Source organism: Geotrypetes seraphini, chromosome 1, assembly GCF_902459505.1.
Source record: "Geotrypetes seraphini chromosome 1, aGeoSer1.1, whole genome shotgun sequence".
Taxonomy (NCBI): domain Eukaryota; kingdom Metazoa; phylum Chordata; class Amphibia; order Gymnophiona; family Dermophiidae; genus Geotrypetes; species Geotrypetes seraphini.
In genome coordinates this window covers 307,420,090-307,492,178 of record NC_047084.1, presented here as the reverse complement: position 1 = coordinate 307,492,178, position 72,089 = coordinate 307,420,090, and the positions used below count along the sequence as shown (strand labels likewise).

At 42.0% G+C, this 72,089-nt stretch overlaps 1 long non-coding RNA gene across 1 annotated transcript; it reads left to right on the top strand.

Annotated features, from left to right (window-relative positions):
• The first annotated feature begins 15,035 nt into the window (after nt 1-15,035).
• On the top strand, nt 15,036-58,405 carry LOC117355856. Its single transcript, XR_004538469.1, has 3 exons — nt 15,036-15,322; nt 26,314-26,411; nt 57,298-58,405. It is a non-coding gene; the product is annotated as an uncharacterized LOC117355856 (long non-coding RNA).
• Nucleotides 58,406-72,089: the final 13,684 nt, after the last annotated feature.

The following is a 72,089-nucleotide window of genomic DNA, read 5'->3' as shown; positions in this document are numbered from 1 at the left end:
TCGGCCAAAGCCGGAGCGAATAGATAGGAGGGGGGGGAGGGGGAAGGGAGGAGGCTAGGAAACGCCAATCAGTGAGGGAGGGGGGTGGGGGAGGGTTAGGAGAAGAAGGGGAAGCGGAGGGGAGGTCGCCCCTTTTCCCGACTGCGGTCCAGGGAGAGCGACGCAACTTCCCTCCCGCCCACCCTTCACTACTGTCGCAGCCAGTCTGGCAGGTAAGCACAGCATATGGGTTAGAGTCCGGCGCCGGGCCACGTGGCGCCGCACTCGCTCCCAGCGTCCACCCCCCCTCCCCTACCGGCGCAAGTGCAGAAATCACCGGCGGCGAAAACAAGGGCCCCGCAGCAGCACACCCCGGCGGGATCCGGAAGGCGATGCAGCCCTCCGCCCGCTACTCCCCCACTGACCGGCACGGAAAGATGGACAAAGCCCCCCAGCCGCACAGGGGATGGCGACCCGAAGACGCTAGTCATCCGCTCCGCGGCACCGACTGCACCCGTCGCGGCCGGCCGGAGACCCCCCTCGCCATGTGCGGCGGCACGAGCGCCTCGGCGGGCCCCGCCAGGCCACGACACAAAACCGGAGAGTCGGGGGTGTGAGCTGCGCGTCACTCCGCAGGAGTGAGTGCACGCCGGGAGCAGAGCGAGCCGGCGATGCACGTGGGGAAACAAACCTAGCAACTAGGAGACACGCCACCCTGGTCTCCCGCGATCTCCCCTCCGCTCCCCATGGATCGAGGACCGCTCCCTGCCGCGTGTGCAGCGGCCCCACGTCCATCCCCACTCGCTCACAGGACACTGGAGTCGGAGGCGGCCAAAGGACGCCCTGCCAGCTTCGCCGGAGCTCTCCAGCAAGGTGAGAGACAAACTAATTGATACAGTGGGTGAGCGGAAGGGAAAGTTGCGTCGCTCTCCCTGGACCGCAGTCGGGAAAAGGGGCGACCTCCCCTCCGCTTCCCCTTCTTCTCCTAACCCTCCCCCACCCCCCTCCCTCACTGATTGGCATTTCCTAGCCTCCTCCCTTCCCCCTCCCCCCCCCTCCTATCTATTCGCTCCGGCTTTGGCCGATTTGGCCTCGCTCCTCCCTATATGGGATCGGAGCTTGTTCTTTCTGATGTTTTGGTGCTATTTACAGCAGATATATAAATGGCAATCCATTTTTTTATGATGGAGTCACATCTATGTACATAAGCTGCCTGGTACACACTCATTTTTCAGTCAGAAATAATAATATTTTTTTATTTTATTTTTATATACCGCCTAACCAGCAGTTTATAGCGGTTTACACAACAGGTACTCAGCATACAATATAATAATAACATCATACATAATAAAATTCTAAGTAACTAATACAAGCATTAAAACTAATGAATAAAAAACACAATATAAACTAAAATAAGTATAGATAAAAAGATTAAAAGTACATTATAGCTACGTGATAATATGAAAATCAGTAATGTATATTATATTGTTTAAATAAGTGGGTTTTAAGATCTTTTCGAAACTGATAGTAAGTAAGAAATGGAGAAACCAGAAGATTCAAATATGAATTCATTAATCCTGCTTGGAATACTAAGGTCCTATCCAAAAATGTTTTGTAACAACATGCATTTGCTGAAGGAAAATAAAACCAACCAGATCTACGAATATTTTTCTTAGAAATAAAAAAACTAAAATGAGAAGCAAGGTAAACCGGCGCTTAGCCAAATAAAACTTTAAAACAAATGAATCCAAATTTAAAAAACACTCTAGCTTCAAACGGTAGCCAATGAAGCTTTTGATAATATATACTGATATGATCGTGTTTTTTCAGATTAAAAATCAAACGAATAGCTTCATTGTGCATGCAAAGAGTTCATCCTTTTCACAAATAGGGTGCATTTTTTCAAAGGAATGCATACAATGCAACTTTGCTCCCATAACCAAATCATAGCCAATTGAAAATGTTCAAAACCAACATTTCTGGAAATGACATGGGAAACCACATGAAGCAAACATTTTCTGGCTGCCCGTCACTAATACATACCGGTATGTATTTTATAAAATGTTTTAATACAAGCATAGAGTACAAGCATATCAGGGGCTGCTGAAAATTTTTCAGCCCCAATCCAAGAAGAGAATGATGTGGTGCCATGAAACTTACAAAGTGTAGAATAACTTTTAAGTTTCATGGCTCCACATCATTCTCTTCTTGGTTGGGCTGAGAACTTTTCAGTGGCCCCTCGTATTGTGATGTCATAATGCCTCATTCCACCAGTATCTAAGAGCCAGCCTCATTGGTGATGTCACAATGGCTTGGTTTCCTTATACTTGTGCTCATTTAATAGATGCATTTGCCTCATTGAAATGAAAAGTGTCAAGAAAAGTGTGGAATAACTTATAAGTTTCACGGCTCCACATCATTCTCTTCTTGGTTGGGCTGAGAAATTTTCAGCAGCACCTCGTACTTCTATTACATTACATTACATTAGTGACTTCTATTCCGCTTGTACCTTGCAGTTCTAAGCGGATTACAGTATAAGATAGCTGGATATTTCCAGGAAGTTACAATTTAGGGGATGCTTACAAATCTAAGCAGAATGCAATATAAGATAGCTGTGCATTTCCAGGAAGTTACAATTTGGGGGACGCTTACATAGTAGATGCAGAGGGATTACAATTTGGGGGACGTTAAATAGAGGATGCAGAGGGAAGAAATTGAGGATGGGAGTAGAAATGAGGATTACTAGTAGGGAAGATGAAGATTAGGGTTGGTTACTTGTTAGGGTCGTTGGGGAGGTCAGCTGGTAGTTTCTTAGAGGGGGGAGGGTGCGAGGGGGGATAGAAGGCTGTATAGTTTTTTTGAATAGCAGGGTTTTGATTTCTTTTCGGAATGATTTAAAGTCACTTGTAGTTGACAACAGGTTGGAGACACAGGGGTCCAGCTTCGCTGCCTGCGTCGCTAGGAGGCCGTTGTACATCTTCTTTCACTAAGTTCCCTTGAGTGGTGGGTAGGAGAATAGGATCTGGGTTCTTTTTAGTCTGGATGTGTCTAAGGATAATTTGTGTACCAAGTTACATAGGTGTTTATTTTTCCTTTATAGTAGGCATGTTTTTGGACATTTCACATGTTAACTAATAGTTGCATTCAAAATATTTCTATTTCACATATTTGCTCTACTTTCCAAGAATTATATGAGAATCTTTATAGCTACATGTATAGGTCTTTTATCTATGTATACTGTATATACCGTATTTTCACTCATATACCGCGCACCCGTGTAAAACGCGCACACGGGTATAGTGCGCGGGAAACTGTAATTTATGTAAATAAATTTTTATATACCGCGCACACCCCTATACCGCGCATGCCGCCCCGACTCTCCTTTCGCCCGCTCCGACTCTCCTCTGGCCAGCCCGACTCTCCTTTAGCCCGCCCCGACTCTCCTCTGGCCAGACCGACTCTCCTTTTGCCCGCCCCGACTCTCCTCTGGCCAGCCCAACTCTCCTTTAGCCCGCCCCGACTCTCCTCTCCCCCTTGAAGTCCTGTCCCCCCTTGAAGTCCTTTCCCCACCCTGAAAGCCTGATGCCCCTCCCAACGTCCGATTCACCCCCCCGCAGGACCGCTCGCACCCCCACCCCGAAGGACCGCTCACGCTCGCATCCGCACCCCCACCCCCACCCCGAAGGACCACTCGCACCCCCACAGCCTCCCCCCCCCATCATGTAGAAGCTGCCTACCGTCGTCCTGCTGCTTCCTCTGCCGGCGGTCCTGCCCCTTCTCTTAGCCCTGCGTCTACGCTGCTTCCTCTTCCAGCGGTCCCGCCCTTTCTCTGATGTCAGAGAAAGGGCGGGTCCGCCGGAAGAGGAAGCAGCGTACACGCAGGGCTAAGAGAAGGGGCAGGACCGCCGGCAGAGGAAGCAGCAGGACGACGGTAGGCAGCTTCTACATGATGGGGGGGTGGGGAGGCTGTGGGGGTACGAGCGGTCCTTCGGGGTGGGGGTGCGTGTTCCAGTGTGAGCGGTCCTTCGGGGTGGGGGTGCGAGCGGTCCTGCGGGGTGAATCGGATGTCGGGGAGGGGGGGAACTATGTAATAAAAAAAGGGGATAACGTGCTCACGAATATAACGCGCATGGTTATACTCGGTTTGTAAAAATCGTGTATAACGCACGCGTTATATGCGTGAAAATACGGTATATATTCAGTTGAAATCTGCACTAACAGTCACAAATTCACAAATCATATCATTACTGTGTGTAGATGATCTACATCAGTTCTGATGATTTCCACATGTAGAATGCATGACATCTTTCTTGAATTCTCTAAATGCATCCTTTCCATGTGCCTGTAAAACACCTTATCATCATAACTTCCATTAAAATTGCTGCTTTTGGAATAGTAAACACATTCTTAAATTCATTGAAGATTAGCTGATCTCCTTTGCTACATATGTTTTTATATCTTCACCGGCGTATTTGCTGTGGAAGACTTAGATTGTTAGCAAAACTAACTGATTCACAGACACTCTCTGCCTGCCCATTATTGCAAAATTTAGCCGGGGTTCATGTGTGCAATAATAATGAGGAGTTATTGCACATACCTCTGCCATATGTGCCTAAGTGGATATTCATTCACTTAAAAATATACGCATAAGTTCATAAGGCACATATGTCTACATCTAAACAAGACATTCCAGGGACTGTTTGATGATGTATTATAAATGTAATAATCACTTCCTTGCAAACCATCTAAAAATAAAGCAAACCACAACATGGACAAAATATCAGATAAGTAGAATCAACCTAGTCAGACTAGAAAATGGAAACAAGATCTCAGTGTCATTAGGGATAGCATAATAATAATGAATATTATTTATATACCATAGTATCTCTCAGTTCTATGCAGTTTGCAATATAGAGAAGCTGGACAACATAGCGAGAATATATCAGTAGCATTAAAATTCTTATAATTAATAATGTCAGACAAATTTATCAAAAAGATAAGTTTTATAATTTTTCATAAAGTCTTGGTAGGAATACGAAGCCACCATTAGACCACTTAAAGTTCTACTCCATTTACCAGCTTAGAAAAGGATATAGGCAAAGTAATATCCCACAGACTCAATGTTGAAATAAGAAGACACATCCATGGTCAGAAAAACCCCATAAAGTCTCAACAATTCAACAAATTACTTTAAGGCCTACTTTTATTATACTGCGCTAGCAGTTTTTAGCATGGGGAGCCATGCTGAATGCCTAGCGCTGCTCTCGACACTCATAGGAACTGTATGAGCATCGGGAGCAGCGCGGGGCATTCAGTGCGGCTCTCCGTGCTAAAAACTGCTAGCACAGTTTAATAAAAGGGGGTATAAATCTCCAAAATATTGTTTTTCATATATATATCAAAATCAGAAAATGAAAAAGTCAAAAAATGTATCTATTTGAAGTCCAGTGTATCGTGGCACTGAACAGAGGAAAGCTGAGGCTTAAAGCCTGGAGCATACACAAAAAAGAGTCCTTGCGTTCAGTTTTTCCGATGCTATTGGATAACTCCATTCCACAACATGAGATTCCCTAATCTGTGGGATATTACCTTCCCTATATCCCTAATGACACTGGGGTCTTTTCACCATATTGTAATCCAACTAGGTTGATTCTACTTACCTGATATTTTGCCCATGTCGTGGTTTGCTTTATTTTTGGATGGTTTGTAAGGAAGTGATTATTATTTTCCACTCAATTTGTATACATTGATTTTTTTTTTTGTATTATAAATGTATGCATGTAACACATTTTCCAGCGTTGTGAAAGCAATTTTCAAATTACGAGTTATGTGCATTCTTACAAGTCCACCAGCACCCCACACAGCCTTTGTAATAATTTGCAAAATGAAATAATGTACATACTTTAATTTGAAAATTGTCTAAAGACAAAGTACTCATAAAGACTCACACTTGTTTTACTACACAAACTGGATTGTATCCGTGCATGCTCAGTGGCCCTCCAGGTACAGCCGCGGTTCAAACGCCGCAGCCATTTTTGAACCGCAGATGGCTGGTTATAACAGGAGAAACTATACTGTAATGTACAGGTATAATACAAGTTAGGATTGATTTTACTAGGGTTTATGTTGTTGACTAATTAATTTTTACCTTTTGCTTTTTGTTTTAGAGTTCCCCTGACCTTGAGAAAGCTAGGCAAAACGCGTCGGGAAGGGGAATGGACCTCTAACAAAGGCTAAGTTTACTATTTATATATTTATGAATAAGATTAGGAAATGAAATAATGAAAAAATAATATATATAAAAAAGAAATATAAAAAGTAGAAAGTAGATGAAGTACTGGGAATGATGAAGAACCCCACCACCTGCATCTGTTTGATAAGGATGGAAATCTGAACTCCCAAGAAGTACTTTCTATGGTGAATTGGATTGAGAAAGAGTAAAAAAAATAACATTGATGACACATCCAGTGCTATTGTATTGTTTGAACTGTTTTGAATAATATCTGGCCATTTATGTTTTCTGTATATTTTTAGAAAATACCCAATAATACCCAATAATTCATTCACTGATGAATGCAGAACAGCTTTTGAATGACAGTTCATTAGCCTTTTATCCACCCTTTTACGAAGCAGCATTAGGCTTTTTTTTTTATTGCCAGCCTTGGCGGTATTAGCTCTGATGAGCATCAGAGCTAATACTACCACAGCCTAACATGGTTTCTTAAAAGGGGGGGGAGGGGGGAGGGGTTAATTATTTGAATGTAATGTAGTTCAGTTCAGTTTATTTGATGTACCATGTATATTACCAGAAGTCAGATCTAGGCGGTGTGCAATATAAAAGCAATAATAATAATAATAAAAATGGTTTATGTACCGCAAGACCGTGAAGTTCTATGCGGTTTACAATGATTATAAAAAAAATGTTACAAATTGAGTAGAATTGACATATTGTTTAGCATTTCTAGAGATTTGGTATTGAGAGAGAGATTGTGCGAATCAGTGTCCTGTGCACTTTAGGAACAGATGTGTTTTCAGTTGTCCCCTAAATTCCCTTAACACTGGAATTCGCATCTCGCTCAGATTGTTCATAAAATACACAACACATATAAAGTGGCAAAAAATGGGCCGCAGCTTTATTGTCATAAAATCAGACTTTAACAAAACAACTTAGAACTTTCCAATACAGTGTAGCTTATTCTCAAAATTCTGGAGCTACTCGGTGGCGAACTAGCTCCTCTTCCAAAATTCACCCCCATTCCCCACTTCCCTTTCGGCAAGACACGCAGTGGCGCAGAGTCCAGCCGCCACCCATGGCGGTATCGCACATGAGCAGTTAACAAAATTTAATCACCCAATCTGTTGCATAGCTACACTGATCCAAAATTGTTTCCCCAACATAGAAATTTTCCGCCAACAAAACTGCGACAAACCAACCCTCCCCTCCCCACTCGCCAAAAAACACCAAACCGCCCAGAGAGGACCCATAAAGAGGGAAGGGAAGGGCGGGACAAATTTCCCTCACAACTCTAACCTTCCTACACTCCCTCCCACCTTTAATTCTCCCTTGCCCACCAATTCTCCTCACAAAAACCCTCCAATCCCAGAGCCCCTTCCTCAGCCAATCCACACTTTCTCTCTCTACCCTATCCTTGCATCTCTTACTTCCACACTCCTCCCTTTTTCTAACTTGCCTAACAACCCACTACCTATTCTCCTACCTTCCTGCTAATATTAATTAACCCTTTTCCCCCCCCAACCCAATCTTCGCTAGCTCATCCAGCGTTATAAGCCCGCAGATTAATCTGCAAGCCACTATATGCATTGGCAAGCGTAAGTAGTTGTTTCAGATCGTTGCCCCATAATGCTGCTTGATAAGATAAGAGAGAAGCAAGGGAGGGGACATTTCTAAAACGCGAGACATATAGTAAAACAAAAACAAATCAACAAACACAAAAGGGAAAAGAGGTGAGGAAAGATTGCAAAATATTATAGGTCCCCACTATACCTGTAACTAATCCCTAAAACCTCAGTCTTCCATCCCACCTAAGCTCTGATTACTCACAAACAGATATGATTAAATGATTGTGCCTTGAATTAATCTTTCATATCTGATAATAATGGAGTTATTTTACAGTAATACTAGTTTAGTTTATTTTAAACCTGATTGAACCAGAAAAGTTTAGTGGTATGCCAAGTTTTAATAAAATGCAAAAGATAAACATAATCCCACTCAAGTCCCAAGTCCCCACTTAAGATCTCAATACCCAGTCATTTTTAGAGCTTGTCTTCCTTTGGTCGCCCACTCAGTTCTAGAATATCTACTTAAATCTGAGTCCTTGTTCTCCTGTATCTTTCTTCATTTCTCCAATATTTTCTATCCTATAGCTTTCTCCCCCTTCACCAGCATTTATTACCCATTGCTCCTTATACCACTTTCTCTTCTCCAGCATCCAACCTTCTGCTTTTCTCTTATATTACCATATCTTTCCTCCTCCTTCTTCTCTACATTTTTATTGGCTTCTTCCCTTCCCTTGCCTCATTCTGTTCTCCTTTCCAATCTCACACTCCCAGCATCTGCCCACCCCAGCCCCAAGTACCCTAGCCTCAATATCAACATTGTCCCTTGCCCCAGTTCCAACCCCAGCATCAGCCCCAGCCAGAACCACAGCATCAGCATCACCTCCATCCCAGAGTGCACTAGATTCTATAAATGGCACCTAAAAAAACTGGCGCTGAAGAAAATGGCACTTAGCACTATTCTATAAAAGGAGCTCAAAGTTAGGCACTGCTTAAAGAATAGTACTTAGGGGAAACTCTATAACTAGTGCCTAAATTTAGGCATTGGTAAGTAGGTGGTCAGAAAAGGCAGGGTTGAAGCGCCTACTGATGCCTAAATAAAAGGCAGCTGAAATGGCCACTGGAGTTGCAGCTAGGAAGCCACTTTAGGCCACAGAACGCCAACCCCCAAAGCGGCATTAGGCAATCTAAAGCAGCTACCCAGCCGCGAATCACGCCAAGATAGGCAGCTGAAATGCATGCCTGGGTTTTCCAGGCCTACATTTCAGCCGCCTAACTTGGCGCGATTCTGTAGCCGGCACCCTGGAATGATTGACAGCCGATCGGCAGCCATTTATAAGGCAGCCACCGACTTGGGTGCCAGTTACAGAATCTGGCCCTTAATGCCCAGAATTATGCTTAACTTTAGATGTGGCTATTTATAACAATTGAACTGTGGTATAATTGGCTAGTTGTTCAATTAAATTTGGGTGTATGTTCAAATCTGTGAGTGCAATTTGTAGCACTTTTCATAGAATTCAGGAAAGTGTGTAAAAAATCAATTGTATGCATATAAACCCACAAATTAACATGCATGCAATTGATTTGTGTGAGTTTAACACTTATATCACACATAATGCACTTTTTATCAAAATGAATAAAAAAACTTTTTATAAAAATTAATAAAAAAAATTTTATCAAAAAATAAAAAATCTCTATAAATGAACCAAACATTTTTTGCATGTTCATCTCTGCACATTTTTTTAGGCACACATTTCTCCTTTAAGTGAATTTTATTTATTTATATGCTACTTTTCAAGGGCCAACCAAAGGGGCATGCAACAGGAAATCAATAACATTACAAAAAATCCATAAATATTGGTTTGATATAGGATCTGGATTTATTCAAATGATTTAAACCTTGTATAGTTCCCCCTCAGCCAGACTATATATTAATAATACTTTTTCAGAGCATTTCTGTCTGAAGAGGGGAGTTAGACAAGGGTCTCCTTTGTTTTTTGACATTGTTCTGGAACCCTTGTTGTTGGCTATTCAGCAGGCAAAGGAGATACAGGGAATTCCATATACAGATTGGGAATATAAGGTCTCTGCTTATGCAGATGATATCTTGCTTCATTTGAAGAATCCTGAGTCTACCATCCCGCATTTACTGGAATTGATTGATAGATTTGGCAAATTTTCTGGTTACAAAATAAATTGGAGCAAATCAGAGGTTCTTCCATTAAATGTGTATTGTGTAAAAGGCTTTTTTGATCCATTCCCATTCCTTTGGGAGGAAAAGGGTATAAAATATTTGGGTATCATGATTCAAAGAAATTTGGAAGACACAATGACAGTAAATGAAAAATCTTTATTGCTGAAAGTCAAAGAAATGTGTGAGCATTGGAACCCATTACATCTTTCTTGGTGGGGGAGAGTCCGAACCATCAAAATGATGATTTTGCCTGTAGTTTGCTACCAAATGAGTATGTTGCTGGTTTATTTTCAAGGGTCTTTTTATAAGAAATTGAATGGGATCCTTACAAAATTTGTTTGGCTGGGTCAAAATGCTAGAATAGCCTTAGTATCTTTGCAAAAACCACAATTGGTGGGGAGGGGGGGAGGGGTAAATTTTCCAAATTTCTGTAGATACCATCAAGCATTCATTATGCAGCAGGGTATGTATTGGATCCTTCCTGAAGTCTTGGAGCATCTTCTGGACTGGCTGATATTAGAATTTCAACTCATTTCCCCATTACAATTGTACAACACACAAGGTAACTTATGTCAGCTAAATAAACTACATCAAAAACCTACTCTGACAAAATAACTTAGACACCCGGGAGAGTAGGCTTCACCTAAGTATCAAGCTGCCAAGAATTTATAAGGACAATAATATTCTATGTGCCACATGGAAAACATTAAAATTCATTAATAATTAAACATCTATACCAGTACAACAATCCATGTCATTCCTTATGGCTGAACTCCAAGATTCAAATCGGCGAGTCTAAGATCCTCTGGAAGCACTGACTGCAGGTAGGTAAACGTACTTTAGATGATGTGTTATCAAATGGGAAAATGCTTGATTTTTCACAACTGCAACAATTATTCAGTATTACAAAGTCTCAAGCATATAAATGGTTGCAATTGAAGCAGGTCATTCAGAAGGGGTTCCTTGATTGGCAAAATTTAAATAATCAGTATAGCTTGCCGGACCTATGCTTCCAGACAGATTTGCTAGGACATCAGGCAGCCAAGTGGTATAAATTAATATCTGAATATTTGAATAAGAAGCCTAAAACTAGTTTAAAAGACATTTGGAGCATTGAGATAAAGCAGCAGATTTATGCTACTCAATGGCCACAAATTTGGACTTGGGGGACAGTATCAGTGAGCACATAGAAAAAAATAAGCTGATGAGAACAAGCCAGCATGGTTTCTGTACTGGAAGATCTTGCCAAACAAACCTGCTGCACTTCTTCGAGGGGATAAGCGAACATTTGGACCAAGGTGACCCCATAGACATAGTATACCTGGACTTCCAGAAAGCCTTCGACAAGGTACCTCATGAGCGCCTTCTAAAGAAACTGTGGAACCACGGGGTGGAAGGGGAAATACACAGATGGATCAGAAACTGGCTGGCAAACAGGAAACAGAGGGTAGGAATAAAGGGACACTATTCTGACTGGAAAGGGGTCACAAGTGGCGTCCCACAGGGGTCAGTGCTAGGACCACTGCTATTCAACATATTTATTAATGACTTGGAAACAGGGACAAAGTGTGAAGTTGTAAAATTTGCGGATGACACAAAACTCTCCAGTGCGGTTAGATCTGTTGAGGAGTGTAAAGAACTCCAAAGGGACCTGAACAAACTGACGGAGTGGACAAATAAATGGCAGATGAACTTCAATGTGGAGAAATGTAAAGTTATGCACATAGGGAAAGGGAACCCGATGTATAATTACACAATGGGGGGGATGACATTGGGAAAAGGCAACCTAGAAAAGGACTTGGGGATTTTGGTGGATAAAACAATGAAACCGGCAGTGCAATGCGCAGCGGCCTCAAAAAAGACGAACAGAATGTTGGGCATTATCAAAAAAGGTATCACTACCAGAACCAAGGAGGTTATCCTCCCGCTGTACAGGGCAATGGTGCGACCACATCTGGAATACTGCGTCCAGTACTGGTCGCCGTACCTAAAGAAAGACATGGCGATACTCGAGAGGGTCCAGAGAAGAGCAACAAAAATGATAAAGGGCATGGAAAACCTCTCATATGCTGAGAGGCTGGAAAGGCTGGGGCTCTTTTCCCTGGAAAAGCGGAGACTTAGAGCGGATATGATAGAAACTTATAAGATCATGAAGGGTATGGTGACAGTAGAGAGAGACAGATTCTTCAGACTGGCGGGGGCAACAAAAACTAGAGGGCACTCAAAAAAACTGAGGGGAGATAGATTTAGAACAAATGCTAGGAAGTTCTTCTTCACCCAGAGGGTGGTGGACACTTGGAATGCGTTTCCAGAGGAGGTGGTTGAGCAGAATACGATTTTGGGTTTCAAAAAGGGATTGGACGAGTTCTTGAAGAGAAAGGGGATCCAGGGGTATAATTGAGTGATAGATCACTACAGGTCATTGACCTGGAGGGCCGCCGCGGGAGCGGACTGCTGGGCATGATGGTCCTATGGTCTGACTCGGCAGAGGCAATGCTTATGTTCTTATGTACTGCGTCAGCATCTGAGACAAATTTGGTATTTTTTTGTTACATAGAACTTTTTGGACCCCAATTCGTTTGCAGAAGTTAGATAGTTCCAAATCTAATAGGTGCTGGCACTGTCATCTTGCAATAGGGACACTGGATTATTTGTTGTTCTATTGTCTTTTGATATTCATCTTTTGGAAATCAATATGGGGACAAATCAATTTGATTTTGGAATCTTCCATTCCGCTATCTTATGAGGTAGTTATTTGTGGAACATTGTTGTCACCTAAACCTCCTTTGGACAAATATAAAAGTAGACTATTTGCCATAATGACTGGGATAGCCATGCAATTGGTTACCAAGAACTGGAAAAATTGAGATCGGCTTAATTTCTCCTTTTGGTGGGAGCCTTTATGTTTATGCTACAAATATGAGAAAATGAATTCAGAAATTTGGGGTAATAATAAGTTATTTAAATTGACTTGGAGTCCATTGACAAATTTTGTTAAAGTTGATTAGTTTGATTATTCTCCTGATTTTCTATTTGAGTTACACATCCAGGGAAGGTGGGTGGGTGGGCGGAGGGGTATTACATTTGGATGTCATCATTGTTCAATAAGCTCCATATGAATTTCACTGAAGTAATGCATTTTGGTTTTGTTCTTATATTGGGGAGGGGATGGTGGAGAGGGGGAGAAAATGTTTTTGAAGTACTTTTATATTTGATGAAAATGCAATTTTAAAGTTAATTATATGTATTTGTATATTTTAATGCATTGTTTTTGAGTGAAAAATAATTATTTTTTTAAAACCCAACATAAATCAGTAATGTATATAAAATAACACTATATAAATTCCTCAGAATTATTACGAAGTATGGCTATACATCAAGGAAATTAATAAAAAGATTCTGAAGATTTGGGAGCCATTGACAAAAGTTTGCAAAGAGTGATTAGTGATTATGCCCTTTGGTCATACATGTCAAGGGTGGGTGGATGGGAGGGCAGGTTGGAATGTATTTTTAAATTTCTCAATTTGAGTGTATTTTTTTAATATGATGGGGGGGGGGTGATATATCTATTTGTCATAAATTATAATTGTAAATGTATTTAAGTGCTTTTATAGCATTATATGATTATATTATATCCTGCACTTAATCATGGCTTTAAAATGAATAAAGAAATTAAAAAAAGAAACAAAAACCTATATAAATTCCTAACAAATCTTCAAAACCCACAACTAAACAACACTCGACCACCAGGTATTTCCACTCATTATTGTATCACATCTCCAAAATACTGCCAATACTGACCAAACACCCAATCAAAAATCACTGCTCGGTAATCATAAAAACCATCATTTCAGCCACATGATTACATGCCCTACTCAATATTGTTGTTCAGATCTTAGATATTCATATCAGCATATCCAAGAACTCACAAGAGGTCAGTTCCCATGAATTACAGACTATGAGATCTATAGCAGGTTAGCAGCCTTCAGGTCTCTGGAAACACCCCTCTGTTCCCAGCAACTCCCTTTTATTCTCTCTGGCATCAATCTAATTTGTAAGTAATATAGTCTCTGGTTCTGCTATCAGTCTCCCTTCATTCCTTCCTCTGGGTCAGTTGTAATTTCAGCAGTGCCCTCCACTAGATCACAGGGTGAAGCACAAAACCGTCTAAGCCACTAGTTTTAAATTTGGTTACAGCTAGTCCTGACACTGACTGAAATTTATCTACAGTATATGTATTTTTAAAACTCTTTTCATAATCTTGTTTCAGTCCAGCTCACGACACATTAGACCCCCACCACATATATGTCTGTGTATCTACATTTTCCAGGAAGTTGTAAAGCTGATTTTGTTTCAGTTATTAGAACTCCAAATTGAAAATTAATGTCCTTCATGTACTTTAAAGAAAATCCTTCTATCCTGAAAATAAATTGGCAGTCAACCTTTTTTTTTTTATGTCCACTGTCACAAACCCTCTGCAGCGGCGGGCTGTCGTGTGACAAACACAAGGATTCTGGCGTGTCCCCTCTAACCAGGGGTACCTTCAGGACTTTTCAGGTGGCTCTAGGTGACCGCCTAGGCCTATGAGAGACAAGGCAAGCAAAGAGTTTCCAAATATCACCAGTGAAACCAAGTTCTTCAAATAGGAATATGATGTTTTATTCTGACCAGGTGGTCAAAAAGATGTAACATAAAATAAAGAACACTTTTGTATGTTTTCCAAAATAAAGAAGAACACCAGATTCATCTGGTGTGATATAACATTAGCTGAGCTGATGTCACCGGCTGGTAATATTTATTGAATGATGGTGTGGGAGGGGGGACAGATAGTGAGGGGAATATATGAGGTGTTATCAAGGGTCTGTAGAATAAGGATTGACAATTTTATAAGAGGAGGTAAGAAAGGGTTAATAGATAGAGCTTGTAAGAAAGAAAAATGATTAGGGAGGTTGCTAAGGTGATGGGGTGGAGCAGTCACGTGATTGGTTGGATGTTGTGGCACTCTGGAGTGAATTCTGTGAGGAAAGGGGAACAGTAGAGTAGTCTCTTCAGGAAAAGATTATTCTCTTCAGAGTATATTAATTCTTACTAAAAATATTCTTTTTCATTGTGATTTTAATGTTAGGAAGTTTGGTTTATTTTGAGTAAGATAATTTTTTGCCTTGTTAACCTTCTCTGTGTCTGTGTTTTAGTCAGGACAGGCTATTTGTCTGTCAGGTGCTGGATTTGTTGCCTGATTAAGCAGAGACTGCAATGGAGAGGAGCAGTTTGGGCTCTTCTGTGGAGGTTTAACAGCCTGGCAGCACAACAGTCCCCTGTGTGGAGCAGTAGTTAGCGCTGGGCTGCCATTTGGTGAGTTGTCTGCACGACCGTGGGCAGAGTGGGTTGACTGTGAGGGAGATGGGATGTGAAAGGTGTTTGCTCGCTAATGTACAGTGTGTCAGAGAGGGACTTACCTGTTGGGGTTATTTTGTGTGACACAGAGAGGTCTTTCTGTTGAGGTGTAATTTTGCCAGGTTGTTTCTTAGTAGGCAAGTTTAGGGGAGCTGGCAGGTGGTTGGTCTTTAGTTCACGAGGGTAGTGACTGGCTGGTCTGTGTGCCACATGGTAGGGCACTTCTAGATAGGTTTGAGGCTTTGACTCTAAATTCTGGTGTTAGAAGGAGGGAGTTGGGAAGTGCCAATGCTGCATTCAGGTGTTTGTTTTTACAGCTAGGCAGAGTTGTGGATTTGCGGCCTTCACGGATTTGGTGTTCCCGTGTCTGGGAGCTTAGGAGCACTGGCAGCTGCCATTGCAATAGTTATGTGCTCAGCGGCTGCATGACTGTATGGCATCAGCATGCACAGTATTGTGATTTAAAAATTTTGTTTGGAGTGTCAATAGGGGCCATCTTCCTAATTTTCCTTTTGTGCTATGGCCTTTCTGGGTCTCTTGGATCTTCCTGTGTCTGCCATTCTTTCTGTGGTGATTCAGCATGGTGTCAGCTGTCCTGATTTGTTAGCTCAGCTGGAGATGACCTGTTCTTGGTGTTTAAGGTACATTCATATTATGTACTTGTGGTGTTTTTCTGGGTGTGTGGTGTGTGTGTTAGGGGGAAATAGATTTCTTGGTGTCTATCTCTGTGGAAAGGGAGAGGGTTCATTGTAGTAAAGTTGAGGGTTTGGTTTATTTGTGCTGGAGAAATTAAAGGGTAAAAGTTTTTATGGTGTTAGTGGGGAATCATCTAGGTAAGTGGTGAGCAAACCTAAACAAAGTTATTGTAAGGGTAACAACCTATTGTGTATGTCATGTATAGGAAATACTGAGTGGAGTGCAGTGAAAAGGGCTGATGTGAATCGCTGGTTCACTCTTTCCAAAAATACTAGGTCTAGGGGGTGTGCAATGAATCTATTAAGTAGTAGATTTATAACAAACCAGATAAATATGTCTTCACACAACATGTGATTAATCTATGGAATTCATTGCTGGAGAATGAGGTGAAATCACTTAGCTTAGCGGGGTTTAAAAAAAGTTTGGGTACTTTCCTAACCGAGAAGGCCTTATTGAGATGGCTTGGGGAAATCCTCTGCTTATTCCTATGATAGGCAGCATAATTTCTGTTTTATTACTAGGGCATAGAATTTGGATTATAGGATCTCACTAGGTTCTTGGGTCCTGGGTTGGCCACTGTTGGAAACAGGATACTGTTCTTGATGGACTTTTGGTCTGTCCCAGTATCACAATTCTTCTGTTCTTCTGTTCTTATAAGGTGCAAGGCATCAGAAGCACTATTGGATAGAGTTAAGGGGGGGAAGGGGTTGGTCGAGTAGTCTGGAAAGTAAAGATAGAGATGGAAGGATAAATAGCTGCCACGATAATGATGGGGGACAAGACATTTTTGGATTTATTAGGGATAGGAAGACATGCAAAAGTGGCATTGTGGAACCCAAGGGTACAAGAGGCCAATAAGTAGCAGATGGTAAAGAGATAGATGACTTCTTCACTAATATTTTCTGTTCTGGGTTCACAGCTGAAGTGTTTGGGGGGGAGGGTGTACAAACACCTCATGTGACTGGGGCAGGAGGTGTAAAAAACCCTGATTGATTTTCAGTGGCTTGGGTTTGTGAGGGTTCGTTAGAACTACGGGTGGATACCACAAGGGGAATGGCTGGTACATCCAAGGGTACTGCAAGAATTTGGGGGTAGTTCTGGTGACTCTGCTGACTACCTTCTCACTGCTTCTGTAGAGTAGGGAGTGGGTAATGCATGAATAGAGCAGGGAGAATATGGTTTCCCTCCACAACAAATGGAGAAAAGGCAGCACTAGGGATATACAGACCGGTAAGTTTGACTTATTGGTGAGTATCTCAATAGAAACACTTTTACAACAGAGCTTGGGGATTCACTAGAGATAGATTTGGATCGACAAATCTGCTTACTTTCTTTGGGTGATCTTGGCATTAGATAAGGGGAGTGTGGTGAATATGGTGTATTTTGATTTTAGTCATTTTACCATTTTCATAGGCATATCGTATTCAGTGTTCTCGGTATGGAGGGCTCCACTGGTGGTCTGGGGCAGGAACTAGTTGGTCAGTAAGGTGTCAGTGGGTTGTGGTCCCAGGAGATGGTTATGCCAAGGGAGGATCTTATCGGTAGTGTGTTTGAAGGTTTGTTATTGGGCTTGTTCTTTTCACAATTATGTAAGTGGGATTGTTGTAGGAGGCCAAAGCAGTAATGGACCAGACAGTCCTGATGGTGTGCCTAACGAGGATGGGCTTAAGTTGTAGAATGGCTTCATATTGTGCAGCTCAGATTTCATGTTTAGAAATGCCAGGTCATGTATTTGCATTGCTAAACCACAAGGGAATGGTGCGATTAAAGGGTGAAGACCTTTGTGTACGAATGAGGAGTGCGGGTTTGGTGTGCTTGTATGTGATGAGCTTCAGGAGGCAACCAGGTTGTAACAGTGCTAGCAAAAGCTAGACAGATGTTTGGATGCATGGGAATCAGTATGGCCAGCAGGACAATGGAAGTTTGCTGCCCCTCTACAAATTTTGGTGAGACCTCCTTGTGAATTTTGTGTACATTTAAGTTCAGTTCAAAGGAAGGCTACTACAAGGGTTGATGGTCTATGTCCTATAGGCATATGGGAACTGAGTTCATGATCTCCATCTGTATACTTTGAGGAGGAACATGAGAAGGGAGATAATAGTGATGTTTAAATACCTATGTGGCCTAACTATACATGAGATGACTCCCCTTTTATTTGACAGCAAATCCAAAGTAAGAGGGCAGGGGATGCAGTGCAGCAGTGCTGGGCTCTGCAGTACGGTATGGCGCTACATTGTTACAGAAGATGAGGTAGATGCATGAAATAGTTTTGGAATTCCAGTAGGTGTAGGAGTAGTAGATGCATGAAATAGTTTCTGAATTCAGGACGGCTTTGGATAGGCACATGGACTCTCTGGGAGAGAGGAGTTAATTGTTACTGTGGAGGGGTATACTGGCTGGGCATTTTGGTCTTTATCTGTCCTTATGTTTTTTCTAAGTGGCTTTGTTTGTGTCCTCAGACTGGAGGAACTGCAAGGCGCTGGATAGGTGCTGAGAGCCAAACTGCTTTGTTTGACTCATTTTCTGCAATTTTGGGTGCCAGAGGTGCATTGCTCCTTTCTCATATGGAGCAGCCGCATGTTCTATTAGTACTGTATTGTTTGTTTGTAGGATGATTTTAGAAGATGGTTCACTTGACATTTGCTGGTGTGGGGATTTATGGAAGTTATGAAATTGGTTGTGGGTGCGTGTGATCTGGTGTCCATGCGCAGGGTTTACTTGTTTGTTTGTTTTTTGTATGAGGGTTTAGTGACATTTGTTTGCAGTATTGCCTAATGTGTGCACTTCATGATTTGTAGTGGTGCTCTGGCGATTAGCCTTTTTGCAGCACTAGGCAGATTATTGAGTGGGTAAACTGGCACCTTCTCGACCTGCTATTGTGTTCATGGGGTAGCTGTCTGGAGATGTTGGGTTGACTGCAGGTTAAATGCAATTGCCTATTCCCCGGTCACCTTCTTGGAAGGATCAGGAATTTGGATTCTTTTATACGTGTGTGTGTGGAGTAACGGGAATGTGCAATATCTTGTTTACCATTCTATTGGGCTGGTGAGGATTTTCTTAGCTGTTTCTGAGTCCAGTGGGGCATGGACTATAGATTTTATGGTTAGGTATATGGAGCATTTGTTGGGAGTGACCCTTGCTAATCCTTTTCCAGCAAAGACAGTTTCCTAATCTTCTATTCTGCTTCCCTTATGATTCTTTTGATGGGTTGTGACATTTGTTCAGCAAAGGGAGAGGATTTCATACTGCCCCTGAGGCAGGATCTGTTGTCTGCTGTCTGTGTTTTCCCTAATGCCCCCACCCCTTTTTGTTTTGCTTGGTCCTCTATTGAGTGTGTAAGGAGGATTGGGACATGGTTGCTATTGAGTGGGTTTAATACTAAGCTTTTGGAGTTATGGATAGCATGTGGGGGTTTAGAGTGGTTTCTCATGAGTTTGTTGCAGCTATTTTCCATGGACATTATTGTCCTGATGCTGTCAACCTTTCAGGCATAGGTTTGGCCTATTTTATTGGAGACTTGTTTTAAAGCTGTTGGCCGCAGCTTATGTGGTGGGGGGAGCGGTGACAAGCTCGAGGCTGTCACCGCTTGTGGCGGAAAATGGGGTTTGGCCCAGTTGGATCTGGGAGATGAGCAGTTAATAAATAAATAAATGTGACACTCGTATGCGATACCGCTGCGAGGGGAAGCATGACCTTGCGTCACCGTGGATCATGTTTGGGGGGAGGGGAAGCATGACCTTGCGTCACCGTGGGTCATGTTTGGGGGGGAGGGGAGGGGAAGCATGGCCTTGCGTCACCGTGGGCCGTTTGGGGGAATGTTATAAATTTAAAGACTTAACTGGAGCTAGTTTCGACACCGAATAGCTCCCTTGGGGTGTGTGAAATATGCATTGGGGGTTTGTTGGTTTTTGGACACAGATTGCATTGTAAGTGAAGATAATATTCAGATAGATAATAAAGCTGCGGCCAAATATTTATTCCAATAAAACTGAGTTGTGTGATTATTGATTGATGGTGATTAGCTTTCAGTTGCAGGTGACGGGAATGCGAATGCTAATGTTAAGAAGAACACCAGATTCATCTGGTGTGATATAACATTAGCTGAGCTGATGTCACCGGCTGGTAATATTTATTGAATGATGGTGTGGGTAAAATGGGAGGGGGGACAGATAGTGAGGGGAATATATGAGGTGTTATCAAGGGTCTGTAGAATAAGGATTGACAATTTTATAAGAGGAGGTAAGAAAGGGTTAATAGATAGAGCTTGTAAGAAAGAAAAATGATTAGGGAGGTTGCTAAGGTGATGGGGTGGAGCAGTCACGTGATTGGTTGGATGTTGTGGCACTCTGGAGTGAATTCTGTGAGGAAAGGGGAACAGTAGAGTAGTCTCTTCAGGAAAAGATTATCCCTCCCTCCCTCCCATTTGTGCTGATGTTATGTTTTGTGTCAGTGTTGTGGGGTGGGGGGTTTACATGTTATATGTCGACTTGAGTGGGTTTGGTGGAGCTTATGGGGTTGGGGGGAGGTGGTCGCAGCTTTGGGTGGGGCGGAAAATGGGGTTTGGCCCAGTTGGATCTGGGAGATGAGCAGTTAATAAATAAATAAATGTGACACTCGTATGCGATACCGCTGCGAGGGGAAGCATGACCTTGCGTCACCGTGGATCATGTTTGGGGGGAGGGGAAGCATGACCTTGCGTCACCGTGGGTCATGTTTGGGGGGAGGGGAGGGGAAGCATGGCCTTGCGTCACCGTGGGCCGTTTGGGGGAATGTTATAAATTTAAAGACTTAACTGGAGCTAGTTTCGACACCGAATAGCTCCCTTGGGGTGTGTGAAATATGCATTGGGGGTTTGTTGGTTTTTGGACACAGATTGCATTGTAAGTGAAGATAATATTCAGATAGATAATAAAGCTGCGGCCAAATATTTATTCCAATAAAACTGAGTTGTGTGATTATTGATTGATGGTGATTAGCTTTCAGTTGCAGGTGACGGGAATGCGAATGCTAATGTTAAGTTAATTGCAAAACTAAAGCTTTAACAAAACAGCAACTTCCTGTAGTTGGTTATTCCTGGAATCATGTGCTCTGACTCAGGATTGCTTTACCCTGGTGTTCACTCATAATTCAAACTTTCTCTCAGTATTAATATCAGAGGCATGTAACAGCAGATTTCAGCAGCCAAATAAAGTTTGAAATAAACCTTTGCTGTAAATCCAAATTAAACCAAACTCTTTAGGCAATATAGCTACAGCACACTCTTGCAACAGTTCAGCTTTTCCCTCAGCTCCCTCGTGCAGGCAAAACACACAGCTGAGAGAGATAAGCTAATTAGCTCCTCAGGAACGGGAGCCACGGCAGGATTTTCCAAAGTTCAAAACACCAACTTAAAATGTTCTATCTTGAGCTTCTTGTTTCCAAACTTGACTTTAAATCACTTCCATAGTTTAGGATTCAGGTAAGTGTTATTCTTAACCCAAAAATACTCATAAAGTCCAAACCTAGCTCACATTCTTCAGGCTTGTTTGCACAGCAGAAAAACATAGGCAAAAGGGAAAAAAATCCCACAAATTTTCCCCAATTACTCACTCCCTTCATTCAGTGTCCATACATTCTGTCTGGCTCTCTAGCATAGGGCCAGCTACTTGTACCTCCATGCTTTCCACACCATCTGGAATCTGGAAGTTTGAAGTGGGGAGGATTTCTTCCAAATCCTGCATGGGCCAATCTGGCACGGTTGTCTCTTCTACTCTGCTCCACAGCTCCTCACCTGCCTTGGGCTGTGAGAGTGACTCACCCTGGTCACTCGCTCCTCCTCCTCCCGTTTGTCTCAGCTTGCTTTTAAACAGCCAATCCCCTTCAGCCTGTAGCGGGGGATGGGCTTTGGCTCTAAAGCAGCTTTTCTCTGCCTGGGTTTATCTAATGCAGCTATATTCCTTGTGGCTTCTCTAGCTGCCCTAAAGCCCGGAGGCTGCTGTTGACAGTCTGCCTGCCTCTGCTCCAGATCACTACTGCTCTGATCATAGGGGCAAGGGAGGTCAGCCTCAAGTTGTGCGCCAGAATCAATCTGATCAGCTCTTCTGCACCCGATCCTATTAGGGACCGAACTAGTGCTGGTGCTGGGTTTGTCACACCACCTGCCATCTTTATATAAGTGAAAACCATAAGTGTCTCCTCTTTGAAGTCCAGGTTGTTGGGGGGGGGGGGGAGTTGGTGTTTTTTTTTTAAAGAAAGCCATGCATTCCGCATTATTGTTTTGTAAGCTATGACTTTGGTTTAACCAACTGAAACACAGTCAGTGGCAGCATGAGGAGATGCCCTGCAGGTGGTTTGATACTGATATGATCAATGAACAGATACTATGATGTTACAAGAACAATATACTGTAATGCCAAACAGTTTTTTATTGGTGAAACTGCAAATTAAATGGACAAGAATAGTATTACAGTCCATGAGCGGCAATTTCTGTTTTCAATTATCAAAGCAATGGTTTATGTGGAAGAAATGTTCCTTTGGTGAAAGTGACCAGTTTTTAATGTTCATGTCATGGAATTCAAGCTAGTGGCTAGGAATGGTGCATGTTTATTCACTTGACTTTTATATAGCCGACGACATACACTTCATATTTTGTTAGAAAATGAAAGAAGCTAAGAATCAAGATGTTCAACAACCTGAACCTTATGTTCTTGTGAATGAAATCATCATGGTCAAAGAGTCAATGGTAAGTAAGCCAGTGATTTGTCTTATCATTAGGAATATTACAAACATAAAGCCTTTGATAGGAGTAAGCCTACATGTAGAATGTTTGAAGTGGACGCGTGTAGTAATTTCAGGAGCAGCATCACAAGATTTGAGTATTAAGCCAATCTTGAATTAGTTCTAAGTACTTTAGGTTTTTTTATTATTATTATTTAAATGTTTTTTTTATTTCAATTTGTTGATATTCAATATAAAGCACACTGAAAACTAATTACAACCTAAACCAGAACATCAGATAAGAAAGTCTACCGCGTGGTTTCTTCGCGGAGAGAAAAGGGTAGATTCTCTAAGCAAACCAATCGTGCACTGATCGGTTTGCGACTCCTTTGCGACCTCGTGGCTGATCACCTCAAACCAATTCCGATCCGTGCATGCAAATGAGGGGGAACAGCATTCAAATGATGGCAGGCAGCGATTCACTAACAAAAACCCTGCAACACCGACTGGGCTAGCCTATCACAAGCAAGCGTCTGCTGGGGACCAGTCGTTCACTGCTTTCTGACTGCCATCTCCTGCTCTCTGCCTGCTGTCTACCCCGACTTTCCAGCTCTCTGCCCCTGACTCTCCTGCTCTCTCTGACCCGACTCTTGTGTGCTCTCTGCCCCGACTCTCTACCGCGATCACCTTATTTTAGTAAATTCTTTGCAGGACGTAGATTGCCAGAATAAAATTTACCCAGTCAAGATGAAGATTCATTCAACTTTGAAAATTTGTCTGGCAAAACCCAAAGTTATCTGGACAAATCTTTTGAATATATGTTTACATGCTACCCCAGCTGCTATACACACAGAATTTCCAAGTGCACATTAATATATTGCCTGTACATTTATACATTATGAACTCCAGAAAGAGGCTCTCTGTGGCACTGCCAGTGGCTTAACGAGGGTGAGAGGTGTCCCTCTCCAGCCCCCTCCTGCTGCACACACTTTCCATGTACCTCTTTAATGTTCCCGGCGCGAGCAGTAACCCCAACTTGCTACTCACGCCAGCTTCAGCTTTTCCTCTGATGTCACTTCCTGGGTGTGGGTCCAGGAAGTAACATCAGTGGAAGAGCCGACGCTGGTTCAAGCAGCAGGTTGGGGTTGCTGCTCGTGCTGGGAACGTTAAAGAGGTATGCGAGAAGAGAAGAAAAAGAGCACATGCATGCGGTAGTGGAGGGTGGAGAAGGAGTGGAAGGCAAAGAGGAAGAAAGGTGCTGGCGCCCCCATCAAGACGGCGCCCAGGGCAGACCCCCCCATTGCCCCCTCTTACTATGCCACTAGGCACAGTGCACCCAATGGACTCTAATCGGTTAGTCTTGTCCCACCCAAAAACTGTTCCACATGAATCCACTTATAATTCAGCTTTCTTTTTTAAACTCTGAAATTATGGAATGATCTTCCTCTTTTAATCCATGCAGAATTCTCTTTTCCTAGCAATAACACAATTATATTAATCGGCCAACTTATCAACGAGACTGCCGAGTAGAATAATTATTTAAGATTTTATAATGAAAGGCCAGGTTGGTTCCTAGATACTCCTAAGTTGCGGGTTCATGTTAATTATTGATTACACAGAATTGGAAAAATCATGATAGGATCAATTTCACTTTTTGGTGGGTAAATGTGTACCACAAATAAGTATGAAAGAATGATGGTGGAATGGTGGGTTATGTTATGGATTGCTGTTTGCCATGGACGGTGTTAACCTCGAGGGCATTGCAATAGAAAGTATGAAAACTGAGGATGGAATACAGTATTAAATACAAAAGGAATAGAAAATAAGACAAAGTATGGCTCTGTATCATTTCACTGTATGACCTTACCTTGAGTATTGTGTGCAATTCCGGTTGCCATATCTCAAAAACAAAGATATAGAGGAATTAAAAAAGGTTCAAAGAAGGGTGACCAAAATAATTAAGGAATGGAACTTCCCTCACATGAGAAAAGTCTAAAGAGGTTAGATCTCTTCAGCTTGGAAAACAGACAGCTGAGGGGGGGTTTTGATAGAGGTCTACAAAAGCCCACGTGGTATAGAATGGGTAAACATGAATCAATTATATTTATTCTTTCAAAAATTAATAATATTAGGGACACTCAATGACTTTTAAAACAAATAGGAGGAAATATTTTTTTCACTTAGTTAAGCTCTGGAACTTGTTATTAGAGGATGTGGTAACAGTGGCTAAACTATCTCGGTTTTAAAAAAGGTTTTGGACAAGTTCCTGGAGGAAAAGTCTGTAGTCTGCTATTGAAATGCACTTGGGTAAAGCCATTGCTTTCCCTGGGATTGGTAGCATGGAATCTGCTACTTTTTTTTAGAATTCTGCCAAGTACTTGTGGTCTGGACTGGCCACAGTTGGAAGCAGGATACTGGGCTATATGGACCATCATTCAGACCCAGTATGAGTATTCTTATGTCCTTATGTTCTATATCCTATTGCATAATTCTGATGTGGTTACTACTTTTTCTATATCTTTATGTTTATAGCCAACCAATTGGGAGAGAAAGGAATAGCTTCAGGTTAGTACATTCATGTGCTCATCCATGCCTTTTACCAGATGGTGACTGCCTGTTGTAAAGAGCTGAATAGATGCATTAATGATACTCAGGACATTTCCTATGCTTTATGGATCTGTCTTTAAATTGAAGCCATAGGTCAGAAGAATGTTTCTTTTCTCCCTGCTAAAGTATTGGCATGGGTATTGAAGGGGGTGGGCTTTGATGAACTCCATGTGTTGCATGATTTCCATGCAACTTTCCCCATGTACTTTGTAAAGGTGAATGCAAGAGCAAAAAGTATTAGAGAGAACTGAAACTATGCAGATCTCATCCTGATCTGAGGTTTTGTTTGTTTTTTTTTTTTTTTTTTTTTTTTTTTTGAATGGGTAGTTACAGGATCTTGTGATAGGTATGAGTACAAGCATAACTTTATCATGGTCTCTTGCAAGATTTTGTGCCATTTATTTGTTTAGGATTCTGTTTGAAGTGTACTCCATATGAGTTTTTGGTTCAGGTCAGGTGGTTGGAAGATTAGAACTTTGTGTGGGTGGGGAGGGGCGATATTTATTTTGGTAATTGATCCTCTAGAACAGTGTTTATCAACTGAGCCCTGGAGTACCCTCTTGCCTGTCAGGTTTTCGGGATATTCACAATGAATAAGCATAGACTTGATTTGCTTATGCAAAATTTTTCAGGCATATTCATTGTGGATATCCTGAAAACCTCACTGGCAAGGGGTACTCCAGTTGACCGAGTTGAGAAGCACTAAGACCCCTTTTACAAAGCCGCACAGCCAAGTGCCACACGGTAAATGCTCCAATGCCCATTCAATTCCTATGGGCGTCAGAGCATTTACTATGCCAACCCGTACTGCCGGCTTTTGTATAATAGGGGGTAAAATGCTAACAATCTTCAGAATGTGTAGATGAGATTTTATTATTGTATTGTTATTAATAAGATTTTTTTTTTCTTTTTTTGCTCTGTTTCAACATGTTACTTCTTCTTTTTTCTAGTTAAAAAAAAAAAATGCAAGCTTAGAGTTTGGAGAACCTGCCTCGGGATTTTCTTTCATCATTCACAAAGTAACCACACCCCAGCTGTGCCAAAATAGGTGAGTCCCAACAAAGCGTCTACACAAAATGTAGAGGCTTAGCCATCGACAATGCAAGTGTTTTTAAAAGGTTTTGGGAAATGAGGGAGAAAATGACATTTGACATACAGGGTAAACCCAACAAAGCATTCAGAAGATTACTCTTTCCTGCACTTATAATTCACTAACTCCTTATTGTTAGTTCTTAATCCAATATCGTGTCTAGACTGTTTCTTCCATACCTCCAACAAAGCTTTGGGAAAAGAAAACTGTTATCTTCACAGGCTTCTATACCCTTCCCCTAAGATCTATGCCAAGAAGTATAAATAACATATTGTGCTTTCCCTTTGAATTTTGACATCCTGTCTATCTAGGACCTTGGCATTTTGATACAATTATGGAAACAGACACAAAATAAGGGTATGCACAATTCTTCTATAAGATGTAAATGTGTTCTTGTTTTCAGCTGTATTTACAGTAAATTAGCTGTTAAATTAAATATACTGAAATCCTATGTGGTAAAAGAAATATTTTAATACTGATTTAAAGGTGGTAAAATTTTCAAGAAAATTGATGGTCTTTGGCTCAGAACCTGATGTCTAGAACCCTATCTTTGCAGTAACGTTTCAAAATCAAAATGCCAGTATGGTAGCTATAAAGCCAGCTTGCCACTCATAGACCCAATAGCCTAGCCCAGACATGGGCAACTCTGGTCTTCGAGGGCTGGAATCCAATCGGGTTTTCAGATTTCCCCAATGACTATGCATGAGATCTGTTTGCATGCACTGCTTTCAATGCATAGTCATTGGGGAAATCCTGAAAACCTGATTGGATTCCGGCCCTCGAGGACCGGAGTTGCCCATGTCTGGCCTAGCCCCTGCATAAGTTCCCTTGATAACAAGAAGCCTAAACAGGTAAAAGAAGCAGTCCGTGGGTGGGTGTTTAATTATGCCTGCACTGGGTCACAGATCTCATACTGCCTTTGTTATTATCTGTTACTAAAGTTTGTTATGAGAAATGGGCCCTGGACAGCAGCTTCAGAGCAGAAGAGCTTGGGACTTCTTTTCTAATTCAGATAGGGCCAAAACCAGGATGAGGATCAGGGAAGAAGGAAAACAGAGGAAGTGGCCTACTACCCAAGAGCACCAAACAAATAGACCATAGATACCAGTGATGGGCACCCAAAAATGTTTGTGGTGTTTACATTTGGAATTTTTTTTTCCAAAGAATGTTATTAATAACTAGCTGATTACCCGGCGTTGCCCGGATATTTATTTATCCCAAAATGTCCAACCCCCTACATGTCCCACCCCCCTATGTCCCACCCCCCACATTACCCCCCCACATGTCCCATATGCCCCACCCCCATGTCCCAACCCCCTACCCTCCACATGTCCCAAAGGAATGTCCCTCTCTATGGGGCTGAACTTAGACTTAAACGGCATCGGGAGTGTCGGTATTCATCTCTGCGAGCCCGAAAACTATAGGTTGGACATTAATATCTGTCGCATTTGATAATTTTAACATATCGCCCCCTTCCCACCCCCACTGTATTTTACCCCGTCCCACCTGCACAATATTTTTCCCCAGATAGTAAGTCATATGTGTACCAAGTTTGGTTGAAATCTCTCCATGCGTTTCAGAGTTATGCTGAGTATTCATCTGTGAGCCCGAAAACACTATGGGGTAGATACTAAAATCTGTAATTTTCAATCATTTTTACATATCCCCCCCATCCCACTCCCACAGTGTTTGTCCTCAGATAGTAAGTAATGTGTATGTCAAGTTTGGTTGAAATCTGTCCATGCATTGAAGAGTTATGCTGGAACATACATACATACATACACACACACACATATATTCAAACTATAATGTGAAATATTTGACAAAATGAATACAATACAACTAACGCAAAACTTGATTATAAACAACATTTTTAGTTTCACCTCCAGGAGCAAGAACATATAAATTCTTGGGTGAACCCACCCTTGAGCAAGCAACATAGAGTTGTGGGCCACGAGACCCCCAGAACATATCACCCCAGGTAGTGAGGGATCTGCATACCAAGTTTCGTTCAAATCGGTCAAGCCGTTTTTGAATTACAGTGAGAATGGCAGCTTTTTACATTTTTTCCATTGACATGAATGGGTGAAATCTGATTTTCTGTTTGTAGCTTCGGCCACGTGTGCAGGTGGGCCGCGAGACCCCCAGAACATATCATCCCAGGTAGTGAGGGATCTGCATACCAAGTTTCGTTCAAATCGGTCAAGCCGTTTTTGAATTACTGTGAGAATGGCAGCTTTTTACATTTTTTCCATTGACATGAATGGGTGAAATCTGATTTTCTGTTTGTAGCTCCGGCCACGTGTGCAGGTGGGCCGCGAGACCCCCAGAACATATCACCCCAGGTAGTGAGGGATCTGCATACCAAGTTTCGTTCAAATCGGTCAAGCCGTTTTTGAATTACAGTGAGAATGGCAGCGTTTTACATTTTTTCCATTGACATGAATGGGTGAAATCTGATTTTATGTTTGTAGCTCCGCCCACGTGTGCAGGTGGGCCGCGAGACCCCCAGAACATATCATCCCAGGTAGTGAGGGATCTGCATACCAAGTTTCGTTCAAATCGGTCAAGCCGTTTTTGCGTGATCGCGGCACATACACACACACATACATATATACACACATACATACCTCCGATTTTATATATATATAGATGTGCCCTCTTCTTAAAGAGTATGCACTATCCCCCAGATTCTGTATAGGTAGCCCCAGATTTGGGCTACCTAATTAGTCAATTAGATACTAACAATACTTGTAGTTAGAAGCTCTTAATGCTTAGGGGTTATGCACAGATCTGTCATTAATGGCCACACACTAATTTCACACAGACAAGCAACACAAAAATCCCATGAAGATAGGAAGCATACGCACTAAAAAGTGGGGACAGAAGAGATGTCTACTAACAAGGAACCTTTATTAAAGTCGCTCAATGCTGCATGCGTTTCGGTACACAAATGGTGCCTTCTTCAGGAGTTTTATAGTGTACTGCTTAGATTATGGTTCCCTAGTAATCCACACTGTAATAAGACTGGAAATAGGGTTCAGAATACTCTTCTTAACTGATTTGAAAACCTGAGATATCCTCTAAGAGAACCTCACTTGTGATCACTCAGCCTTGGAATCTCTAGAGCAGGGGTGCCAAAGTCCCTCCTCGAGGGCTGCAATTCAGTCGGGGTTTCAAGATTTCACCAAGAATATGCATGATATCTATTAGTATACAATGAAAGCAGTGCATGCAAATAGATCTCATGCATATTGATGGGGAAATCCTGAAAACCCAACTGGATTGCAGCCCTCGAGGAGGGACTTTGATACCCCTGCTCTAGAGGCATAGACTTAAGACTTCCTGTCACACAGGAATGCAGTGGGCTTTACAAGGGTCACTCTCCTTCTGTGGAACTCTCCTCAGATAGCCCAGCCAAGCCAGAACTCCTAGGGAGGGTCCTGGAGGCTTTTTTCCTCCCATCTCATCTGTTCCTAATTTTTGGTGTGTGCACACACTAATTTCACCATTGGTGCATGGCTATTAAAAAAGTTAACGCATGAGCCCCTACCAACAATTATTTTGTAGGTGGTAAAGGCCCATTACGATGCCTTCGAGCTATGGCAAAGAAGACTACCTGTGGAGAAGACTTCTACAAATCCAATGGACAGCTAGGATCACCAACAAAGATGTTCTTGATCATATAAACCCAGAGGTGTCCCTAGAAGCCAAGATTACCAGACAGAAACTGACCTATTTTGGACATGTGAGGAGGGCAAATTCACTAGGTGCTACTCAGAATGGTCAGTGGTAAAAGGAAGCAGGGGAGACCAAAGACCCATTGGCATCAAGAATGACATGAGACTAAACATCAAGCAATTGAAAGAAGCCGTGGAAAACAGGAAATCATGGCGTACAGAGTATCCGAGGGTCGGACACGACTGATTGGCAAGTAGTAATAGTAAAGGTCCATGTACTAACCCCATGCTAATCAATTAGCATGCAGCAATGCCTCACATGCTAACTGATTAGCGCTGCTATGCCCACTCTCTACCTCCAAACACACCCCTTTAGAGAAAATTAGGAAATATTTTTAGCATGTGATGTACATGCGTATACAGGCAAATTTACCATGGGATGCCAGCGCATGTCACGTGGTAAGCCTTTTTAAAGTAGGGTAAGTGCACACTAGGACTTACCACAGTTTAGTAAAAGGTCCCCCATAATTGCCAAATATTTAAACATGGAGACTAGCTGATACTGAAGTACTTTAAAAAATTATCTTCTCAAATTTTTGCATACCATAAAACATAAAAAGTGATGTAGCATAATTAAGAATACTAAAAAAAAAAAAGCCTATCAAGTTGTCAATTCCAGTAGAGAGGTCTGACAGTTACTAAGAAAGAGTAATTTGTCATTTGCATTTTAATGAAATGGTAGTATTTATGCCATTAACAGAAACATACACACATACATTTAAAAAAACTACTAAAATCATTTATTGTTTACAAAATTTTAGAGAATTAAATTGATTAATGAGTACCCTGTAGCTCACTGGGAATGCCCAGTTTTTATTTTTTGTGAAACGCATCAATCTGTGAAGCTTTCCGGTCCAGAACTGTAATGCAAACACTTTTAAGTATTGTACATTTGCCTACAGCAATCTTAAAAGTTCAAGCACAAGAGCAAAATGTAAGGGAGAATGAGGACAACCTTGATGCATACCTGTACCTAAAAGGAAGGAATCCAAAATGCAGTCATTAAACTGAAACAGTGGCACAGAGCTATTTATTGAGAATCCTAATCCAGTTCCTCTGTTCAAACAATTTTTATTGATGAGAATATGCACCAACAGTAAAACAGTTTGCAAAAGAACACCACAACAATGGCAAGAAATCCAAAAACGGAACAAATATAATATCATAAATTTTTCAATAAAGCAACTACCACATTACCCACCCCCCAAAGACAAGGTCCTACCCCCTTCATAGCAACAACACAGCAACATGACAACTATGCCGGAAAAAGCCAAGGTCTTATTTTCTGATAAACCTCAGCCTACAGGGGGAGGAAAACAAAATACACCTAACCCCCAATCTCAAACAAAAACAGGTACAGAAGGAGAAAACAAAGGAAAGAAAGAAAAAAAAAAAAAAGGAAAAAAAGGAAATAGAAAAAAAAAAGAATTCCCTCTTCCACCTTGACAACCCCAACCTCGAGACAGGCAGGAAGTTCACAGCCTCTGGTTAAAAAATGACAGAAAACACCCAACAGGCCAACCCCCGATTAAAAGGAATTGAGGACCAAACTGCATGCCCAATGTGGTAAGGAAAATAAATAGGGCTCCCAAATTTTCAGGAAAAGGTTCTTTTGTTTTTAAAAAAATGTATGCATCTGTTCTCTTTCCAGTAACATGAGAGCATGGAAGCGATTCCGCCAAGCCCAATAGGAAGGGGGGTTAGCAAAAAACCAAACTTGCAAGATCACTCATTTAGCCAGTATCCCCACCTTGCAAACTAAAAGGCCGTGAAAGCAATTATAGATACGGAAAGCCTCATATTTGTCAAGCAAAAAGCCAGCTGGTGAGAGCACCAAAGACTTCTCCATGAGACCCTCCATGTAACCAATCAGGCGCCTCCAAAAATGACGGAACATAGAACAACTCCAAAAGGCATGGAAAAAGGATTTCACTCCCCGCTCGCATTTTTCACAATCTGGAGAAGCGACCAAACCCGCCCGAAAGAAACGATCTTTGGTGAAATAAGCCCGATGAATCATTTGGAAGTGGCACTCTCTTAACTCCACACTCACAGATAAAGTAGGGATTCTCCAAACCAGACTATGCAGATCCAAATCTTCTGGAGAAATGCCCACCTCAGGGCTCCACCTAGCAAGCAATCCATCCCTCGAAGGACCCGGGGAATGAGCCTGTAATTCCCAGTAAAACCAAGATACAGAAAGACCCATCAACTCGGAATGCTCAAAAAAAGAGTGTAATTTGGCCCCCAAATGGAGACCAAGAGTATGGGCATCCAACGAGCGAATATAATGGTGCAGATGGAGATAAGCAAAATAGTCACCACTAAGAACGCCCTCCCTCTGACTAAATATCCGCCAGGGTTCCAGGGATCCGTCAGCTTGCAAAACATGGGACAAGAGAGTGAACCCTAACTGCCCCACCACCCAAAACTGGTGTTATCATTGCCAGGAGAAAAAAGTAAATTCCCTTGGAGAGGCAACTGGTCTGAAACCTTCTGACGGCCAGCCAAAAACCCGCCAAACAGCCGCCAAACGTCTCTTAAAGAAGTTAATAACACATTGGTCCGTAAATGCGGTGGCAAAGATGTATAAGGAGCATGTAAAAGGGAAGAAAGATGCCAGGGGTGGTAGGAAGCTGCTTCATAATCAAAACAAGAAAAGACCGACTGACCCAATATCCAATCAAGTTTCAAGTTTATTAATTTTTAATATACCGACCATCAACAAGTATCTAGCCGGTTTACAATAAAAGTTAAAATCAATGTAGAATTATATTTATAGATTATAAAATTGATAGAAGAGAAAGAGTAAAGGGAAGAGTGAACATTAAAGACATTTGACAATAACAGACAATAAAAGTGAGGTTAACAAGGAGGGGAGGGGAAAAGTTACATTAAAGTGATGAAGAAAAAAAAAAGTTTTGAATGTGAGAGGGAGGGGGAGGGAAGGAACAAAGGGAAGGAGGGCGCTTCATTAAAGCGGTTAGGTGAATAGTGAAAAAAAAAAATAGAATCATCAGTAATAAAAAGCATCTTGAAATAAGGTTTTCAGATTAGTCTTAAATTTGTCAATAAGTTTTTCCTGTCGAAGTTGGGATGGCAGAGAGTTCCATAAAGTAGGAGCTACTACAGAAAAGTTGGTTTTTCTTGTATAGAAGAATTTCTTTATAGAGGGATCGGATAGTACGTTTTGGTCAGCAGATCTAAGGGTCCGTGATGGGGAAAGTGGAATAAGAAGTTTGTCAAGAAAGGATGGTTGATGAAAAGATTTAATTTTAAAGACTAACATGAGAGTTTTATAAGTGATACGATGTGTAATGGGTAGCCAATGCGCTTCTTTCAAAAGAGGGGTGATGTGGTCATATTTCCCTAGTTTATATATAAGTTTTATTGCAGTGTTTTGGATGAGCTGAAGACGTCGGGTTTCTTTTTTAAGAATTCCATTGTAAAGAGAGTTACAATAATCAAGGTGTGAAATAACTAGGGAATGAACTAGGGTCGTGATTGCTTCAGTTTCAAGGATGGAGGTTAAAGATCGAATAAGTCGTAGTTTGTAGAAGCAGGTTTTTACTACTGAACTGATATGATCATGAAATGTTAAATCTTTATCTATGATGACCCCTAATAATTTTATTTTTGTTTCCATTTTCACAGGTTGAGATTTAAGGTAGATTTTTCCTGTTACTGTTTCATTAGGATTGGTTGAGAAGAGAATACCACAAGATTTATTAATGTTGAGGGAGATAGTAAAGTAAACAAGCATAATTATACTTCTGGACATCGGTGATTCCCCATCCCCCAATGCCTCCAAGCTCCCAATAAGAATCTAAAGGACATACGAGGCTTCCGACCCCCCCACAGGAAACTCGAAAGGAGCCTGTACAAGGCCGTCAAGTCTTTTTTCAATAGTCGAATGGGCAGAAGTTGTAAAACATAAAACCACTTGGGGAATACCACCATGTTGAACAGCTAGATCCTACCATGAACCGACAAGGGAAAAAAATTTCCAAAACTCCAGACTGTCTTTGGTGTAACTCATCAAAGATTCCAAATTAATTGCCTGTAAAGTTGTTGTAGAAGAAGTCAGCTGCACACTTAAATAGCAAAATGCCCCCTCCTGCCATTTCAAAGGAAAGGGACCTGTCCTGGACCGCTGAACCCCCGGAGTTGTAGCGAGAGCCAATGACTTATCAAGGTTAAACCCTGAAAAATCCCCATATTCCATTATCATCTCCAAGAGAGCAGATAAAGAGGATTGGGGCTAATCCAGTTCCTAAAACTACTGCCAGAAACAAACCTTTCTAAAGCTGCCAACGGCTGACTAAAGAAGCAGGAGCCAGCACTAAGGGAGAAATGAGCAGGGAGCAGAGAGAGAGAGAGAGAAAGAGAGCCAGCAGTAGGGAGATAAGAGCAGGGAGCAGAGAAAGAGAGGAAAAACAGAGAGAAATCCAGGGGTAGAGGTGAGAGTAAGCTCCGCCCACCCCCACTGAGTCATCATCCGAGCTCCCCCTTTAAAGGGGAGGAGCCAATGGCACGTGGCCATTTGGCGCATGGCAAAGGCGAACTGCAAAGGGGCTCGCCTTAGCGAGAGCATCTTTGCAAAGGGCCTAAAGAAGGACAGAGTCACCACACCCAAGGATATCAAGGAAGGGCAATCAAGGTAAGGAAGACAACAAACAACCAAACAAGTGCACATACATACGTAACAACAGCAGGACACACTCAAACTGCTATCCTAAGTTTAGGAACCAACACAAAACACCACAACACTAGCTGACACTAGACAAATGCGGCACATTAAGAGTGGATACAGGGAAAAACATATAACTAGGGAATAAAGAAGTAGCAAGCAGCAGGCACAGAAGAGAACACTCACACAAGCAAAAAAGGAACCAGTGAAAGAAAATAGAGTACTCCAAAAAGGTGGACAGCAATGGAAGCAGAGGGAATCCAGAAGATGAGCTTTCCAGTGTTCTGCACAGTCTGTCATATGTATGACTACCTCCCCTCGGGGAGGCACTCATGTGTATGTGGTCGGTTTCAGGAGCTAAAAAGCTTGAAGAGGGAAGTCAGGCAACTGAAGGACAGGATTCATGAACTGGAAGGGCTCTACATTACAGAAGACCCACTCAGGACAGCAGAGGACTTCACGAGAAGGAGACACATTGAGGAAGAAGTCAGAGAACTCGAGGAATTCATTGAGGAGGCCTACAGGAGGAGGGTGGAAGAACACGAATATCAGAGGAAAGATGAAGACACACCAACATGGAAGGGAGAACAAGTGGAAGGTGACTCCAAGGAAGATACCCACAGAGGAAACCCACCGGAAGGGGAGGACTGGTCTAGCCGATGCCCAGAAAAAGAAGCAGCAAAGCACTCCGAGGACATAGACCTGCGACTGGAGCGAAAACTGAAGAAGGGAAAGTCCACGATCCTAGTGGGAGACTCAATCCTCAGGCAAGTGGACACCCACATAGCAGGTGGGAGAGATGATCGACTGATGACCTGCCTCCCAGGAGCGAGAACAATGGACATCGTGGACAAAATTGGAAAGATCCTAGAAGGAGCAGAGATGGATGAGACTGCAGTAATGATCCACATCGGGACAAATGATGTCAGCAGGAGGGACTACAGCAGAAGTGCATTGATAGAACAGTTCAAGATTCTGGGAAGGAAGTTGAAAATGAGGACTCAGAGGATAGCGTTTTCAGAGATCCTACCAGTACCGAGGGAAGATGTGAAGAGGCAGATGGAACTACAATCAATAAATGCACGGATGAGGAGATGGTGTGAGGAAGACGGGGTTTCACTTCGTGAGGAACTGGACAATGTTTTGGGGCAAGAGCAAGCTCTTCAGGAGAGATGGACTGCACCTGAGCACGGCGGGAACTAGACTTCTGGCAAACAACGTCAGGAGAGGAATAGAACAGGCTTTAAACTAAGAAGAAGGGGAAAGCTGACAGTCGACCAAGTGTCAACGATTCGGGAAAAGGTATCCCGTGAAGATACTACGTGGGAAAAATGCTGGGAAGAAACAACGGGCAAAACACAGGAGCGGATTGAGCCAGAGGAGGAGGATAAGAGGATTGTAGCACAGGAGAAGAAAATAAAGATCGAAGCACAAGGAAAGGAAATGAAGACAAAAAATTACCAGGACTTAAATTGCATATATACTAATGCAAGGAGCCTAAGGAACAAAATGGGGGAACTAGAAGTCATGGCCAAAACTGAGAACATAGACATCATTGGGGTCTCTGAAACATGGTGGAATGAAGAAAACAAATGGGACATAGCACTGCCGGGGTAAAAACTCTATCGTGAGGACAGGTCAGGGCAGAAAGGAGGAGGAATAGCTCTATACATAAAAGAAAGCATATACTCGACCAGAGTGGACACAGCAGCGACGACCAACAAATTGGAATCGCTATGGGTTACAATACCAGGAAGGAAAGGGCTCGAGATAAAGATGGACTGTACTATCGTCCACCTGGGCAAAACGAAACTACCGATGAAGAAATGAAAGCCGAGAAGAAACAGGAATGCAAAAACGGTAACACGATCATTATGGGAGACTTCAACTATCCCAGGATAGACTGGAGTCTTGGAAACTCAAAATGCGCTAGGGAGACCGGACTCCTGGAGGCTATACAGGACTGCTTCATGGATCAGCTTGCCAGAGAACCGACGAGAGGAAATGCCACTCTGGATCTAATCCTTAATGGGCTAAGAGGACCTGCAAAGGAAGTGGAAGTAGTGGAACCATTGGGAAACAGTGATCATAACATGATCAAGTTCAAAGTTGAAGTCGGAATACCGAAGGGAAAGAGAACCACAGGAAGAAACAGCACAAAGAAATGGCAGACTGTAGAGCAAGCCTAATCTCTATTCAAGGACACGGTAAGCGAGGTGCAAAATTGCTATATCCCCAGATTCAGAAAAGGGTGCAAAAAGAGCCGAACAAAAGACCCGACGTGGATAACTAAAGAAGTGAAGAAAGCGATAGGTGATAAGAAGAATTCATTCAAGAAATGGAAAAAGGGCAAAACCGAGGAGAACTGGCAAGAACACAAGAAGTATCAAAAAGAATGTCACCTCGTGGTTAGAAAAGCCAAAAGAGAATATGAAGAGATGCTAGCTAGGGAAGCACAAAATTTCAAACCGTTCTTCAGATATGTTAAAGGGAAGCAGCCGGCTAGGGAGGAGGTGGGACCGCTGGATGATGGAGATAGGAAGGGAGTGGTGAAGGAGGAGAAAGAAGTGGCGGAAAGACTAAACATGTTATTTTCTTCAGTATTTACAAAAGAAGACACATCCAACATACCGGAACCTGAACAAATCTTCAAAGGAGACCAAGCAGAAAAATTAATATCCATGGAAGTAAGCCTTGAGGACGTACACAGGCAGATAGAAAAATTAAAAACTGACAAATCGCAGGGCCCGGACAGAATCCACCCTAGAGTATTGAAGGAACTAAAGGAGGAAATTTCGGAACTACTACAGCAGGTTTATAATCTATCCCTGAAAACAGGCGTGATCCCAGAGGATTGGAAGATAGCCAATGTTACGCCCATCTATAAAAAAGGATCGAGAGGTGACCCGGGAAACTACAGACCGGTAAGTCTGACCTCGGTTCCGGGGAAAATAGCGGAACGCTGATAAAAGATAGCATCGAGTAGCATCTAGAGAGGCATAAACTTATGATAACAAGCCAACATGGCTTCTGCAAGGGAAGATTGTGCCTGATGAACTTATTGCACTTCTTCGAAGGAATTAACAAACGGATAGACAAAGGGGACCCCATAGACATTGTATACTTAGACTTCCAAAAAGCCTTTGACAAGGTACCCCATGAACGCCTACTTCGGAAACTAAAGAACCATGGGGTGGAAGGAGACGTTCAGAGATGGATCAGGAATTGGTTGGCGGGCAAGAAGCAGAGGGTAGGAGTGAAGGGCCACTATTCGGACAGGAGGAAGGTCACGAGTGGTGTTCCGCAGGGGTCAGTGCTATTCAATGTATTTATAAATGATTTAGAAACAGGGACGAAGAGTGAAGTAATAAAATTTGCAGATGATACAAAGCTATTTAATGGAAATAGGACTAAAGAGGACTATGAAGATTTACAAAGGGACCTGAACAAACTAGGGGAGTGGGCGACGAGATGACTGATGAAGTTCAATGTAGAGAAATGTAAAGTCCTAAATGTAGGAAAGAGAAACCCGAGGTACAGCTACACGATGGGAGGGCTGTTATTGAGTGAGAGTACCCAAGAAAGGGACTTGGGGGTAATAGTTGACATGACAATGAAGCCGTCGGAACAATGCGCAGCGGCCGCTATGAAAGCGAATAGAATGTTAGGAATAATCAAGAAGGGTATTACAAGCAGAATGAAAGAAGTTATCCTGCCGTTGTATTGGGTGATGGTGCACCCGCATCTGGAGTACTGCGTCCAATATTGATCGCCGTACCTAAAGAAGGATATGACGATACTCGAGAGGGTTCAAAAGAGAGCGACACATTTGATAAAAGGTATGGAAAACCTTTCATACGCTGAAAGATTAGAGAGATTGGGGCTTTTTTCGCTGGAGAAGCAGAGACTTAGAGGGGATATGATAGAGACTTACAAGATCATGAAGGGCATAGAGAAAGTGGAGAGGGACAGATTCTTCAAACTTTCGACAATTACGAGAACGAGAGGGCATTTGGAAAAATTTAAAGGAGACAGATTCAGAACCAACGCTAGGAGGTTCTTCTTCACCCAACGGGTGGTGGACACCTGGAATGCGCTTCCAGAGGGCGTGATAGGGCAGAGTACGGTATTGGAGTTCAAGAAGGAATTGGACAATTTTCAGAAGAAAAAGGGGATAGAAGGGGATAGATAGAGGGATACTATACAGGTCCTGGACCTGATGGGCCACCGCATGAGCGGACTGCTGGGCATGATGGACCTCTGGTCTGACCCAGCAGAGGCACGGCTTATGTTCTTAGAAAAGGCCATTCAAAGGTCTTTTCTTCCACAAGTGGTACAATCCCTAAACTGTTGCTGAATGGATGAGTATGATAAAGAAAATTACATTCAGCTACAAAAGTGTGAGCTAAATCCAAATTCTTCCCTTCCTTATTAAATGCCATATATTATCAGTACCATTTCTGTCTTTGAGAAATCCCAATTGATCAGGGTGAATAATCTTAGGAATGTACAATGGGCTGCTGAAAGGTTCTCAGCCCAACCAACCAACTTCCTAAATTCTGAATGTTATTATGCCACTGTAGCTGAAAAGGGTGTTATCTTATTTTGTTAAGTGCCAATTTGCAGAAATGAAATTCTATGTTTTGACATTGTTTCCGATCATTGATTAAACCTTATCCACATCATTCTTTTCTTAGTTGGGCTGAGAATTTTTCAGCATCTCCTTATATTTCTCAGGGCTCATTTTACAAAGGTGCGTTAGGGCCTTAATGCGCGGAATTGCGCACGCTAGCCACTACTGCCTCCTCTTTAGCAGGCGGTAGTTTTTCGAGTAGCATGCACTAATCCGGTGCGTGCGCTAAAAACAATAGCGAACCTTTGTAAAAGGAGCCCTCAATGTAGTTTCTCAACAATTTCTTAAAATTCTGTAGCCCAGATTAAATACAGATATTGGCCTATACGATGAGCAATTGTTTGGATCTTGCACTTCTTTTGGAACACCTAAAATAGTTGCTTGTTAAAAAGAAAATGCATGGTTCCCCAAGTTATAATCTCATTAAATAGGGCCTATTTGATCTCATAAATGTTTGTAAACTTCATCTGGCTCCAGTTCTTTATCATTCCTTATCTATGAAATGAGAGAGTCCTTTTTACCAAAGTGCCTTTTTTATTTCACCATAGGTCAATGTATATGTGATGTGTTTTCAGTTTCTTTCTCATTATTTTCTTTTTTATAATTTGAAACCTATTATGAGATGTTGATTGATATATGTAGACAGTTGTTATGCCTCAAAAGGAATTCTAACTTAAAACGTGAGGGTACTAATAATTAGATCAGTGAAGCATTTCTTTAGTGAAGCAGCTCCGTATACCTTATTACATGCTTTTTTTCCCATCTTGATTATGGAAACATGGTTTATGCAAGTACATCTCATTATAATATCAAGTGTCTGCAACCATTGCAGAATGCAACTTTGAGAGTATTTGGAAACACATGAAAGTATGATCATATGACCTCTCCTTTTTTAATTGGTTACCAATGCAGTATAGAATTCTTAATGTTGCTCATAAACATAATATAATATAACATAACACTATATTTCTATCCCACAAATACCTTACAGTTCTATGTGGTTCACTTAAGAGAAAACTGTACATTTACAGCAAAGTATACAGTATATTTAAATAATACAGATTAACATTCAATCAATATGAGGGGCTGTTGAAAATTTCTCAGCCCAACGAAGAAGAGAATGATGTGGAACCATGGAACTTATAAGTTATTCCACACTTTTTCTTTCAATGATATGAAATAAAACAAAAGTGTCAAGAAAAGTGTAGAATAACTTGTAAGTTTCATGGCGCCACATCATTCTCTTCTTGGCTGTGCTGTGAAATTTTCAGCGGCCCCTCAAATTGTGATGTGATGTCATAATGCCTCGGTCCACCTATGACTAAGAGCCAGCCTCATCGGTGATGTCACAATGGCTTGGTTTCCCTATAATTGTGCCCATTTATAAGATGCATTTGCCTCATTGAAACAAAATGTGGCAAGAAAAGTGTGGAATAATTTATAAGTTTCATGGCTCCACGTCATTCTCTTCTTGGATGGGCTGAAAAATTTTCAGCAGCCCCTCGTATCATTCCCCCAAAACTGTGTAAACAAATATGTTTTCAAAAGTTTCCTATAATGTTGATAAGACTGGGAAACCTGTATCAGGGAGGCCAAGCTTTCCTTCCCACTTAACAGCCTGATAAGATAACCTTTTCCACATTTTTCATTTTCAGACAGCCCATGATTGTAGGAAATAAAAAAAAATAGGATTTCAGGAAGAACGTGTTAACACATTAAAAGAAAATTGTTCAATCATATTATGAGAAGATGATATTATACCTGAGTAATGTAGCCATTCTTTACACCCATGCAAGGGTTCTCAGATATCTGCAGGATCAGAGAATGGCTCTTCCACATACCTCTACTGCACAGTGGGAATCTACGAAGGCAAGCCAATATGGTTTAAAGAAATTTAAAATTTTATTGAAAACTTATTTTTTTCACACTAGAATTTGATTTTTGGATTGGGGGACAATGGAGAAACTATTGACGCATGTGGAGGATACAATGGAGTAATAATCTAATATAATAAAATGATAGGCCGCGCATGCGCACTAAAAAAACCGTGTTCCCTGATCTGTCGCGAAAATAAGAGTGTGCATGCGCGGGTTAAACGTCACCGAACTCTTCCTCCTCCACCATGCCACGCCAGCCATGTCCGCCGCCAGCCTCGAACTCCTGGGGGCCGGCGCCACGAGTCGGCCGGTGCTGAGGACCCGCCTCCCGCTTCCGCCCTACACGGCGATGCCAGACGCCGCCCGGGGTGCTGAGGACCCACCTCCCGCTTCCGCCCTACACGGCGACGCCAGACCCGGCCCTACAAAACGCTGAGGCCCGTCTTCCGCTTCTGACCTACGCGCTTACACGCATCGGGCTTACCACCGCTGCTGCAAGCTGAGAGGGAGAGCGGGGCTGGCACGGCCGCTCACTCTCTGCGGGGCTAACAGCCTCCGAAGCTCCTCAGAAGTCTGTCTTGCCCCCTTGAAAAGGGCTCGCCTCCTTGCTCGCGCACATCTCCATCAAGGAAAAACAGCACTACCGGCCCAAGTTTATTTTAAAGTTTAAAGCCGCTGCGGCGGCTCCTCTCATTAGCCACACCTGCGTCGGAGAAGGCTTCCGACGCAAACAGCGATAGTGCGAGGAGCCGCCGCAGCAGCTTTACACTTTAAAAATAAACTTTGGCCGGTAGTGCTGTTTTTCGTGATGCAGGTCTGCGTGAGCTCTCCCAGAGCCTGGCCCGCAGCAAAACGCGCTCCTACGGCAATAGGCTAGCGTGACTGCGCCCCTGGCCGAGAGCTACGTGGAGCACTGTGTTACATGTGCGGCATGTGCGGTGGTGAGAGCAATGGCAGGAGGGTGTCCGAGGTGCTGCGAGGCATCCAACTGCTACTGCTGCACAGGGAAGTGGAGGGGGAGAGGGAAAAGGGGCTGCTTTGGGGGAGGGGTGTGCTTGGGGTCAGGCAGCAATCTTGGTTTTCTGGGGGGGGGCAGAGAGAGATAGGCAGGGTGGGCCAGGGAGAGAGACAGAGAGATAGAAAGAAAGACAGACAAGGGGCCAGGGAGAGACACAGACAGAAAGAATGACAAACAGACAGGGGGCCAGAGAGACAGACAGACAGCGGCCAAGGAACGAGAAAGAAAGACAGACAGGGGGTCAGGGAGAGACAGACAGAAAGAATTACTGACACACAGGAGGCCAGAGAGACAGACAGTGGCAAAAAAGAGAGAGACAAATAAAAAAAGACAGCGGTCAAACAGAGAGAGAGGGAGAAAGAAAAAAGACAGACAGCGGCTAAGGAGACAAAGGGACAGACATTTATTCTAGCACCCGTTAATGTAACGGGCTTAAAGACTAGTGAAATCATAATACTGTAGGCCTTGATATTCAAAGCAACTAAAGCAGACAGGAGAGGCTCCTGCCAGCTTAAATCACCTGGGGCTGCCCTGCCATCAATATTCAGCAGCATTTAACTGGGCTATGTTATTGGGGGGGGGGGGGGGGGAGGGCACTGGAAAGGAACTGGCTACTATGTGAGTGCTAGCAATATTCAGTTCCAGCCCCACTTAGCTAAGAGGATGAATTTAGGATAGCTCAAAAGTCTTAGCAACGAGGGCCCTGGAATTAAATATTGTCCGGGACCTAAATAAAAAAATATGTCCAGTTTCCCTCTGCTCCCCAGTCTCCCTATTCCAGTGGTCCAAAGCCCCTTCCAAGCCCACCTCTGAAGAGTAAAGATCCCCTATTCCCATCACCACCCCCACTTCTAACCCAAGATAGGCCCACTGGGCGTACTCGAGGTCCCTGGTGGATCAAGTGGGAGAGAGGGGCAGGAACAATGCCTACTCAATCCACCCCCTAGCAGCTATGAATCTAAAATGGCTGCTGTGACCTCTCACTGTGGCCTAGCAGTACTTACAGTACTATTTTGGATTCACAGCCACTTCTATCACCATAACCCCGAGCTGGACCACCAGGGATTGCAGGATTGCAGGTAGGCCCTCTCTGAGCTAAAAGTGGAAGTTGGGAATGAAAGGGAGTAAGAACTTGTGGGATGTTGTGGATAGGAAATTTTTACTTTCAGCAGTGGCTTGGTGGGGGGTTATATCCATAGGGAGAGTAAAGGCTGAACTGGGGAGTGAATTTGATGAAAAAACTCAACCTACATATCAAAACAATACATCAAAAGTGAATCCATAATATTCTACTAAATACCAGATTAGATGTTCATACACCCCCAGATTCTATATAGGTCTTGCAAATTTGGGTGCCCAAAATTTGGGGCACAGTAGAGATGAGTGCTAAGATTTAGAAACATGACAGCAAATAAAGGCCAAATGGCCCATCCAACCTGCCTCATCCTTTCCTTGAGAGATCCCACATACTTGTCCCATGTTTTCTTGAATTCAGACATAGTCTTTGTCTCTACCACTTCTACAAGAAGACTGTTCCACTCATCTACCACTCTTTCATGAGCTTATCACTTCTTAACTTCATTCCATGACCTCTCACTCTGGAGTTTCATTTCAATTGAAAGAGACTTGCATCAAACGTCTTTATTCTAGGTAGATATTTAAATATCTCTATCATATCTCCCCTCTCCTGCCTTTTCTTCAAAGTATACATATTGAGATCTTTGAGTCTATTCCTCTACACCTTATAACTTAGACTACCAACCATTTTAGTAACCTCTCTCTGGACTGACTCCATCCTGTTTATATTTTTTTGAAGGCGCGATCTCCAGAATTGTGCACAATATTCTAAAATGAAGTCTCACCAGTCTTATACAGGGGCATCAATACCTCCTTTTTTCTACTGGCCATACCTCTCCCTATGCATTCTAAATATCCTCATAGCTTTCATCGTTGCCTTTTTTCAACCTGTTTGGCCACCTTAAGATCATCATATACTAGCACACCCAAGTCCCGCTTCTCTTTTGTGCACAAAAGTTCTTCACCCCCTAACCTGTTCTCTTGGGTTTTTGCAGCCCAAATGGATGATTTTCCATTTTTTAGCATTAAATCTTAGCTGACAAGCTTCACTAGGTCCTTCCTCATGCTATCAACACCATCAAGGGTACCTACTCTATTGCAGATATTGGAATCATCTGTAAAGGGACAAATCTTATCAGACAGCCTTTCATCAATATCGTTAACAAAAATGTTAAAAAGAACAAGTCCAAGAATCAAACCTTGAGGTACACTATTGGTAATATCCCTTTCCTCCCTTTCTCCAGTAACCACTACCCTCTGTCACTTTCTACTTACCTAGTTCCTGACTCAGTCCATTACTTTGGGACGCCTGTGAGGAACATTATCAAAGGCTTTGCTAAAATCTACATCAGCTTGTCCAATTCTTTATATGTGAGGTTGCAAACCATTGGACCCCTGAGGAAGGCGTGTTCGCCGAAACACGGACCGTGTAGGGTCCGGTTGGATTTTTATCACAGTATTTTTTATCATTGTACTTTTCTATTTGAATTTTCATGGTTTTATATGTCAGTGTTTAATAAATTATCTCCAGAACATCTGTATCCACAGTTTTTGTTTTTATCAGGGGAAATACAAAATTAACATTTCAAAGAATGAAGGTCTTGTTCTAGGGATTTGGGACTTGGACAATTTTTTCGATGAGAATGTAGTATAAATATAAATGTACTAACGGTCTGGATGATCAAACGGCTGGATGTAGAAATAATTTTCGAAAGAAAAAATTTGGACATATTTTTCAAGAATGGACTTTGAACACTGCTGACTTTGGGCGACTAGCACCCTAGGCCTAAAACAGACTTAATTTTATGAAGCCGCGTTAGCGGCTTTATCGCACGTACTTTTTAGCATGCGCTTACCCCCCGCGCTAGCCGAAAAACTACTACCTGCTCAAGAGGAGTTGGTAGCGGCTAGTGCGGCCGGCAAATTAGCACACGCTATTACGCGCGTTAAACCGTTAACGCGGCTTCGTAAAAGAAGCCCTATGTGTCCTGAATGTACATGTCCATTGCTTTAGATTTTGTCCTCCCCTTTTTATCATTGTAAATCACCTAGAATTTTGGATAGGTGTTTAATCAAATTTTAAATAAAACTTGAAACTTAAAAGAAAAAAACGCACACCATTCCACATGCTGGTTTAAGCCCTTCGGCCATAAGGTATTAAGGAAAAAAAAAATCCATCGTTGTTCATGTTGGTTTAGGTTCCGTTTTAAGTCACCCCTCCTATCTGTGGCTGGAATATGTTCTAAAATACTACATTTGAGCCCATCAAACTCATGTTTCTTGTCCACACAGTGGCATATTAGCACATCAATTTCTTTTCTATGGATGATGTTAGAACCAATGTTCAAACAGTCTTATTTTAAACTTCCTGGCCATATGGCCAATATAAGCCAACCTGCTGGGACAGGTCATCACATACATTATCCCCACAGTCTCACATGTGGTCAATGTATATAACTCAATCCTTCTCCTGCGAGGAATATGCACATGAATACTGCCCCACCAGCCTCTTTTCCGCACTGGACCACTGCTTTATACAACACAATCATGTAAAATTCTGATTTCTTGAAAACTCTATTTTGCAGTCTAGATCCTGAAAACATGGTTTAGTCTCTAAGAGAGGCCACAGACCTTTAATTTTTCTGCCCAACCATTGTGCCAAAGACGAGAATTTCAGAGTACAGGGGACCAGTAATTCTATATATGCCATCTAGCAAATGTACCTGACGATTAGGATGTCCAAGTGCTGATTTAGGATACTTTTTGGACGTCTATCCCCCTGTTTTACGAAGCCGCGCAACAACAGCCCCGAAGCCCTTTAAATCTCTATGGGCTTTGGGGCCGTTACCGCAACGCAGTCGCTAGTGCGGCTTCGTAAAACAGGCCCTATGTTTTTTTTTTTAAGTTCAATATATTTATTGTTTTAAAGTACAAAGGAAACAAAAGAAGAATACATAGCTAAGTCATAATGCACAATAATAAGTCAGTGAGAAGAGAATTGTCAAAACAATCGTGGTAAACAAACAAATGTCAGTCAAGAATCCAATACAGGCGAATGGAAAACACAGTATAATATATCAATGATGTCAGTTTAAACATCGGTAGTCGGTACCTTACAATACAATGTTAAGGGAAGCCAGACAGTATCATGAGAAACAATTGAACCATGTTTTTCAGCGAATATTCTCTCATATCTCATGTACAAACAGACTGTATTCCACCACAAAGCATAAGACAGATTATCAGCCTGTTTCCAATTAGTAATTATGAGCTTAATGGCAATCAGAGTTAAACATCTGAATAGTTTGGCAAGAGAATCATCTAAAGGTATTTGTAATCCATATCTACCGTAGAGTAGTATAGCTAAAGTAATTGGTTCACTTATGCCTACAATCTTGGATATTGTTACCCATATTTGAGACCAGAACGTTTTAATAGGTGGGCAAGTAAATATCATGTGATCAAGGGTTCCTCGATCTTTATTACATGACCAGCAGCTTTTCGTCTCTGAGTTGGGTAGTTTGGACAACTTATATGGGGTCCAAAACGCTCTATGCAAGAAAAAGTACACTGATTGAAGAATAGAAGATGAATGTAAAGCAGTATTCACTTCTTTCCATATTTTGGGGCGCAAATTATGAGGTAGAGTTACACCGGAGTCGATCGACCATACATCCCAGATACCTAAGGACGTATCATATCGTATTTTTAGAAGTAAAGAGTACCATGCAGCATTTTGACCTTTGGGTTTAATTGTTATTTGCTCAAGAAGCCCCAAAATAGAAGGTTTAGCGTCTTTAATATCTTTCAGATTATATCCTGCTTTGATGGCATGGCAAAGCTGTAACCATCTATAATGATGTGAAGAAGGAATATTATAATCATTGCATATTTTCTCAAAAGGAATCCAAGAAGTATCGGAGTACAAGTGAGCTAAAAAGGCTATGCCAGCCCTTTTCCAAGAAGGCCAATTGACGACTTTGCCTTGAATTTTAATTTTAGAGTTATTCCATATGTAGACATAGGAGGTGTCAGACCACTTCACTTCCATCAACTTATCTAGTAATCTGATAGCTTGTTTGGAAGACCGAACCGGTTCGCTGATCGGGATACCGGTAGGTTCTGTAAAGGTGGAATAAAAAGTTCCTTGGGAAACATCAGATGTGCATTCCAATGACATCCAGGAAGGATCAACAGCAGAACTTAAACTTAATATCCATTGTGAGCTTTGACGCAAAATCATCGCTGTGTGGTAGTCATAAAAGCTAGGGAATTTAACCCCACCTTCCATTTTTACTCTTTTAAGTTTTTGTAAACTGATACGAGGAGTAGAGTTATTCCATAAAAATTTGGTGAGTATAGACTCTATGCGTTTGTATGTGGATGAAGGGAAATAAACAGGAATCATACTCAATGTGTAGTTCACCACTGGTGTGATCATCATTTTGATCGTCTCAAGTCTCCCCCACCAAGAAAGGCGTAAAGGAGACCAATGAGTTGTGAGTTTCGTTACAGTTGAAACTAACAGATCCGAGTTTAAGGTGAGTGTTTCCTCAATTGTTGGTGCATAGAAAACTCCAAGGTACTTAATTTTCCGTCCCGACCATTGTAAACCAAGTTTCTGTACAACAGCATGAGACTCTGGTGAGTTAAGCGGCATTACTTCAGTCTTAGAGATGTTTAACTTATAACCCGAAATATAAGAATATGAGTCTATAATCTTTAACACCTGGACTAAAGAATCTGCAGTCACATATAGAAGGACGTCATCAGCATAAGCTGATAATTTGATTTCTCTGTCCTTGCACTGAATTCCCTTGATGCTTGAATCAGTACGTAGTGCAATAAGTAGAGGTTCCAGCGCCAAATTAAACAAGAGAGGCGACAGTGGACAACCCTGCCTCGTCCCTCTAGATGGGGAAAAAGAAGTGGAAAAAAGGCCGTTAATAAAAATTTTTGTTTGCGGTGCAGAGTATAAGACTTTTAGAGTAGTCAAGAAGTCTTCATGAAAGCCAAACCATTTTAAGACTTGAAATAGATAGGACCATTCGATCCTATCAAAGGCCTTCTCCGCATCTAGACTCATAGCTACCAGAGGGTCTGGTATGGTGTCAGCATGGGCAATCACGTTGATAAGAGTGCGAGCGTTGTTGGTGGATAACCTATTGGCTAGAAATCCATTTTGATCCATAGATATGAGTTTATTCAGTACTGGTTGAAGTCTGGTCGCTAGCAATTTGGCAAACACTTTCGCATCAGTGTTTATCATTGATAAAGGTCTGTAGTTGGATACCTTCAAGGGGTCTTTATTTGGCTTAGGAAGCACGATGATGGTAGCCTCCGTGAATGATCCGCTAACTTCTCCAGTGGTAATCAAATAATTAAAAAAGTGAAGCATATGTGGCAGAAGTATGTCATGAAAGGCAGAGTTAAACTCTGTTGTAAGACCATCCGGTCCAGGCGTTTTGGCCTTTGCCATAGAAGAAATTGTTGAAAGCAATTCTGAAACAACAAAAGGTTGACATAAGGATATATTATCAGAGTCTTCCACAACGGAATGTGGTAAAGTAGAGAGAAAAGCAGACACGTCTCTCCCAGGGTCCACCTCAGATGTGTATAATTTTTCATAAAAGGAATGAAAAGCGGAGAGAATCTTTTTTGGGTCTTGAATAATATTATCATCAGGGGTCTGTATAGCCGTGATGTTTGTTTTGTCTTTTTTGCCCTTGAGATAGTTGGCTAAACTGTGGCCACATTTGTTTGAGTCAGTATAGTAAGATGCATATTGAGAGAAAACTTGTTTAGCAGCTGTCTTACTCAGGGCTACATTATATGAGTATCTGAGTGCTTGAAGTTGTCCTAAGATCTCCATATCTGTTGGATTCAATCTGTGTCTCTCTTCTAGCTTCTTTATATCAGACTCTAAGTCACGAGATTCCTTCAAGTCAATTTTTTTTTTTGACGCAGAATATGATATAATAAGACCCCTTACAAACGCTTTAAAGGCATCCCATACATATATTGGTTTAGTAACTGAATACGAATTATGTTCAAAATATTCAGCAAGAGCAGTGGACAAATATGTGCGGAAATTATCATCCTGTAGAAGACAATTGTTGAACCTCCATTGTCTATTAGTAAGCGTGATTCCAATATCAGAGAGATGAAGTTGAACTAGTGCGTGATCGGAGACACTAATTTCTTTGATGACAGTGGATTGTATATTACGAACTAATGAGGGACTCAGCAAAAAGTAGTCTATCCTCGAGTAGGAGTTATGGGGCGAGGAGTAAAACGTGAAGTCTGAATCATTAGGATGCAGGACTGTCCAAGAATCCACAAGTTTAAATTGGGTTATAAGATCCTGCAGATAATGCCAATTTTTAGATTTTTTGTAGGTTATTAAGGATTTTCTGTCTTTAATGGGATCTTGGATAACATTAAAGTCCCCACATATGATATAGTGGCAGTCTCTGAACATGTTAATTTGATCTGCCAGTTCAATAAAGAAAACTTCATCATCCACATTAGGACCGTATATAGACATAATCTGAATTCTTACATCTCAGTGCAGTGAGAGAGAATATTGATGTCAGATCTCTTTCTGATGAACATTAATACTCCATTTTTCTTCCCTAAAGCAGGAGAATAAAGGGCTGGATGAGCCCAAGAGAAAGACCATTTTTTAGCTTCAATTTCAGTGAGGTGAGTCTCCTGTAAGCAAATTACATCAGCATTAAATGAGGAAATATAATTAGCAATTTTTTTCTTTTTGATCGGGTTATTAAGTCCTTTAACATTAAGCGTTATGCATTGTAAAGGCATGTTAAGTTATAAATGATACAGCATCAAGATGAACAATTGTGAAGTGTAAGGAGTATATCATCTGTAAACATTGAACAAGATATATGACTGACATTGGGCAACCACGAGCAGAGAGCAACAACAAAAACAGCTCATTATAACACCAGAAGTTAATCATGGGATAGTGGGCTCACGGGATACGCCACAGCGCACCTCCCGCCCAAGAAGATACTAGAACAGAAATAGCATAAAGACATCATTTATCAGCATAGACCCCCATTACCATCAGGAAAGCAATTAAGAAAGGGCAAATGCAAAGCAATGTAAGCAGGAGAAAAGTGGACAGCAGTTCTTAGGTATTGTCTATACTGCTAGGAGCCAGCTTTTCCAGGTAATCCGCCAGTTCTTCAGGTTTGGTGAAGTCCTTTGTGCAGTTATTGTAAGTAATTCTGAGCTTAGCAGGGTATAACATCCCAAATTTAGCTCCCATTTGCTTCAGGCGTGGTCTGTATTCCAGGAGTTGTTTGCGAGCCTTAGCTGTCTGCTTACATAAATCTGGAACAAACAAGAGTGAGTGGCTTTCAAACTTGATTGGAGCATGTAGTTTAGCCTGCTGCATTATTTCAAGGACTTGATTGTAGCGGAGCAGACGAACTATAACTGGTCTGGGGTACTTTCCAGGAACTTTGGGTTGCTGCGTGGGGACCCGATGTGCCCTTTCAATTTCGAAAGGGTGCTGAAAATTTAAGGTAAGTATTTTCGGTAAGGTTTCTTCTAAGAATTTTATTATATTACGCCCTTCCCTCGCTTCAGGGAGCCCAAGTATGCGGAAATTCGATCTTCTGGAGCGATTCCCCTGGTCTTCTAGTTCAGCCTCCAGCAACGTGATGCGCCTGGCTTGGCGCTGCAGAGATTTAACATTTTCAGAATTCATTGCAATAGTATTTTCAGCAATAGTCATACGATTATTTAAATCAGTTAACTCTGCCTTAAAAGTGGAGATCTCAGACAGAATTTCATCTGTGACGGTTTTGTTGTCCGCCATGAGGGATCGCAGAGAACGAAGCTCCTCGAGGAGGGAGGCCGCGGTGACGTCATCTATTTTTAATGGCGGTTTTGAGGGCGATACCGGCTCTAGGCTACGGCGCTTACCGGTTTTATTGGTTGCCATGTTGTTCCCCTGAGTCCAGCAACGATCAATCCGCACTTTTAAGAGGGGGAGAATGCCGATATCGATGCTATCAAATCTTCTCGCGCGGGAGCGACGCGCTCAGGCAGCCATCACCAATGACGCCCTCTAGCGCCCCTCCAGGCCCTATGTTTTTAAAATTATGATTATACATACAATGATCAACAGACAGCTACTAGTGAACATCAAAATATCAGCTTTCAAAACACAATCTGGTTGCAAGCTTTGAAAAGTAACATAGATCCAGTACTACTCTCCAAAGTTTAAATTATAATCATAATCTCTCCCTAAAATATTAAACGGAACAAAAGCAATTACTCTCTGGTTACAGAAGTGACATTTTGATGTTCGACGGGCAACCAAGGGTGCCAGCTCTAAACCTCTCTCCAAATGGCTCCTGTGTTCTGCCTATATTTACTATGTATGTAAGAAGACATGAGCAAAGGATGGCACACGCCTGTACATAATATGTAAACCTCATTGATTGTAACCAAAGAAAGGCAATATATCCATTCTCCTTCCTTTCCCCCTAAAAAAATATTTTTTTAATGATCAGTAGACAACATGATGCCAAATGGACCTCTGATTCCATTATTTTTAGAGGAATGCCATAAATAGTTTGAAGTCATATAATAACCTAATACTTCTCCAAAGAAACAATGGGGCATTGAGAATTTTGCTTGAGTAAGACTCAAGAAAAGTCCCACAGGACTATCCATTTGTAAATAAACATGAGCCCAACAGCTAACAAGCCTCTTCCTATCTCTGAACAGGCAATACCTCCCACCAGCAGGCCACACTCGTCAGTACACAGGGGTCCTGATATCCTGCTGGGACTAACAAACACTAATCAACAGCCTCATTAACCTCAAGAGATCTGTTTGTTTTGTTTACAGTAAACAGATGAGCCATAACAGTCTAGCCTTTGGCGATCCTTACAAATATAGGGTCCTATTCCATAAACACAGAATAGGGAAAATCCTTTTTCAAATAAGACCTCTAGTCTTAAATTGCTTTTGAGTCTATTGTAAAGTGTTGTAATTTATGGACAGACTTTATAAATTTGATGAACAGAATTTATCAATTAAAACAGTTACTTTTACAAGTTTGAAATAATAAAGATGAAGATGATTTCAGTGCTAGAACTGGCACCTGACTATATTCCAAGCTAACTGAAAATATTGGGGCTCCTTTTACAAAGGTATGCTAGCATTTTTAGCGCGCGCTACCTAAAAAACTACCACCTGCTCAAAAGGAGGCGGTATCAGCTAGCACACATGGCATTCCACACGTTAAGGCCCTAACACACCTTTCTAAAAGGAGCCCTTAGACATGGGTAGAACCAATTCCTAGCACTTGCACACAAATAAGGATTAGCAGAAATAAACTGATATCCACGTATCTAATTCCTTTTTTACAGCACTAACAGTACATTTCTTGACTCGCTTTCTGGAGTTCTTAGATCAGAACAGAATGAGCCAAAGATGACAATAGGAAGGGCTGCCCGGCCAAGAAGAAAATGAGGTGGAGCTATGGAGCCATGAAACCTATTCCACACTTCGTTTCAATGATATGACATAAAACAAAAAGTGTCAAGAAAATTGTGGAATAACTTGTAAATTCCATGGCCCCATATCATTCTTTTCATGGTTGAGCTGAGAACTTTTCAGCTGCCCCTTGTACTAGAAAGTATAAGTGAATCATGAGAAATGCTCCAGTGATAATAGTCAAAAGGGAAAAGGTGGTGAAAGTTTCACAGAAGATCAAAAGATTGCCAAACAGTAGACCTTTGTGGTTCCTAGAGGCCAAGGAAATACTATTCAAGAAATATGTCAGATGATCTAACTAAACCTGATTGACCCTCCCCAGATCCCGACGCATACTATATCTATTAACCTTGTAATCTCCCTGGGAATGCCCAGGCCAATTCTTGTTGTAAACCGCCTAGATCTGAAAGGTATTGGTGGGATAGAAGACACCAATGTAATGTAATGTAATAACATGTGAGTAAAATATGTGTATTTATTAACTTGAATTTAGTGAAGTCACAATGCAGTAAACAAATCATATTAAAATGCATCATATGCAAAAAGATAAGAAAATAAGCATGTTGTACCTTTTTTACATTGAAAGGTGAGCTAAAAAATAATGTTCTCCATTTTGTATACTGTTTTAGGTGTTTAGGTTCTATTCCACCTGCAACTGTGCAGTTGGCTGAAATAGCGGCTCCTGCAGTCTGTTTGCAATCGTGGGTTTTGTTGGACAGTATGCTGTTCTTCAGAACCCAGGGCAGTAATCAAGAGTTCTTATTATAAACTAAAATTGTTAAGCAAACTGAAGTCAACGTTGACTATACAGGATTTCAAGAAAGTTTTGCAGACTTTGATTTTAAGTTCTCTTTATTATTGCAATATTGTATACTTAGGGCTACCTAGGACATGTATACAAGCTTACAGTGAAAATATCATTACCTTAAAGCTTTTACAAGATCTCAGCAGCTACACTCAAAACATCAATTTTGGTTCTGAGATTTCTGTAGCTATCCTTCTCATTCATCCTATAATGTTTTAACTACTCCTTTTTTGTCAAATTCTACAAAATCGCTCAAAAATAGAACATAAATAGCATAATTTTTTTTTTCAAAAATTTCTCATCTTTGATCAATCTTTGGGGCTCTGACATGAATCCACGTATTGCCTTATGCAGTGTCAAGGATCATCCCCTTTTTTGAAAAATTACCGTCACCATCTCTGTGCTTTAAAGTTGGGGATGGCAATGTTACAAAAAGTGAATGATCCATGATACAGCATAAACCAAAATGTGGATTCATGTTCTAGTACCAAAGATTGATTAAAGATGAGTAATTTTTGAAAAAAAAGAATTATCCTCCTCCTTTACAAAGCCGTGCTAGTGTTTTTTGTGGCGGTAACAGCACGGATGCTCAAAGGAATTCTATGAGCATGGGAGCTGTTATCACAGCATCTAGTGCTAAAAATCACTAGCGTGGTTTCGTACAGATGGGGGAATGCAACTTATGGTTCTATTTTTTAGAGAATTTGTAGAAAATATGTGGTATAATGAATTTGAAATAAAAAGAGTAAAAGCAGTTCCCGGGTTAAGAACGAGTTAAGTTTTTAAAGCTGTTAAGTCAGATTTGTATGTAACTCAGAACTTGTAAATTTAAAGCAGGGGTAGGGAACTCCGGTCCTCGAGAGCCAAATTCCAGTCAGGTTTTCAGGATGTCCCCAATGAATATGCATTGAAAGCAATGCATGCAAATAGATCTCATGCATATCCATTGGGGACATCCTGAAAACCCGACTGGAATACGGCTCTTGAGGACCGGAGTTCCCTACCCCTGATTTAAAGATTCTCGCTGCTTATCTCTGCTCCCAGCTGACAAAAGGGCCAACTGGCCCTACCAATGTTCCCTCTAAGGTACAGCATGCATAACCACACACTGTTCGTAATATGGCCTACACCATTCCTGAATCTGCTACAGGAGAAGTGTAGGAGTCTTTACCACTGGAAATGCTGCTCAGTGACATCAAATGAAGCCACAACTACGTTCTTAAGTATGAGTCATACATAAATTGGGTGTCTGTAACTCTGGGACTGCCTTTAGTTAAAACATTATCCCCCCTCTTCTATTAAACTGCACTAGCGGCAGAGAGCCGCGCTGAATGGCCCGTGATGGTCCCGATGCTCATAGAGTTCCTATGAGCATCAGGAGCAGCGTGGGCCATTCAGCGCAGCTCTCTGTGCTAGAAACTGCTATTGCAGTTTTGTAAAAGAAGGGTATAAGATCATTGAGGAGGCTGACTAAGGAAATCTCAGAATTAAAACTGATATTTTGAATGTAGTCTCTGAGATCTTGTAAAAAAGCTTTAAGGTAAAAATATTTTCACTATATGGTTTATGTACTTCACCTTGCTTCTACATAAGTGCCAGGGAAAAGAGTGATATATACAAACTTTGCAGACTATACATCATTCATCAGAGCAATTGTTGTTTGGTGTGTCAAAATTTGAGCATGTCACTCCTTATTTAACACAGTTGGGATGGCTCCCAGTGGAGCAGAGCGTAAAATATAAACTTTCTTTGTTGGACCATGTGAAATTGCACCATTCAGCTTCTCTATACATATGCAAGCTGCGGTTCAGCCTTATGTGCCTCTTTGCTCATTGTATACCTATGCCTTGACTGTACCTAACTTGAAGCAGCTGTGTCTAAGCCTTGCATGAACTGATACCTTTTCTGTAGCCAGTCCAGTGGAATGGAGTAAACCCTTTCTTGCAATGAAATCATTGTAGGACTTGTCTTCATCCAAGGCAATGTTACATCAGTACCTGAAGTGCCTAGACCAGTGATTCCCAACCCTGTCCTGGAGGAACACCAGGCCAATCGGGTTTTCAGGCTAGCCCTAATGAATATGCATGAGAGAGATTTGCATATGATGGAAGTGATAGGCATGCAAATTTGCTTCATTAGGGCTAGCCTGAAAACCCAATTGGCCTGGTGTTCCTCCAGGACAGGGTTGGGAACCACTGGCCTAGACCCAATTTGTAATTCTCTAGAGCAGTGGTTCCCAACCCTGTCCTGGAGAACCACCAGGCCAGTCGGGTTTTTAGGATAGCCCTAATGAATATGCATGGAGCAGATTTGCATGCCTGGCACCTCCATTATATGCTGATCTCTCTCATGCATATTCATTAGGCCTAGTGGTCCTCCAGGACAGGGTTGGGAACCACTGCTCTAGATCAGTGGTATTCAACCCAGTCCTCAGGGACCACTTGGCCAGTCGGTTTTCAAAGTATCTGTCATCCATATCCATTGTGGATATCCTGAAAACCCTACTGGTCAAGTGGTCCCTGAGGACTGGGTTGAAAACCACTGCTCTAGATCTGTGTTTGATTACAGTATGTTTTGTGTTGTGGTTGTGAATTTTATTGTGTATGATGTGATTGTTACCTGCCTTGGAGAAAGGTGGAATATAAATAAAGTACAAAACAACAACAACAAAAAGACTGTGGAACCGATATTCTGGATGCCAAAGCATACAAAGTTTATTGTCAAATAATAAAAACAGTCAATAGCTTAAAATGCAAATAGCTGCTATAATCAGAAATGTTCACATATGCAAGACAATGTCATTGATGTGTGATGATGCAAATCCAATGAAACTGCTGCACAAAGAGATGTAAATAATGCAGACCCAAAACAAAAACAATGGACTCCAATGTTACTGATGCCGGCTTTATCAGAGCATAAGAACATAAGAATAGCCTTACTGGATCAGACCAATGGTCCATCAAGCCCAGTAACCTGTTCTCACGGTGACTAATCCAGGCCAAAACCCAAGGAGTAGTAATAATCCATGCTACCGATCAGGGTAAGCAGTGGCTTCCCCCATGTCTTTCTCAATAACTGACTATGGACTTTTCCTCCAAAAACCTTTCTTAAAACCAGCTACGCTATCTACACTTGAGTTCAATGGAAGTAAAACCCAGATATCTCAAACTATCTTCTTTTTTTCTGGCACCATATGGTAACCCTACATACAGATTCATGGATCTAGAGAGTCAAGGTAACTTGGATTGTGATCAGGTTGGGCTATGGATGGGTGTGGTACTGACATATACTGTAGATAAAAAAATAAATAAATTAATCAATTGTTGTTTTAATGCTGTAGTATATAATCAATTGTGTTCAAGCATTTAATCAAAGGTATTTTGGCTGATCTAATGGGGGTGGAGGATCAAGAAAGGGAACGAGTTTATATATATAACAATTTCAATGAATTTGTATCTTCGTAGTCTAATGGCAATGAAGAAATGCAACAAAAAGGGCGACAAAAGCTGAAAAGGTGGCAACATCACAGAAGAAGACTACAGAGAGAGAGAGCGGCGGCATCGGGCAACCCTAACAGCAGCAGGAGATCAACGACCTAATGGCAGAGCTTACGAAACAGGTGGAACCGCACGGCACAGTGACAGTGAGGCAGCGTCTGCAGGGAGCACCGATGGAGGTGTCCAGCACATCAAAGCTAGTATTAAGTGTTCCAGTGAATGGGACAAGCACAGTCATACAGCACATCGGGTAAGTCCACGGGTCAAGACCTTGTTAATGCCAATACTGTGGACAGGAGGACAGAGGACGGTACCTCGGATGACACATACAGCATCGGCAACAACATGGAATTAGCGCAGGTAATAAGAGAGGCTTTGTGTATGTTCAAAAGAAATAGGAATCTAGCCAACACTGCTGGCAGGGGCATAGGAGGTGACCACTCGCTGCCAGTCAGTGAGGAAAGCACGACCAGCACCTTGTCCGGCAAGGAAAGTGATGAAAGAACAGCAATTAGGCAAAGGAGGTGATAGTGCCTCTGTATAAGACTCTGGTGAGACCCCATTCGGAGCACTGTATACAATTCTGGAGACTGCATCTTATTAGTTGGTATGAATGGACAGATTGGATGGGCCATATGGTCTTTATCTGCTGACATTTTCCGTTTCTACATGTAAGCAGAAAGCAAGGGTGGAACAAATTACAGAAGTTAAATGCACAGCATGGGCTTGACAGACACATAGTGAGAAGGATTGCACAGGGAAAGCAAACAAACAGTGCTATCACAAGCGTATGCGTGTATTGAACACACACCATGGCCCATAAATGTCTATTTAATTGATTCTATGTGCCCCTTATGCATCCCTGGGTATTAGATGCTTTCTACTTGTTATATTTGATTTTTGAATTTGGAAATTTCTGATTGCTGTTGTTATAATACAGTAGTTAACAGTCAGAAGGGAAATAATTAACATACAACACAATAACCAAAGAAACATTTTAAAAAATAGCATTTGTGGCTCTACCTCTATGTATATTGTTTTAACCGATGTTTATGTTGTATTGTACTCTGCCTAGCAAAAAAAAAAAAAAAGATAAATACTTTTTTTGAGCCACAAATGACTGTCGGTTTTTATAGTCATTGAAGGATAAGTACCGTAATACTCCTCAGAGAATTTTATGCATATTTGTACTGCAGAATTCGCTTAGAATTCCCCCACCTGTGCAGCATTCAGCAACTGCCTTGCAGAATTTTGTGCAGAAAACAGTCATGCTGGGATCTGGAGCAGAAATAAAGGAGGCTCTCCAATTCCTCTCCTCCCTGCCCTCTCTTCTTGATTTCCCCCTATCCACCAAATGCACTTCCATCCAGCATCCTCCTTTCCTCTCTCCCCACCACCTCCACGTCCACCAAATGCCCTCCCATCCAGCATCCAATTAACGGAAACACTTTTAAAACAGAATGGTGAAGTTTCTAGAATCCGGTGGATTACAGGACTGGAGGCAATATGGCTTCACTAGAGGTAGATCTTATCAGACAAATCTGATCAATTTCTTTGATAGGGTGACCAGAGAATTAGATAGAGGGAGTACACTAGATGTGGTGTATTTAGATTTTAGCAAAGCCTTTGACAGTGTTCACACAGATGTCTAATGAATGAACTGAGTGCCCTTGGAATGGGCCCAAAAGTGATGTGATGGATCAGGAACTGGTTGAGTGGAAGATGACAGAGGGTAGTGGTCAATGGAGATCGCTCTGAGGAAATGGATGTTACCAGTGGTGTGCCTCAAGGTTCTGTTCTTGGGCTTGTTCTTTTTAACATTTTTATAAGTGATATTGCTGAAGGGCTGTCAGGTAAGATTTGCCTCTTTGCAGATGATGTCAAAATCTGCAATAGAGTAGACACCCCAGATGGTGTAAATAACATGAAGAAAGACCTAGCAAAACTTGGAGAATGGTCTGAAATTTGGCAGCTAAAATGTAATGCTAAGAAATATAAAGTCATGCATTTTGGCCACAAAAACCCGAAGGAACGGTACAGTTTAGGGGGTAACAGAAGAGCAGGACTTGGATAAGATTGTATCTGATGATCTTAAGTGGCCAAACAGGTTGAAAAAGGTGATGGCGAAATCTAGAAGGATGCTAGGTTGCATAGGAAGAGGTATGGTCAGTAGGAAAAAGGAGGTATTAATGCCTCTGTATAAGACTCTGGTGAGACCTTATTTAGAATATTGTGTACAATTCTGGAGGCCGCACCTTCAAAAAGACACAAAAAGGATGGAGTTGGTCCAGAGGAAGGCTACTAAAATGGTGCGTGGTCTTCGTCATAAGGCGTATGGGGACAGACTTAAAGATCTCAATCTGTACAGGCGGATGGCTTGGAATCACTATGGGTTAAGCTACAGGGAGGAACTGGGGCAGACATTAAAATGGGTCTGTACTACCGCCCACCAGGACAACCTGAAGAAATCGACCAGGACCTGGAGGCAGAACTGAGGCAGGTATGCAGAAGCGGAAAGGTGATGGTGATGGGGGACTTCAACTATCCAGGGATAGACTGGAGTATTGGGCACTCAAACTGCGCAAGGGAGACCAAATTCCTAGAGGTCATGAGGGACTGCTTCATGGAGCAACTGGTCACGGAACCAACACGGGGTGACGCCACTCTTGACCTAATCTTCAACGGACTAGAGGGGCCAGCAAATGAGGTGACAGTATTAGCCCCGCTAGGTAACAGTGATCACAACACGATCCAGTGCAGGCTAGAAATTGGATCATCAAAGGGGAAAAGAACCACAACGACGACACTCAATTTCAAAAAAGGAAATTATGATGCCATGAGGGAAATGGTGGGAAAAAAACTCAAAGGTAACATAGGGAAGATGGATTCCGTAGAAAAAGCCTGGACCTTACTCAAGGGAACTGTGCACGAAGCGCAAAACCTGTGCATCCCCAAGTTCAAGAAAGGGTGCAAAAAAAATAGAACAAAAAACCCAGTGTGGATAACAAATGCAGTGAAGAAGGCGATAAGCGACAAGAAAGCATCGTTCAGAAAATGGAAAAAAGACAAAACAGAGGAGAACCAAAAAGTGCACAAAGAACACCAGAAGGAGTGCCACCGAGCGGTTAGAAAAGCAAAAAGAGAATATGAAGAGAGACTGGCAGAGGAAGCAACAAACTTCAAGTCGTTCTTCAGATACGTCAAGGGGAAGCAACCGGCAAGAGAAGAAGTGGGACCATTGGATGATGGAGACAGGAAGGGAGTGGTAAAGGAAGAGAAAGAAATAGCTGACAGGTTAAATGAGTTCTTCACGTCAGTTTTCACGAGGGAAGATATAACCAACATCCCAGAAACTGAAGAGAGCGTAAAAGGAGACCAAGATGTAAAACTGGTCAATTTAGAGGTAAGCCAAGAAGATGTACTCAAGCAGATAGACAGACTAAAGAGCGACAAATCTCCAGGTCCGGACGGCATTCACCCAAGGGTACTCAAGGAACTAAAAAACGAAATAGCGGAGCCACTTCGACAAATATACAGCCTATCCTTAAAAACCGGAGAGATCCCGAAGGACTGGAAATTAGCAAATGTCACGCCCATCTTCAAGAAGGGCTCAAGGGGAGACCCAGGAAACTACAGGCCAGTGAGCCTGACCTCAGTCCCAGGAAAGATGATGGAGGCACTGATTAAGGACAGCATCTGTGAACACATCGAAAACAATGAGCAGCTAAAACCGAGTCAGCATGGCTTCTGCAAGGGTAGGTCATGCCTCACAAACTTATTGCACTTCTTCGAGGGGGTAAACAGCCAGGTGGATAAAGGGGAATCTATAGACATCATTTACCTTGACTTCCAAAAAGCCTTCGACAAGGTACCACACGAAAGGCTGCTTAAGAAGATATGGAACCACGGGGTACAAGGGGTGATCCACCGATGGATCAAAAACTGGCTGGCGAACAGGGAACAGAGGGTTGGCGTAAAGGGCCATTACTCAGACTGGAAAGGGGTCACGAGCGGAGTTCCGCAGGGGTCGGTGCTGGGACCGCTCCTGTTCAATATCTACATAAACGACCTAGAGGCGGGAACCAAGTGTGAGGTTATTAAATTTGCAGATGACACCAAACTATACAGCAGGGCTCAAACCAGGGGAGACTGCGAAAATCTCCAAAAGGATCTAACGCAGCTGGAAAAGTGGGCCGAAAAATGGCAAATGAGCTTCAACATAGGGAAATGCAAGGTCATGCACGTGGGGAAAAAGAACCCGATGTTCACATACAGAATGGGGGGAACACCGCTAGGGGTCAGTAACCTGGAGAGAGACCTGGGAGTGATGGTAGACGCAACACTGAAGGCATCGGCGCAGTGCGCTACAGCCTCAAAGAAAGCTAACAGAATGTTGGGTATCATTAAGAAGGGTATTACGACCAGGACGAAGGAAGTCATCATGCCGCTGTATCGTGCAATGGTGCGGCCGCATCTGGAGTACTGTGTCCAGTACTGGTCGCCGTACCTCAAGAAGGACATGGCAGTACTTGAGGGAGTACAGAGAAGAGCAACTAAACTGATAAAGGGAATGGAAAATCTCCCATATACCGACAGGTTGAAGCAGTTGGGACTTTTCTCACTGGAAAAGCGGAGACTTAGAGGAGACATGATAGAAACCTTCAAGATCCTGAAGGGCATAGAAAAAGTAGACAGGGACAGATTTTTCAAATTAAGGACCACCACAAGTACAAGGGGGCACTCGGAGAAATTGAAAGGGGACAGGTTTAGAACAAACGCTAGGAAGTTCTTTTTCACTCAGAGGGTGGTGGATACATGGAACATGCTTCCAGAGGCTGTTGTAGACAAGAAAACATTAAATGGTTTCAAAGAAAGTTTGGATAGATTCCTAGAAGAAAAAGGGATTGAAGGGTATAGATAGGTATAGACCACTACTCAGGCGATGGGCCTGATGGGCCGCCGCGGGAGCGGACCGCTGGGCAGGATGGACCTATGGTCTGCCTCAGCGGAGGCAACTTCTTATGTTCTTATGTTCTTGTATACTTTGGAGGAAAGGCGGGAGAGGGGAGATATGATAGAGACGTTTAAATACATATGTGGCATATATGTGCATGAGTCGAGTCTTTTTCATTTGAAAGGAATCTCTGGAATAAGAGGGCATAGGATGAAGTTAAGAGGTAACAGGCTCAGGAGTAATCTAAGGAAATACTTTTTTTTACAGAAAGGGTGGTTAATACATGAAACAGTCTCCCTTAAGAGGTGGTGGAGACAGAAATTGTGTCTGAATTCAAGAACACCTGGGATAGGTACGTGGGATCTCTTAGAGAGAGGATGAGATAATAATTACTGCAGATGGGCAGACTGGATGGGCCATTTGGCCTTTATCTGCCATCATGTTTCAATGTTTCTATCCTTCCCTTCATTTAAAAATCAGCTGCTCCAGGGGGTGCCCTGTGGGCTGGGATGTCCTTCCCTTCTTGCTACCCTGTTCCAAAGCATTCCTCACCTTTTTAGGAACATAAGAATATTTTTTTTATTTTATTTTTATTTATTCAATTTTCTATAGCGCTCTCCCAAGGGAGCTCAGAACAGTTTACATGAATTTATTCAGGTACTCAAGCATTTTTCCCTTACTGGGTCAGACCAATGGGCCATCAAGCCCAGTAGCCCTTTCTCACGATGGTCAATCCAGGTCACTAAAACCTGGCCAAAACCCAAAGAGTAGCAATATTCCATGCTACCGATCCAGGGCAAGCAGTGGCTTCTCCCATGTTTTTCTCAATAACAGACTATGGGGTCGCTGGCGTAACAGTGATTCTCTAGCATTGCTTGTGGCCTCCTCAACACTTTTCCTCTGCCGTGGTCTGCCCATGAAGAAACAGGAAGCTGCATCAAAGGGGAGCAGAGCATGGCAGGGGGAGGCCACGAGCAGCGCTAGAGAATCAGTCATACTGATGACCCCATTTTTTTCTTCTGTGATGGCATGTTCAAGTTCAAGTTCAATTTATTTAATATACCTCAAATATAAAAACAATGTTAAAATCTAAGCGGTTTACAATGAATACAGATTGGGGAGGTAAAACAATACAAAAACAAACTCCATCCCTAATGTGGACAGTTGGTTGTAAAAGGGCAGGGTGAAAAAGGCTGCAACAGTAAGTGTGGCAAGGGACTTAAGGGTGGGATGGGAAAGGCATAGATCAGGGTTGGGGGGTTTTCTGTCAAACCTACCCACCACAAGTCCCTGAAGGGTACCGAAAAGAAACAGAAGTTGAAATGTCCTTTTTTTTACTTGTATATTTAGGTTTATCTGATTTTTTTTCATTCTATTTTTTTTATTATTATTATTATTATTACTGGCTCACCTTATGATTGTTAACCGAGTCGAGCTTCTTTTTTTTAAGATGACCCGGTCTATAAATTTAAGGTTTAGTTTAGAAGTGAAGCACTGTGGCTGCACATTAGACTACAGCCTCCTCTTCTGCCATTCTGTATGGATTATAAAAAATTGATCCATGTGCATTTAGCACCAAAGAGGTAGAAGAGGAGAATGTGGCCCAATGCACAGCTATTTTTCCCTTCTGCTTCTGATCCTTACTAGGCTGGAGCTGAGGAGTGGGCTAGAGGGAATGAGAGCTGTATGTCACATTGGGAGGGGAGAGCTGAGTGGCTGTGTAGTGCACGGAAAAGAAGAGGAGATAGCACTAGGTGTCTTTAGTGGAGAAAGGGAGCATGAGACATGGGTGTGCTGCAGGGGATGGGGCAAGAACTGAGTGTCTGAGGGGGCAGGGAAAACGGGGATCAGTGTACTGGGGTACAGGAGCTGAGGAGGTATGTTGTGAGAGGCCTTTTTTTTCTGAGGGGGAAGGGGGTCATCATTGGGAGACATCTACCTGGAGGGGAGATTGTATACCACAGAATGGTATATGGGGTGATGATTGATAGCTCTGTGTGTGTGCTTGGATAGGAAAAGACAGAGAGAGAAAGAGAGAATAATAAATTGGTAGTATCCACCCTGCAAAGGCAGCCCACATTACAGCCACCTTGATCAGGAGGCAACCAAAGCAGCATTGTTTTTCTGGAGATGATTCTCCAGCAGCCTTTTGGTAGGGTAAGTTGACAATTGAGAATTCAAAATAAGATAGTCAAACAAGAGGAAGGGAAAAAAACAACATTAATTATTGATATGTGCTGCCACCGGCCTAGCCCACCATGATTCAAGATTCACCATTAAAAGCTTCTAAAAAATAAAAAAAAGGGGGGGGGGTGCTTTAAGAAGGACAGAGAACCTCAAATATGAATTTTTCAGCATGAATATCTGAAGGCAGAGAATTGCTTGTTTATTCTTTCCAAAAATATTAAGACTAGGGGGCATGCAATGAAGCTACTAAAGTTGATTTAAAACAAACTGGAAAAATTCATTGACAGAGAATGTGATTAAAGCAGTTAGCTTAGCAGGGTTTAAAAAAGGTTTGGTTAACTTCCTAAAAGAAAAGTTCATAAGCCATTGTTAAGATGCACTTGAGGAAAGCTACTGCTTATTTCTAGGATAAGCAATATAAAATCAATTTTACTGTTTGGGATCTTGCCATTTACTTGTGATCTGGGTTGAACACTGTTGGAAACAGGATACCGGTCTTGATGAACCTTCGGTCTGTCCCAGTATGACAACTATTAAGCTGTTATGTTATGTTCTTAACTTCAGAAGGAGTATCTGACCAGCCAGATTTAAGCACACTCTTGCAGAGCTTTGATATGACCAGCCAAATTAGGCACCTACCTGCCGATGTACAGCTGGAAGGGTTGTGGCAGCTATTTTAGCAGGTGCTAGCAAAGAAGCAGGATCTAGGGGACCATACTCCTGTACCCAACCATACTCTGGAACCCTCAGCTGGACCACCAGACCTTTAGGTAGGTCTGGGGGGGAGGCGCTACCCATACAAGGGGGATGGGGGGCCTGGCAGGAGCCTTGTCACTGGCTGAGGCAGGAGCTATTGTGTGTGTGTGTGTGAGGGGGAGGGGGGTTTGGAAGGGGATTGGGGGCCCTAGGGAGATCTTTTTTAAACAAAAATAAAAAGGTTTATTCAGGTCTTGGCCCAATTTTCAGCAGGAGCCCACATAAGCCCTTGCTCCTCCTCAGCCCTGCCCATTGGCCTGCCCCTGACTGGCTTCCTTTTTGGGGGGCCAGTCAGAGCCAATATTCAGCAGGATTGCCTAGATTAGTGCCACTGAATATTGGCGGTTGGCCAGCGATTGGCAATTTCAGCCTCTCCATCCTGCTTAAAGCACACAATATTGAGCCCCTAGTGCTTTCTTCCCCGTTCCCATAATCCACTCAAAATTTGACCACCTAAAGCAGTGGTCTCAAACTCACACCCTTTGCAGGGCCACATTTTGGATTTGTAGGTACTTGGAGGGCCTCAGAAAAAATACTTAATGTCTTATTAAAGAAATGACAATTTTGCATGAGGTAAAACGCTTTATGGTTTATAATTCTTTTCTTTTGGCTAAGTCTTAATAATAATATTGTCATTTATAGCCAAAGAGACATATCATCAAGAAACTGTTTAATTTACTTTTGTGATTATCATAAACATACCGAGGGCCTCAAACTAGTGCCTGGCGGGCTGCATGTGGCCCCCGGGCCGCAAGTTTGAGACCTAAAGTGAATCACCCAACCCCAGTGAATTTTAAAGCCTTTGATGCTGTCAGTTAAGTCCTTACTTAGTTGAGTGGATCCCTTAAAAAAATCACCCCATAATGCACTGCTTTGTCAAGGTACAGTTCTGAAAGGAAGCAACCTGGTCAGATTTCTAGGCTATCCTTAATTGTATGCATATTCACTAGGGATATTTTACACATTCATTAACAATATCCTCAAAATCTGACTGGTCTGTGGCCCTCCATCTTTGTAGTTTGATATATCTGACCTACATGGTCTCTTTTTCTACTGTAGATGTGTGAGAAATTATTATGGGATTTCCAGAAGATAGAAAGGATTTTAGCATTTCTTTAGTGCAAGATAGTACCTGTGGGTCCATCAGAGGTAGTAAATTTCCTGGGCCTCGAACTAGATTCAAAACTGACGGTGGCCAAGTGCTGTATTATCACAGCCTTGAAATTACGTCACTAAATTGATTCAAATATCGAATTGCACTTCACTCATGATAATGCCTGTATAATGTTCTATAAATGAACACTTTCCATTTCCAATCTTATATCTTGTTCAAAGGAATGGCATGAGTCAACTGTGATGAATGGTTAAATAGGTATGTTTATGCCCTGTACGCTTATAAATTCAGATTTCCATTACTTGCCTGAAGAACTCTGATCAATATTATACATAAAGGCAAAATAAATGATTGTCCTGTGAGATGATTAGAATTGTAATTTCATTGGCTATCAAATGTGTTAAAGCAGAGTAAGTCCACAAGTCCACAATAAGTTAAGCAGTCATTTCTCCTGATTGATTTGTATTGTGGTTTAATTAGCCATGAAAGAGTCAATGTTTTTTTTCTGAAACCTTTCCATTTAGTTTTACAGATCACAGCCACAAAGCATAATCCCAAGATGTCAATTTAAGGAAATGTAAGGACAGACCACAAATAATATGCTGAACCGCCATGTCCGCGTATAGGCTTGATGCACTTATTTCCCTCTCACTCTGTAGTATAAACACAAACAAATTCAAACCCATTAAGCCTATCACTGCGCATTTTGGAATAAAACAGTAAACGGGCCCAGCGCCCAACTGTTATCACAAGACAAGAAAGGACGGCGAGCACTAAGCACGGAAGGGGGAGATTTTGTTACTACGCAAACAGTGCCACAAACACATTCTGAAAATTCACAAAGGATTTCTGTGTTTGTTTTATTCAGCACAGCAGTCGCTACAAAAGATGAGAAGAAGGGGGGGACAATAGTGAGGTCCAGCTGTTGTTTTTCTTGAAGAAGTCCCAGCTCCCCATGCAGTGAAACTATACTTGAGATGAGGCGGCCGAGACAAATGTTCTGTCTACACATGAAATGGCAGCTGGTTATTAAATGACTCCCAGTAGGATGAACACTTGCTATTGACAATAAGGTAATACAAGGACCATGCCGAGCAATCAGGATGGGAATGTGAATGAAAAAATCTTTAATGCGAAATCACAGCTGTCAGAGTTATATTATAAAACATGAAAGTCGCATCTGCACTTAGAACAAATGTGTCCCAAAAGTCAAGTTTCTCATAAAATGCATCTTACAGATATATCTTTTATACATAAGCTACCTGTCCCCCCCCATAAATCAAGCAAAGCAATTGCCTATTTGAAAGAATTAAAAGGGTCATCTCTTCCTGTGTTGGTCCTTACTGTGAAAAATAAAGTGGACATTGATTTATACAGTTTAGCAAATAAAGCCTTGCCTTTATCCCCCCAGCAAAAGCAATATCCACTGATATTTAGAGTTCTGCTGGCAGATTGCTCTAGTTTCCTTCAGTCTGCTGCAAATGCTTGAGAAATGAATTAAAGCTATATGAAGCAATCTATGGGACAGAATTAAAGTTAAAAGCTAAAGCAGAACAAGGTGAAAAGTGCTCACTTAGGTCCCAATGCATTTAGACTTGTTAAAGCAGTCTTACTGGCACAGAAACTCTCCTGCCGATGCTCAAAAGGGTACTGATCCTCCTAGCAGCAACAGAGAGCCCTCTGCAAATGCATCACAAGGAGCTCAGTAGTATTTAAATGAGCTCTCCTTGCGATGCACAATGTTCCCCCTTTAAGGGTCATTATTTTCTGACAGTTTTGGGGCTGCTGGTAGCTGTTGTGTGTGTGTTGTGCACACACACAACACATGCACAACAATTGTGCCCTTCCCTAAAGAAAGAAACAAACAAATAAAAAAATTAAAAAAAAACCCACAAAAAAAGAGGCCACAAGTTGTTGACCCATGCACAAACCAATTTACTAGGAGAAGCCCCTGTTCGCCAAGGAAACGAGCCCAGCCTGCAAGTGTTAACAAGGAAGCATATGGAGCTGCAGGATTACACCACTTCTACCCAGTCCTCAGAGCCGCTGTTACTGCAATACCACAAGAAGAGCCCACTGGAAGTCACGGAAGCAGTACAGACCAAAATGTTGCTGCATGCCTCGAAAGCAAGATAAACAAGCCCCTTCCAATACCACTCTACATCACAAAAGGTGCCACCCTTTTCCAGGTTTCCATTGGCCTTGGCCTAGGCTATTGCCCCTTAAGTCCACGCTGCTTCTTTATTAGCTAACCTCATCTGGTTCTTCGAAGCACCGGTCTGCAGCATCTGTGATTGACTCTCAATGTTCCAAGGGATGTAACACGGAGCGTGGAAAGCAGACGGTTGTTTAGCAATGTGAATCAACTGTAGTTGGGCCGGAGGCGGTTACAAGTGAAGGAGAGAAGTGAATAAGCCTTGAAGGTGAACAGGTGAGAAAGGTGCCACAACTCAGCATGGATTAGAGAGGGCTGTTAGGAAGGGATTCCTGGTAGCAAGAGCAAAGTGATGGACTGGCCACCCAGACATGGCAACAGAGTAGTGGGACACCTTACAGGGCACTGCTGTTAACTTCACAAAAAGGGTGCCATATAAACATCTCACCACAACTCCCTTGCAGGTTATGGTGAGCCCCCAAAACACCCACTAAACCTACTATACCCACCTGTCTACAACTCTAATAGCTCTTCTGGCTGCAGGTGCCACCTATATGGCAGTACAATAGGGATTGTGGGGGGTTTTGGTGGGTGTACTTGTTTCACCATGAATGCAGTGGTTATGAAGGGGTCAGCGACCCTCATTATGATTATAACTGAATTACTTTGCCTGAAGGAATGTGGGCCTTGCTCATTATTTTAGGATAAGTTTCATTTCCTTAATTTGCTCATTATTTTAGAAAACTGGCCCTGCATAAGTTTCATCTTCATAGTAGGGTGCCTTTTCTGGGAAATCACATGTTGCATTCCTGTTTCTGCTGTAAGAGAGTGATAATGTACCTTGCCCTCCAGGACATGTAACAATCGAAACTGCAATGTATAGATAAGTTGTGTATTTACTATAGGCTCATAAGGACACCCAGATGACCAATGGTATACTTTGTATTAGGATCAATCATGAGTTGTAAAACTGTCAATAGTGAACCTAAAGAAACCCCCTTGTGGCATCTAATATGTATATGAGAATGATATAAAGGAACTTGCTTTTCTTCATTTGGACACTTCTGAGACAGAACCTTTACTGCACAGGAGTCCTGCATATGTTGAATAAAGATACTTTTGTACTTTCTTCACATCTCTGGTTTTGTGTCTGCACAAGTGACCTTTCAGTTAGAGTGGCTTATGGGCCTGGGTCCTCCTCTCTATGGTTCACTAGCCCACCCCCCAGACTACATAAGACACCTTGCTGTGCAGATCTAGTAGGCTTTCCTATGCCAGGTACTGATATTCCAGAGAGGTATATACTTTTATATTCCATTTTTTATGGCCGGGGGGAGTCAGTGATCACTGGGGGAGTGTGTGTGTGTGTAGAGGGGGGTCTGTACTTTGTCCCTTCAGTGGTTATCTGGTCACTTTGGATAACTTCTGGGTTTGAAAATCGCCTAAGTCACAATGTATAAGTTCCGTCTAGGAAGTCTCGTTGAACTTTAGATTATTGCTGCAGGACGACTAAGTCTAGGTCAGGCCACATCCCACCTACCTCCCACCCTAACCACTCCTTCAAACATGCTCCTTTTCACTCTTGGTGTACAGCGGCACTGAAAAGGCCTAAGCTGTTTTTAGATACATCTAAAACCTATTTCGATTATCGGCACTTGGACGATCTGTCTTTTCGATCGTCTAAGTGCCAATTTAGGCGGGTTTTTAGATGTATTTCTATTTCAATTATGAACCTCAAAGTTTTAAAAAACAATACAACAAATATTTTTAAAAAACTCTCCAACAGTATTATTAAAGTGAGCAACATTCAAGAAAAGACCTCTGTAAATAAAGTCGTTTGTAACACCTTTTTAAATCTCTGAATGTCAGAGAACATCCTAAGTGATCCTTAGTTCAACATTTGCACTGTGCCAAAACAAGCTTCCATTCCGACTTAAGATGTAAGATATAGACAAGTAGCATAGCAGAAGGGCTTGAAATTTGACTTTAATTAGGCCAGTGAGAGTTCATGCAATTTGGGGCAATTTCTGTATATTTCTCTCATTTTATTGGTCTCTGCTTGTTTTCAACAATTATTTTAATAATGTCATTCTTTGGTTATCCTTCTTCACTACAATGTTCATTTTTCACACCTTCAACAATTTATCAGTGGTAATGGGGATGGTCCCAGGTGATCAAAACTCCTCCACTCCTGTCAAGTTCAAGATCCCAATACTTTTCTGGCATGTGAAATCCAAGAAGAAGATGTGTAAATTTTTCCAGTTCAAGGCACAAATCAAGTTTCAAGTTTCTAAAGTAACATCTATTTGATATGCCACCTATTGCTTGGCCATCTAGACGGTTTACAGTGGTGTCTGAGTATATGTGCAGTACAATAAATTATAAAAGGAAAATGAAAAGAGAAGAACAGGAAAATATAAGTACTGTACTATAGAAAACAGAAAGCAACAGCTGAGCTTTACCATTTTCAGATCTTGGGAATTCTTGTACATCTAGCCTTGAATGGTAGCTAAAAGTCTGTGTACAGGTTGCACTGTGACTTGTCTTATCCATAGTTCATTATTTTCTGCTGCAATTTTGCTCATCTCTCCTCAACCTCAATGTAAGGTTCTGGTTTGATTGTAACTTCAGGAGTAACTGTATTCATTCCCCACAATATTTGCTCTTTAGCCAGTTGTTTGTCCTTATTGCAGTTCTAATTCTTTAAAGAGTATTTTTTTCTCTTGTTTTCCTTTTTTCTTCCATGTACAAGGAGATTCAAAATATTTCCTGTTGTTTCTATTGCCATACTGGGACAGACCAAAGGTCCATCAAGCCCAGTATCCTGTTTCCAGACCCCCAAGAACCACGCTTGATTCCAAATAGTGAATTTTTATGCTGCTTATCCTAGGAACAAGCAGAAGAATTACTCAAGCTATCCCAATAATGGCCTATGGACTTTCTCTTTTAGGAAATTATCCAAACTTTTCTTAGACCCTGCTATGCTATCTAATTTCACCACATTCTCCGGCAACAAATTCCAGAGTTTAATTACACATTATGTGAAGAAATATTTTCTCTGGTTTGTTTTAAATCTACTACTTAGTAGCTTCATCGCATGCCCCCTAGACCTAGAATTTTTGGAAAGAGTAAACAAGTGATTCATATCTACCCTTTCCACTCCACTCAGTATTTTTTAGACTTCTATCATATCACGCCTCAGCTGACTTTTCTCCAAGCTGAAGAGCCTCAGCCACTTTATCCTTTCCTCGTAGGGAGGTCGTCCCATCCCTTTTATCATTTTCGTTGCCATTCTCTGTACCTTTTCTAATTCTGTGGCTGTACAGTGGTAGTTCCAGGAGGTAAACTGTATTTCATGCCCTTTGGGGTACCTGATAATAATATGGCCCCAGAAAGGGCAAGATGGCACCCTAGATCTGAGATGCGCCAGCCATGACTCCATTGCTTTTTACAATGCCTCAGAAATGCTGCAGTAAAGCTGGATCCACAGCTATTTCAAAGGTGATTTCCTCCACACCTAAGTTATTACAGACTAGAATAGAACCTTTCATGGTCTTACCATCAACTATGGGTCCATTAAACATTGAGTCAAC